The following is a 72,089-nucleotide window of genomic DNA, read 5'->3' as shown; positions in this document are numbered from 1 at the left end:
AATCTTGGCTCTCAAAATAGTGTTCCAGCCACTGAAAATCCACTGGATTTCAGTGGCTAGAAGGCCAAACAAAGCATGCAATTGGGGCTTAGGTGTAAGGCTCAAGGCAAGGGACAACCAAGCATATAAGGAAGCATGTGGCCTCAAATAAAATAATTCCCTTAATAAAACATTAAGATGATGTGAAAACAAGCCTTTTTCCAGTTTATAAAAAGTCTCAAAAATGAACAAAAATAGGTCTAATCTATCATGCAAAAATGGCCATAAAAGAGAGAATAGAGACAAGGGACAGCAGCTGGCCCCAAACAGTGAAGAGCCCTTCAAAAAAGTTTAAGAGGGGCTCAAAATGAAGCACTTTACAGTTTACATAAAGTCTCGAAAATGAACAAAAGTGAGGCTAAATCGGCATGCAAGAAAAAAGCCTAAAAGAGGGATAAAGAGGAAAGTGGTAGTAGCTGACGTCAAACAGAGGAGGACCCTTCAACAAAGTTTAAGAGGGGCTCAAAACAAGGCATTTCACAGTTTATGACCAAGTCCAAAACAGCTCACAAATAAGCCTAAAATATCATGCAAAAATAGGCCTAAAAGAGAGTTTAAACACAAAGGGGGAGGAGGAGACCTCAAACAGCAAGAGGTCCTTCATCAAACATGAAAAGGAGATTAGAATATGATTATTTACAGTTCAGGTTGGAGCCCAAAAATGTAAGCAACAAAGGCTAAGATTGCATGCAAAATAGAGCAAAAAGAGAGAGAAATGAGGCTCACCCTTGTAGTCCAAACTTTCAACAGCTTTTGGTCTGAGAAATGGTGTTCCTAAGCTCTGAAAAATAGCCTCAAGTTGCTAGAATGGAGTATGGAGGTTGTAGGCTATGAGTGGTAGTGTAAAGGGGGCAAGAACCTTAGGATTTGAAGGGTTTGGAAGAGAGAGATAGGGAGAGAGCTGAGAATTTTTAGAGAGAGAAAAAAAAATTTCTTCAAGTTGTATCTCCCCTCCTCTCCTCCTCCTCTCTTTTTTTTTATTTTTTGAGAGAGCTTGATTGATATAGATATATCAATCTGTAGCCCTCTCAGAACTCCCACGTCCAGGCATGGGCTGGGGTATGGCCTAGAATAACAGCTGCCAGTTGTCTATAGAAATATTTGTTGAAAACCGCACTTGGCCGGCCGGCCATCAAAGTGGTCGACCGGTAGTCAAATTGGCCGGCCGGCCATCACATTTGGCCGATGGCAACAGAACACAGCCGGTGGCCTCAAGCCATGGCCGGTGGAGTGTGAGGATGTCTCAAAAGCCATTCTCTGCCCTTCAAAGCAAAAACACAAGTGTTTGGTTCAAAACCAGACACAAAACGGTCGAGTCAAGAGATCATGAGGCAAGGCGCATAGCCGAGACCTCCGGGAACTCAAGATGAATACAAACATGGATGATCACCGAGTGTTCAAGCGGTGACGTCCAAGTCTTGAAGATGGTCAAAAATGGAGTGTCTACAATTCCATAAACTGAACCCTTCTCCAGTCTCCTTTCAGGATGACTACTCTCCATTCTGTAATAATTAGATGGTCTGGACTCATATAAAGGCCTCTTACCTTTAGAATGCATTCTAGTGGCTGTTGGCTCAGCCATTAATTGCTGCTGCCTAATACTAGTTGGATATGGCCTTTTGTTATAAGCATTGGTTGGTTTAGGATGCTTCTGCACATCCTTGGGATATTGCTTCCCATCAATTGGAAGCCCTTTCAACCACTTGTAGTTTAGCCTACATCTGGGACACATTCTTTGCATGACAGCTGCTTCTAAAGAATCATCATCCAGTGCTTCTTCATCATAGTCTTCCCTCTGATTTGAGAAACCTTGTCCAATAATTGGTAGATTTCCAATGCCTTTCTTGACAGTTGTCTGGTTGGCAACATGCATCTGCACATTGACTTCTTCTAATTCTTTCAAAGACAAGTTCTGGAAGTCTGGCATAATAACATTGGCTGCCACCTCTCCAATTTTTGGGAATGGATTAGTATCAATCCCCATGGCCTTTTTTGCTTTAGCTGGGAATTTTAAACTCCCCTTTCGAATCTGCTCTTGGATCCTGTCTCGAAAAACAATGTAGTTTTTAGTTGAGTGAAACCAAGAATTACGCCATTTACAATACACTTTTCCTTTAAGTTCCTCTGGAGACGAAATTTTGACTCCTCTTGGTAACTTCAGAAAATTTGTAGCAAGCAAACGATCAAAAATGTCATCTGCCTTCGTTAAGTTGAAAGAGTATTTCCTATGAAGGTCTTTCTTTTTAAACTGCTGATCAATTGGTGTATCTTTATGAATTCCTCACAGATCACAGGTTCTTTTCCTACAATCTCTGCTGCATCAATCTCATAATTAAGATCTCTATAATACGTCTTGTATGATGCATTACTTCGATCTTGTTCTTCTTCTAGTAATGCTTCATACCTAGATGCCTTATAGGTTAATTCCACTAAATCTCTAAACTCAGTTGAGTCAAACTTCTTTCAAAGCCTAAACTCTAATCCATTTTGAGCCAATCTCACAAATTCAGGCTCTGGTAAGATGATCCTACATTTATTTCATGCTCTTTTAAATCTGGCAACAAACTGAGTAGCCTTCTCATCAGGCCTTTAACTCAATCTTGCCAAGTCTACCATGGAAACCTCTAGCTCTGTTTGAAAAAATTGGACATGAAATGCCTCTTCCATTTGTTGCCAAGTTTGGATAGAGCCAGGTGTAAGGTTAATATACCATACAAATGCTCCCCCAGTTAGAGAATTTGGGAATAATCTTAACTTCATATAGTCATTATTGGTAAATTCACCGCACTGAGCTGCGAACCTAGCAGTATGCTCAATCGTTGATTGGTTTCTATTCCAATAAAAAAAGGGCAAAATCTGGTATCCTGAAACCTCTTGGGTATTCACGTACCCTATCTATCCATTATGGGTACAGTTTCTTGTACACAGGAGTCTGAACCCCCCGAGCCATTGGTCCACACATCTCTCTAACAATATTAACAATTTGGTCCTTAGGGACCATATTTTGTGCCTGTTGAACCACTACTGGAGAAACAAACACAGGATTTGGTGGACAACCTTGTGCCTGGGGTCCTCTTGGTCCATAGGGTGGTATATTTGGGACTGGTTATCCCTGTGGTATCGGCTACTGTTAGGGGTATGGGTGACCCCTTTGAGCCTGTCCTGTGAAAGGACCTGTGAAAGGTGCTGGAACAAGTGTTGTATCTTTTCCAGTTGTAGGAAAACCTTCCAACCCCTCGGGTATAAATTTGAATAAAGGATTAGTGAACCCCCTCATGCCAGGTATGGCTTCGAACATGGGATTTGGAACCATCCTTATGTCATTTTCTTGTACTGGGCCAGATCCACCAATTTGCATGGCTTCACTATTAAGTAATGAGGCATTTTGACTTGCTATAGGCCTCGAAATAGGTTCATACCAGGACTGAGGTGATGATCTTTCACAGTTTTGATTACTAGTTTGACCATTAGAATGTCTATTAATTTGCATAGGCTGTTTATCTCTAGCCAATCTTTGTTGAGGGACATTTGAAATTTCCTCCATGTGTCTTGTGTTTGTTGGTTGGTGGGTATTCATTCGATTCAAACAGGATGTTGCCCACCTTTCCATTGTGTTCATTAACTGCTATCCCATGGCATCTACTAGGCCACCCCATGGATTCATTGACTGAGTAGATGGAACAGTGGATGGTCCAATTCCTTGGCCTCGTCCAATATTATGAACATATGATACTTCTTCCGAAGTGTTGGTCTATTCGACCATAGGTTCTGATAGAATGGGTGTTTCCACAGGATGTGTTATCACATTATCCTCTGGATTAGGTATTTCTACCTCTCCTTCCACGCCTTCTTCCAAGCGTTCATTTTCTCCTTGTCTCCTACATCTAGCCATTTCAATTAGTCCTACTGGGCGTGCCAAAAATATATGTTGGCTTTTTTGGCTTTCGAAGGCTATTTTTGTAATTGTGAGCGTGCCAGTAAGGATCAATCAATCCTTACAGAATGTTAATTGCCAACCAATTATCAGACGATTATGTTTTAGTTCTTTCAGCCTCAATGAAGAGGAGTTTTACTGGTGGCTTTGTTTAGGAGAATTAAGCAAACAATGATTAAATGAAGAACAGTTGTAACATTTCATTAAGTAAAAATGAAAGACTTACAATGATCCAATTCAGCCTCGTAGAGGTTTATAGCAACAATCTACTTGAAACTACTCCTATGAACGAAGTGCAGTACAGGAATTTTAAAGTACAGAAATGTAAAGAAAAGGAAATGTAAAAACTGGAAAAGAAATAAAGTTGATAAAACTAGTTTTATAGATCTCAATTCGGGGGTTTTTCTGGAGCCTTCTCTGCTATTTATACTTCTCAAGGATAACCGTCGAACCGCTCCTCCATGAGCGCTGATCATGTTGCCTTATAGTTAGTTTCACTGCGCCAATACCTGCAGTTAGGCTTCCCTCCTGATTTTGAATTTAAATGTGAGTAATTGTTGAAGCCACATCACTTTGCATCTCTTTATTGATCCAATACTACGCAGATTTTATGAAAACCAATACTAACTGTCACGTATACGATCATGATCGAAGGTTTCAATTGTCTTCCCGTATTACCCTCAACCTGCCACGTGTTGAACTGTGATTGGTCCGTACAAAATATATAGCCAACACTAATATAATTATTCGTAACCCGGCCATAAAAAAAATTTAAATCCGAAATTTGCATACTATTTAACCTTGCATATATGCACGTTTTAATAATTATTTGAATTCAATCGGTTAACAAAATTCAATTGTAAATGACTTTGCGGCTTTTTAATAAATATTTGAATTTAATCACTAAGAAAATGTAATTTTATTACTTATGTTTTTATTTCTTTGTTTATAAAGCGACGGGACAAGTCAAATAGAATTCTTGATTCTTTTCTGGGCCTTATGAACATAAACACTTCAAAGTTTAACCTTTTATTTATTTATTTTTTTAACATAAAATGTTTAAGCTGTTCACGTAATATATATATATATATATATTAAAAATACTAAGCCTAACTTGATTTGAAATTCCATTTCATTCCATTAATTCACTTTGACTGTATAATACGACGGATGAGTTTACGGTGAGAGCTTGTGCATTATAAAAAAAAAAATATGACAGTGACTTAATTAATAAAATAACATATATTACATACACAACAAAATTTTTAATTTAAAGATGAAAAACTGATCATACATTATAATATCCTATCTTCTTCATCACTCATAATAACATAAAATATCCGTATTCTCGGAATACCCTATTATCACCCCTATAAAGAGACCACCGTCTCTTACTTCTATTATACAAAATAACTCTAGTTTTTGGCAATAACAATGATGTTGCTTCTTATCCTGGTAGCTCTTCCCATTTTCCTCTTCTTCTTTGTTCTTCACAAAAACAGAGGAAATGGACAAGTCCTCCTTCCACCAGGCCCTCCTGGACTTCCCTTCATTGGAAATTTACATCAGCTCGATAACTCTGCCCCTCACCGCTACTTCTGGAACCTCTCCAAGCAATACGGTCCTCTCATGTCCTTACGACTCGGCTCTGTTCCAACCCTTGTGGTTTCTTCAGCAAAAATGGCGAAAGAGGTTATGAAGACCCATGATCTTGAGTTTTCTAGCAGGCCTTCCATGGTTGGCCCGCAAAAACTCTCTTATAATGGCTTGGACTGGGCTTTTGCACCATACAATGACTATTGGAGGCAAATGAGAAAGCTTTGTGGTCTTCAGCTCTTCAACACCAAAAGGGTTCAATCTTTTCATTCAGTTCGCGAAGAAGTGCATCGAATGATTGAGAAAATATCTAAATTAGCTTCTGAGGATAAAGGTATTGCTTCTTTTTTTTTTTCCTTCCTCTTGGAATAATTGGTGATCTAACATGATACGAGAGCTCTTAGTTTAAGTTTTGTCTATGTTCAAGTCTTATCACCCATGTTTTCTCTATCATTATTTATCTATTTGTGCATGTTATTCTCTTCACATGTGAAACAGGATTGTACGTAAGAGTGTTATCTTAATATGCATTAATCATTGGGCCCATTTCTTAATCCTATCTCTGGATAAGCAACCCTTCCTTTCCCCCATAAATCTAATTTCATTAAAATCCCCTCCCACACACCACGGATTTGGAAAATGATGATGAATACCCACAAGAGATTTCCATAACTGCCTCCTCCCAAGAACGTCATTAGGAGCATAGATATTTACAAGGGAACACTGAAAAGAAGGACTAGAGGTACCTGATAAAATGATGAAGTTTTTACCACTGCAACAACTCTTAAGCTCGAAGATTTGTGGCCTCCATATAGACAGTAGACCTCCAGCACTTCCCACAGAATCCACCACCATATATTCCATTTCTTCAGAGGGCCAAATTGATTTCACAAAATGATCCTCCATAATTCTTCTCTTAGTCTCCTGAAGAAAGAGCACATCAACCCCTCTCTCCCTCACCAATCTCTTTATCTTTCCCCTCTTTTCTGGTCTTCCCAAACCTCGCACATTCCAAGATAATATCTTCATTTAAACACACTATTGATTCCCAATCTCCTCCGGACAGCCCTCTAAACTTCGGTTGCCTGCCTCCTCCAATTCTGCTCCTATTGAAGAACTTAACTTTCAACTTTTTAGGTTTGCCTCTAGGGGCTAACCCAAAGAGGAAGTGCACTTGGAACCCAATACTGGATAAGGTGAGCAAGAGGTTGTCATCTTGGAAGAGTAAGCTGCTGTCTTTTAGTGGGCGTTTGACTTTAATTAAATCAGTCCTTTCCAATTTGCCTACTTACTTTCTTTCTATTTTCAAGATGCCTAAGGGGGTTGCTAAGGCATTGGCAAAAATTCAATCAAATTTCTTGTGGGGAGGAGCAAAGGATGGGAGGTGTGTACACTTGGTTAATTGGGGTGAGGTAACTAAGAATAAAAGTCAAGGGGGCTTGGGTGTGAGAGATTTGGGTGAGGTGAACGATTGTTTGTTGTTAAAATGGTGGTGGAGATTTGGGTCAGAGGATAAAACCTTGTGGAAATCAGTTGTTTGCTCAAGGTATGGGCGTTCAAGAGGGGATTGGGCACCAACTTTGTCCAACACAGATGGGGCGTCTACTGTATGGAAGGATATTGTGCAGCTCAATTTAAATAACCAGTCTTTGGGTGAGTTTTATTCCCAGAACTTCAAGCTATCAGTGGGAAACGGGAGAAGGATCCAGTTTTGGTCGGATGCTTGGCTCAATGGTAGAAGTCTGAATGAGGAGTATCCTAGACTGTTCAGTCTATCCACTGAGAAGGATGGAACATTACAGCAAATTAATGCCAAGAAGAAACTCGGGGTATGGCAGCTCCAGTTCAGAAGGAGGCTGCAGAGGCTGACTGCATTCCTGGACTCATCTCCTGATCTTAGAATTGAATCTGAAGACTCTTGCTCTTGGCTAGCATCAACATCTAGTAAGTTCTCAACATCATCGGTGTGGAGTTGGTGGGGTGCAACTAAAGGCCCTGAATTGAGAGTGCCAGCTGGGGTGTGGGTAAGCCTGGCACCTCCCAAGATGCAGTTCCTTTGCTGGCTTGCTTGGAGAGGCCGCATTAAGACTTCTCTCTTCCTTCAGAGGATTGGGGTTCTCCCTCCCAATGCAGAGACCCAGTGTGTTTTTTGTCAATCTGTTGTGGAGTCGTTGGAGCATGTGCTACTGTTTTGCCCACAGGTTTGGAAGTGCTGGGCAGCCATGGCTAGTTGGTGGGATCAGCATTGGGTCATCCCGGGTTCTGTTGAGGGTTTGCTTCAATGCTGGTCAGGGAGTAAAGCGAAGTCTTGGGTTCACAAAGCTTGGCAGGCTGTTCCAGCACTACTGATGTGGTCTGTATGGAAGTTAAGAAACGAGTGCAGATTTAAGGGGGTTAATCCAGATTTTGCAAGTCTAAGTGAGAGGTTGAAACTGCAGATCGCTCTGTGGGTGAAGTGGTCCTTCAGGGTCGACTACTCAGTCCATGACCTTGTCTCAAACCTCCATCAGATCAGGCAGTGCGTCAATTAGCAGGTAAATCTGTAAGCAGATTCTGTGTAATGGCTGTCCGCTGTCCACTAGTGCAGATTCTCAGGCCCAGAAATTGTTGCGCAGGAAGCTCCAGCATTGCAGAGTTGCTCTGTTTGGTTTATGCTTGTTAGGTAATTGGTTTTGGCATGGAGTTTGGATTGTTGTTGATGTTATGTATGCAGCTACTAATGCTGATTCTCAGGCCTTCAGCAGGTGTTGATGTTTGGATTGATGTTAGGATTGTTGCTGTGCTAATTCTCAGGCCTTCAGCTACAATTTCGCCTTGCTGCTGTTTGTTTTGTTCTTTTGTCTCTTGTTCAGTTTTTCAGTTTTGGAGTTCGGGTGTTTGATTGGCTCCTCGCCAAACTTTGTAACCCCCCACCCCACCCCCCCCCCCCGGTTTTGTTGTTGTTTTGTTGATTGTATATTGCTTTATCATCTATATATTTTCATTTTGCTGATCAAAAAAAAAAAAACTGAAGTTTTGGGGACGATTGGTGATCTAACAGGTATTAACTTGAGTGAGATGCTCATGGCTCTCACAAGCACCACAATCTGCAGGGTTGCTTTTGGTAAGAGGTATGAGGATGAAGGTCATGAAAGAAGTAGATTTCACAGCCTACTCAACGAAGGTCAAGCCATGTGTGGGAGCTTCTTCATTTCAGATTATTTCCTTTGATGGGTTGGGTTGATAGACTTTCTGGACTCTATGGCCGCCTTGAGAAAAATTTCAAGGAGTTTGATAAGTTCTACCAAGAAATCATCGACGATCATCTTGATCCAAAAAGACGAAAATCTAATCAAGAAGACATCACAGACGTCTTGCTGAAATTGCAAAACAATCGGTCGTTAGCTATTGATATTACTTTTGACCATATTAAAGCAGTCCTTATGGTAATCTTTTTGAATTTTCAATGACTAATTTTATATATGACATCACGACCCACTAAACCATAGGGGAAACTACAAGTGTATTTTTTCAAGAAAAAAAAAAAGTTCAAAATTAATGGTAAATCATATAAATTTTAATAATTAAACTCTTAAAATTTTTCATTAATTAGTAAATATTTTGTGAATGTGGCATGAAGTGTAATTTTCCCTAAAATATAAGGAGATGGAGAATATAGCATGAAAGGAAATGATTGATCTTGATTCTTTACGTACGCTTATCATTTTTTGGTCAAGAATTCTTTATTTCTAAATTTTTATGTCATGTTGTTCCAAACAACTATAGCCATTGGATCATTTCACACCCCAAGATTTGTTTTCATAACAATACAACAATAATTTAAGATTTTTGAGATAAAAGCTAAACATTTAGTGATGTATTGGGGACCAAAATTTTTGTTTCAAAAAAAAAACAAAAAATTTGTACCAAATTACTTTGCCGTATTTATTAGCAATATTTTAAAAATTTTGTCACTAAGTCTTTCGCAACAACAAGAATTGGTTCTATAATATTTTTCGCATCAAAATTTTCACTTTTAAGAATAAAAAAATTTAATTCCTAAAACTCTTATTTGTTAGTGAGATTTGGGGACAAATAATCCCTAGCCTTTTTTCAACCTGATGTTACCGTTGTCTGTTTTATTTTGTTGTAGAACATATTTTTTGGTGGCACAGACACAAGTGCAGCTACATTAGTTTGGGCAATGACAGCGCTAATGCAAGAGGAAGTCAGAAATTTGGTTGGAGAAAAAGGCAGTGTAGATGAAGATGATCTTCAAAACCTTCCATACCTCAAGGCAGTAGTAAAAGAAACAATGAGATTGCACCCTGCAGTTCCACTACTAGTGCCACGAGAAACAACTCAAACATGTAAGATAGATGGGTATGAAATTCCACCGAAAACCTTAGTCTATGTGAATGCATGGGCCATTGGAAGGGACCCTGAAGCTTGGGACAACCCACAAGAGTTCTTACCTGAGAGATTTATAGGAAGCACAATTGACTTCAAAGGTCAAGATTTTGAGCTTGTTCCCTTTGGTGCTGGTCGAAGAGGTTGTCCAGGGCTCTACATGGGTGCTGTTCAAGTGGAACTTACACTTGCCAATCTTCGTTGTGCATTTGATTGGGAATTACCTGTTGGGATGAAGAAGGAAGATTTAGACACCGAGGTCATACCCGGTGTAACAATGCACAAGAAAACTGCCCTTTGCCTTGTACCTAGTGGTGGACAATTTTCACTGTAATTAATTAATTCAGTTTGTGTACTAAACAACAAATAAAATATAAAAGAAATAAAGGAAATGGGAGAATTTATTTGATTACAAAAATCAAACTCGAAATAAAAATAAATAAATAAAAACAGATTTTATTTTGTTACAAAAACAAAATTAAAATCTGATTTAAATAAATAATAATAACACTAAAAATAAATTAAATAACTTACTTGATTTAATTTGTTTGAATTATAATCTGATCAAGTCCAGTGTTTGACACTGTGTCCTTAAGACAGATTCGTCCTCTCCACGGTGCTTTCAGAATTTGGACGTCTATCTCTCAGGATAAAATGATATACTACAAACAATAGCAGCACTACAAATTGTTTGTCTAACGAATACACTAAGTGTTTATACTCTCTCTGACAAGAAAATAATGCAGCAAAATGAAGAGGATGTTTGCAGAATTATAAAGGATGAAAATTAGAGTTACAAAATCCAAATGAGGGTTGTCCTATTTATAGATGTAATGGTGGCTGTAGGTTTTGAATTGAATAGGTATGAAACCTGTTGGTTTTGAATTCAAATAGATTTGAATCTGTTGGATTACAATTCAAACAGATAACAAAAATGGGAATGGCCCTGTTTGGGTGTACAGTAAATCTGAACCAGTTTAATTCCGGTTTAAAACCGAGAAGGGCCCTGTTTGGATGTACAGTAAAACCAAACCAGTTTAATTTTGAATTCTGGATTTTATTTTACCAAAAATAAAATTAAATTCAAATGTTTTTGGCCCAAAAAGATTAATATTGGGCCGAACAAGCCCAACCCAACCACACACCACGCACCCGCGCCCAAGCCCAGGCCCAGCCCGCCCGACCGGACGGACGGCGGTGGTGGCGCGCGTGTATGTGGTTTTTGGGTCCAATGGGTCTAGCCCATTTTGCCAATAACCTCTCCCTCTAAAACACTTAGGTACCCTTTGGGGCACACCCCAAGTACCAAACCCAAGCCTTATAAACTCATTCAAAACTTCTCACCAAATCAATGTGGGACAAGCCATTTTACAACCTTAAGGAATTTTCACCAAAACTCCATTTCCATGGAGCACACTTGGGCTTCAATTTCCCATTCACTCGGTAATGGTTTTGAGCAACCAAATATACCACGTGAATCACAACGCGGCATAGAACGCGTTACCACTTTGACCCGTGAAAATCGACGCACGGGGCCCACCTAAAAAATAGACCGAACTTAGGATAAAATTCTGGTTTTACCCAGAATTTATAACCATTTCCAACAATCCCCCACATGAATGGAATTTGATGACAACGGAAATGCAACAATATGCAGCTTTATCGAAAGAGTATAAGTCGAAAATATCTTGCATCAGGATAAGTAGTTTTCGGCCTTGAACCTTCCCTAGTGATAACCTATCGGACTTACTAGCTAACCAATGGACGCGATGCCTTGAATTGTTCAGCCGTTTGTGTAAGCCAAGACAATAGATTTCACACAAAATATCTTCTAACACATCGTGGTTCTCACTGTTGTGTTCATTTTGGCCTTGAACGCGCCTGGTTTTCATGAGTGTTTCTAGATAATTTAGCCTTTTGCATTCTCATAGAACCAGCCCCAGTTCGGCACTCATATAGGTGATTCTTATTGTGAGTATCTCCTTATACTCGTCTTGATTTTATGCCTTAATCAAGATATAAGTAATCATTAAAAGCAAAGCTTATCCTTATACCACTGCATACAACATATGTTGCAGATATCACTCTCACCATAGGAATGGGTAGGAACTTAATCCTTTAGTGATTTCTGGCAAGCCATACATAACTTAGTTGTCCCTTTGAACTTAGTTCTTGGGATTTCCAGTCATATAAGTAGGGTTACCATTATGACAACTCTTATGTAATAGACTTTAATCCCATCCCCTTTGATGAACTATACACTAGCTCTTTTGTCAAACCTTTTGTTAACGGATCCGCAATATTCTCTTTAGATTTTATATAATCTAGTGAGATTATTCCGTTTGACAACAATTGCCTTACGGTATTATGTCGATGACGAATATGTCGTGACTTATCGTTATACATATGATTCTGTGCCCTGCCTATTGCAGATTGACTATCACAATGAATGCAAATAGCTGGCACAGGTTTTGGCCACATTGGAATGTCTTCTAAGAAGTGACGAAGTCATTCTGCTTCTTCTCCTGCTTTGTCCAAAGCAATGAACTCGGATTCCATTGTGGATCGTGCGATGCATGTTTGTTTCGTGGATTTCCAAGAAATAGCAGCGCCTCCCAGAGTAAAGACATATCCGCTTGTGGATTTTGAATCTTTAGTATCCGATATCTAATTGGCATCACAATAACCTTCAAGTACTACTGGATATCGAGTAAAGTTCAAACCATGATCACGAGTAAATCTTAGATATCTAAGAACCCGAATGATCGCTTTCCAATGGTCTTCTCCGGGGTTATTAGTGTACCTACTCAATTTACTGATAGCATAAGCTATATCAGAACGAGTACAATTCATTAGGTACATTAGGCTTCCAATGATTTGGGAGTATTTTAACTGAGACACTGTATCACCTTTATTTTTCGATAAATAAAGACTGATATCTACAGGTGTTCTAGCTAAATTCAAACCATCCTTGGTAAATTTACCAAGAATCTTCTCAATATAATGAGATTGAGATAATGCATATCCGTCAGATGTTTTAGTAATTTTCATACCTAATATAACATCTGCAACCCCCATATCTTTCATATCAAATCTTTTGTTAAGCATCTGCTTAGTTGATTTGATCATATTTGGACTGCTTCCAATGATAAGCATGTCATCCACATAAAGACAAACTATAACATATCCTTGGCCAGTGTTTTTAACATAGATGCATTTGTCACATTCGTTTATCTTAAACCCATTAGTAAGCATTACATGATCAAATTTTTCATGCTATTACTTAGGTGCTTGTTTTAATTCATAAAGGGATTTTACAAGTCGACAAACTTTCTTTTCTTGCCTTGATACTACAAACCCTTCGGGTTGCTCCATATAGATCTCTTCATTTAGATCACCGTTTAAGAAAGCTGTCTTAACATTCATTTGATGTATTTCTAAATTAAACAACGTTGCTATAGAAATAAGCAAGCGAATGGATGTTATTCGTGTCACAAGGGAATATGTGTCAAAAATAGTCCATACCTTCCTTTTGTCTGTAACCTTTAACTACAAGTCTTGTTTTATACTTGTCAATTGAACCATCTGCTTTTATTTTTCTCTTGAATATCCATTTATATCCAAAAGGTTTAGAACTTGGTGGAAGATCCACCAATTCCCAAGTATGATTTTGCATAATGGATTCAATTTCATTATTAACAGTCTCTTTCCACAAATGTGCTTTAGGACCTGTCATTGCTGCCTTAAAGCTTTGAGGTTCATTTTCTAACAAGTATGTCAGAAAATCTGGACCAAAGGATTTTGATGTTCTCGCTCTCTTACTTCGTCTTGGTTCATCATCAGTTAAATCCTGTTGGTTGAGACTATTACTAGTCTCTTGTGTTTGATTGTCATTAGTCTCTTGACTTTGTGTACAATCATAAGTTCTTTTCTGTGAACTTAATTCCTGTCCTTTTTTGTAAGGAAAGACATGTTAAAAAAAAAACACAGCATTCTTTGACTTTATAATAGTGTTCACATTTATATCAGGTATATCTGATTTATTAGTTAGAAACCAATATGCACTACTATTCTGAGCATAACCAATAAACACACAGTCTACTGTTTTTGGTCCAATCATAGTCTTTTTAGGAATAGGAACTTCAACTTTAGCCAAACATCCCCACACTTTTAAGTATTTGTAGGAAGGTGGTCGACATTTCCACAATTCATAAGGAATGCTTTTAGTTTTCTTGTGGGGTATTCTATTAAGAACATAATTAGTAGACAATATTGCTTCCCCCCACAAGTTCTGTGGTAAGCCTGAACTTAGTAACATGGCATTCATCATTTCTTTTAGGGTTCTATTCTTCCTTTCAGCAATTCCATTTTGCTGTGGAGAATAAGGGGCTGTAGTTTGGTGAATAATGCCATGTTGTGCACAAAATTCATTTAATGGTGCATCATATTCACCACCCCTATTACTTCTGATATAAATCAATGAATTTCAAAACAAATTCAAGAAAAAACCAAAATAATTATGACTACTCAAATCAGAATTAATGTTTTGACAAAATCATATCCTCATAAAAAAAATTTGCCTAAGAATCAAACAATTCAAAAACCCATTTGATTGTATACATTCTTGCAACTCAATAACAAATAAATGTCACTGTCATAAAAATATTTGTGACAGAAGAAAATTAAATTATCTTAACTAATGCAAGAGATACACCCCCATATTAATAAAATGGTTCATGGTTTAACAAATTCTACTACGCAAGTAAAATAATTATTAATGACATCTCATGTCATATAATTCAAAATAAACTAAAAATCAACATAAAAGATTTCTTAAATTTATTTTCCAATTAAATTGAACGATATAACTACATACAGCTTCATGTTTAAATTTCTCTGGTGTTTAAACACCCATTCAAAATTGATTGGAAAAACTCAAATTAATCAACATATCAATTTAACATTCCAAATCACATGAAATTTTTGTTAAGAAATAACTTGAGTTGACATCATACATGCATATCAAACGCATCAACTAAAAATAATGAATTAACAAAATAAATTAATCAGGCGTGATCCCAAAATTTGCATCATAAAATAAAAAGATTCTCAACTCATAAATAAAATTCAATGCGTTTTGAATTTTAAACTCCAAAAAGACAAAACATACATTCATTTAATAAGTTTGATTTGTACATAAATAAACTAATTAAATATGCAAGCAAAAGTCCTTGTGAATATATATATATATATATATATATATATATTATTCCGACTCATATGCAGAAACTATTCACGACTACAGATTCACACACAGAAATTTAAAAATGATTCAAAAAACCAATAAAGAAACTAAACTTGCCACAAAGGCTTCTTTGTAATAAAAATGAAATTTGTTTGTAAATTAATATGTTACTCCAGAAACAAATTCTCTCATGTACTATGATAAAGTCAAAAGAACTATGATAAATTAACAAAATTAATTTTCTAGTTACTAAAACCAGAAAATAAATTATAACATAAAATAATTTTATTTTCCTTGTTATTTAAACTAGTAAAATAAAATACCGAAATAATATCTGATTACAAAAAATCAGAAAAACAAACCACAAATTAATTTTCTAGTTACTAAAACCAGAAAATAGATTATAACACAAAATCATTTTATTTTTCTTGTTACTAAAACTAGAAAATACTGTAATTTTATTTTCCTTGTTACTGAAACTAGAAAATAAAATACCACAAAACTATCTGATTACAAAAATCAGAAAAAACACAAAATAATTTTCTAGTTACCAAAACCAGAAAATAAATTAAAACACAAATGTGTTTGGTAACGTTTACGTTTTCAGTTTATATTTACAAAAATTTTATAAATTGACTTTTGTTTATTTTTTGTTTATTTTTAGAAAAACATAAACTACAAACGCGTTTGGTAATTGACAAAATATTTAAAAAAATTTAAATATATAAAAAAGAGTGAGAAATGGCAAGTAGCGGCGGAAGACGATGGTGGAAAGTGGTGACGATGGGTGGTGGGTAGCTGGTGGTGGCGGGTGGGTGGTGGTGGTGGTGGGTGGGTGGGTGACGGTAGTGGGTGGTGGGTGGTGGTGGCGGGCGGTGGTGGTGGCAAATGGATGGTGGATGGCGGGTGGTGGTGGGTGGTGGTGGGTGATGGCGGGTGGGTAATGGTGGTGGGTGGGTGACGGTGGCGGATGGTGGGTGGTGGTGGCAGGTGGGTGGCGGATGACGAGTGGTGGGGGGTGGTGGCGGATGGGTGGTGGGTGGTGATAGTGGGTAGGTGGGTGACGGTGGTGGGTGGTAGTGAGTGGGTGGTGGTGGTGGTGGTGGTGGTGGTGGCGGGTGGTGGTGGCAGGTGGGTGGCGAATGACGGGTGGTGGTAGGTGGTGGCGGTGGTGGGTGAGTGGGTGACGGTGGCGGGTGGTAGGTGGTAGCGAGTGGGTGGTGGTGGTGGTGGTAATGGTGGTGGTGGTGGGTGGTGGGTGGTGGTGGCAAGTAGGTGGCGGGTGGATGGTGGGTGATGGTGATGGTGGTGGGTAGTGGTGGCGGTTAGGTGGCAGGTGGCTAGTGGTGATAAGTGGTTGGTGGTGGCAGGTGGTGGATGGTGGTGGCAGGTGGGTGGTGAGTGGTGGTGGCAAGTAGGTGGCGGGTGGTGGTAGCAGGCAGTAGATGGTAGTAGCGGGTGGTGAGTGGTGGCGGGTGGATAGCAGGTGGCTGGTGGGTGGTGGTGGCGAGGAGTGGCTGGTGGGTGGTGGGTGGTGGTGGCAGGTGGGTGGTGAGTGGTGGTGGCAGGTGGTGACGGAAGACGGTGGTGGAAAATGGTGGCGGGTGGTGGCTAGTGTTGGGTGGTAAAAAAAAAAAAAACTGAAAACTCAAAACGGAAACACATTTTTTGTGTTTTCATTTTTTGGCCAAATTTATAAACTGAGACTACTGATTTATAAATCAAAAATTTTACCAAACAATTTTTTATTTGAGTTTTTAAAATTTTTGTAAATATAAACAGAAAATTGGAAACGTAAGTGTTACCAAACGACACCAAAATAATTTTATTTTCTTTGTTACTAAAACTAAAAAATAATATAATTTTATTTTCCTTATTATTAAAACTAGAAAAATAAAACACCAAAATAATTTTCTGTAACACCAAATAATATTCTGCAATTGTTAATGACACCAGTATATTACTACTAGTTGTCAAAGAAAAGAGACAGTATATTACTACTATCTGTCAAATATCATAAATCATTATTTGTTTTTCCAACCATAATATTACTTTGAAAACACAGAAAATTAAATACAATGAAGATACCAAAAACAAAATACGTATCTGTCTTAAGATTGTTGGACAATCTTCACTGTAATTAGTTAATTCAGTTTGTGTACTAAACAACAAACAAAATATAAAAGAAATAAAGGAAATGAGAGAATTTGTTTGATTACAAAAATCAAACTCGAAATAAAAATAAATAAATAAAAACAGATTTTATTTTGTTACAAAAACAAAATTAAAATCTGATTTAAATAAATAATAATAACACTAAAAATAAATTAAATAACTTACTTGATTTAATTTGTTTGAATTATAATCTAATCAAGTTCAGTGTTTGACACTGTGTCCTTAAGACAGATTCGTCCTCTCCACGGTGTTTTCAGAATTTGGACGTCTATCTTCCAAGATAAAATGATCTACTACAAACAATAGCAGCACTACAAATTGTTTGCCTAACGAACACACTAAGTGTTTATACTCTCTCTGACAAGAAAATAATGCAGCAAAATAAAGATGATGTTTGCAGAATTATGAAGGACGAAAATTAGAGTTACAAAATCTAAATGAGGGCTGTCCTATTTATAGATGTAATGGTGGTTGTAGGTTTTGAATTGAATAGGTATGAAACCTGTTGGTTTTGAATTCAAACAGATTTGAATCTGTTGGATTACAATTCAAACAGATAACAAAAATGGGAAGGGCCCTGTTTGGGTGTACAGTAAATCCGGACCAGTTTAATTCCGGTTTAAAACCGGGAAGGGCCCTGTTTGGATGTACAATAAAACCAAACAAGTTTAATTTTGAATTCTGGATTTTATTTTACCAAAAATAAAATTAAATTCAAATATTTTTTGCCCAAAAAGATTAATATTGGGCCGAACAAGCCCAACGCAACCACACACCACGCACCCGCGCCCAGGCCCCGCCCGACCGGACGGACGGCTGCGGCGGCGCGTGCGTGTGTGGTTTTTGGGTCCAATGGGTCTAGCCCATAACCTCTCCCTCTAAAACACTTGGGTACCCCTTGGGGCACACCCCAAGTACTAAACCCAAGCCTTATAAACCCATTCAAAACTTTCCACCAAATCATTGTGGGACAAGCCATTTTACAACCTTAAGGAATTTCCACCAAAATTCAATTTCCATGAAGCACACTTTGGCTTCAATTTCCCATTCACTCGGTAATGGTTTTGAGCAACCAAATATACCACGTGAATCACAACGCGGCATAGAACGCGTTACCACTTTGACCCGTGAAAATCGACGCACGGGACCCACCTAAAAAATAGACCGAACTTAGGATAAAATTCTTGTTTTACCCAGAATTTATAACCATTTCCAACAGCTAGAAACTATAATTAGTAGGTAATGGATTCTTTTCTCAAAATCTTCAATTTTTTTTTTCCTAATGCACTCTCAGTTATATGATCATATCTTGAACTTTTTGGATTTCAAGATTCCGATCATATCATATTGTTGGAAGTATATTGAGAAAAAAGAAACTGAAATTTTGGAAACAAAGGATCCCTATATTAGAAAATCCTACAACAAACTTTGACAAGAAAAATGTCCTTTGCCTTGTACCTAGAAACTATTAGTGGGCACAGCACCATCTCTCAAAAAATTTCTGTCTTTTCATTTTTAATGTACTCTTAATCATTGGATTGTATCATATTTTGAAATTTGTACCATATTTCGTGTTCTGAGACTGTGTTGGGAATGGAGGGACAAGAATTTTAGAAACAGAATGGACACTTTAATTAGGTTGGTGAATAAGCCTTTGATATTAAATGAAATGCAGTAGGATCCATGTGTGCTTGAATGATCACCGTGTCCTTTTAGATTTCAATTGCATAATAAATAATCTATTCTTTTTTCTTTTTGTCTTTTTGGTAGGTAAATCATATATTTTATATAAAAAAATTAAATGTTATAATCAATGATGGAATTAGGAGAAGAGTATGGGGGCCATGACCCCCTCCATCTATGAAATATACTATTTGCTTCAACAAAAATTAAGTACCTCACTCTTCTCCGACCTTGCATTTTCTTTTTATTTTGCACAAAAAAACTTCTTCATCCAATACCAAATTACTTCCATAGTTTTTTATTTGTTTATTTATTTTGTGTGTGTATATATAACTTACGGGAGATGTTACAATGTGCACCCTCAAAAAGATGCATATGATATACTTTTTATAACTTTTTCACAAAATTTCATAACTTAAATCCAAAATGTCATAACTTTTTCACTAAAAAAGTCATAACTTTTTTTACTGAAAAATGTCATAACAAAATCTCAAAGTATCTTAACAAAAATCACAAAATGTCATAAGATTATCATTCCTAACTTTAGGGTGCACATCATAAATTCGCTATTTATAACTTTACTACAAAATGTCATAATACACATCACAAACAATTATAACGTTCATCATAAAAAATCATAACTTTTTTACAATGTGCATCGTTTGAAAAGGTGCACATTGTAAATTTCTCCATAACTTACATATCATATTATATATATATATATATATATATATTTGCTATTGTACATGGTGAAAATTTTTTATTCAAATTTTGACCCCTCCAGTAATAAAATCCTGGTTCCGTCCCTTGTATTACATACCTAAAAGGCAACACACCCTTCAAAAAAGGAAACACTCCTAAATACTTACTCACAACATAATCTACTAAATGGATTTAGATAAGTCTGGAGTTAGGTTAAAACAGTACAACACATTGAATAAATCAATTATAAATAAAGTATTGTCCAATCAACACTATTATGACAAGAAAACCAGACCATGGTTTTCACCGAACCCAACCCATGGGTTTTGGAACAAACCTAGCATGGATTTGAACAAACTAGCAACAACAACACTGTAGCATCTTTCTAGCAATTCAGCAGCAACAACGATAAGCACACATGAAGATCGGTCAACAAAAACTCTAGATGTGTTGGAACAAAAATACCATCTCCAACATATATAAACATCTCATGGGAGCCTACAAACTCGGGGCTTTTTTATATCACTCTTAATGGAAAATCAAGAATTTCCAGAAAACACACAGAAATTTACCCATTAACAATAACCACCATAAAATCTTGCATACACAAACAAGAATCTAGAAAGGGAAGGAAAAATTTCATAGAAAATCTGGAAAACCGAAGTGGGTTCTTAGTTTTCACTATGAAAGCTCGCACACAGAAATGGATACACCAGAAAACACTCCATCCATCATGTAGAAGCAAATCTTGAAGCAAGAGTAGGGATAACCCAAGAGATTAGACTCTATAACATAGAGGAGATATCTTAAAAACATAAATCTCCCCTAAAAAACAAAAATCCACTAGTATAGCCCAGGGGAGGCATCAAGGTTCCCAGGGGAAGAGATGGGATTGTATAACAGCCAATTTTCTATGGCTGTGAAAAGCCGTAAAAATTCTCTAGAGAGAGAACCCTCATAATTTTAATACACAAAATTACAAAGAATCCTTTCTAAGACCAAAATATAAGTGACTTGATTTCCCTCTTTCTCTCTCCTTTTTTTTTCCTTTTTGTTTTGTTTTTTTGGTGTTTTTTTGGTTAACGAGTAAAACTTACCAAACTTGTCCTCCGTCAATTTCGGAATCAACTACCTAATGTCTGTTAACCGAAGCAGGATAAGGGGAAAACCTCAGGTGTGTGCATCGACTCTACAACTCACACACCATTTCAGTCAGAGAGTATAGCTACCAAGATTCGACCCCACACCCAAGCCCCAGATACAGGCCATCCAACACTCAGAGGGCCATCCTAGGATGTAACGCCCTCAAAATAAGACATATGACAATCATGCTTAAGATCCATAAACATAGTAGAAAAGTATGATATTCCTTTACAAAAGATATCACATGTATTACATTTTCATTGATGTTTATCCTGAAACTATAGCATGTAATTATAACTCCTAATAATAAAGTAAATGCCCTAAGGGCTTATATCTTTCCAAGCTATCACTTGGTTACAGCAAAAGAAGAGTTCTAACTCTTTTACATATAAAGCCTTTGGCTTGAGTTTATATTTAACATCAAAAAATAAATCATCAAAATGGAGCCTTCAACTCCTAAACCTCCCATGCTAAGACTTTGGAGGCGACATGTCCCTTGTACCTGAAAAATAGTGTCCCAAGTAGGGTGAGCCAAAGCCCAGTAGAGATACGCTAAACAGTATATGAGAATAAACTAAAACACTAGCATCCGAAAAATATTTAACACAAGTAAACTAACGTACACCCTTTCCATGACCAATCAACATTGGCATCCATATTTCAATCTACTTCTATTTATTCATCCAAATCAATTCATTGACTTAGTTCATTGATATCGAAATATTTCAAAATGAGACTACAACTCATATTGTTAACACTTCAATCATAAATATCATTCATACACTTCCATTATCTTGCCATTTTACGGAACTACATCCGAGGGAACCGGCACCTAAATATATATATAAGATTTTGGGACTTTCACCCTGGACACTTCAGCCAACTTAATTATCAATGGAATCCATCCCCTATCTCCTCTCAAACAATGGAGTACAGCCCCTATCTCCTCCCAAACAAGATACATCTACAATGTATTTAACACATCGTCATATACAATGACCAATTAAATCACACATTCAATGTTTATATCCAACCGTTATATTCAATGAGATAATCCAATTGATTAGTTTCAATTCACCTAATCATCATGCAGTTTCTACAACCATCATGGTTATCCTCCACCGATAGCCCAAGACAGATATATCTAAACAGATAAATAAATTTCTCAATAGATATCACATTTTCCATAGGTGAGTGATTCATTAATCCAACTACACCATCAATCACAATTTCCTTCAATTTCATGATTCTCAAACCAATTTCATATTTCCACATTTATCTCATGATTCAACAAATAATTAATTCAATTCAAATTAGGGCATTTTTCCCCATTTCTCAAATATTACACTCAAGGCCAAATTTTTCGCCCATTATACACAAATAACCTATTTTTCAAGACCCCACATACATATAGAGCCCAAAAATAGAAAAACCCTCTTTTACTATTTCAAACTCAAAACCCTAACTTCACACAAACCAACAATTTATGCAAAATGACCAATATTTATGTTAAAACTCATAGTAATTAGTAGATTATCCCTACCTCAAATGGAGAAGCTCAAAGGAGAAAAAGAGAGAAACTTAAGGTGCTCCAAATCCATACTTTTTTTCGGATCAAAAGATAGCTCACGCAATGCTCTAGCTTTTCAACAAAGGAAGTAGGGTAGAATGACCATAGATCAAGAGTATTTGTAGAGAGAAGGGGTGTTTTAGAGAGAGAGGTTGTCGATTTAGGGTTTTGGAAGAAGAAGAGGTTCAAAAATGATGTAAAAACACACTGCTGCGAACTGATATATGCGAGGTTCACTCGAGCGAAGGACTTGTCGCCCGAGCGACCAGACACAACAAGGACCTCGCTCGAGCGCAAAAAGCGTCGCTCGAGCGAACAATGCAAAGCTTCAAGTCTGCCACTCATGCAGACGCACGCTCGAGCGCAAGAGTGCTCGCTCAAGCAAAGAGACACACCAACGAGGCTCGCTCGAGCGAAGAGACCAAAACCTGGACAGCAACCCCTTGCACCAACTCACAACCAACATGTTTCAAACTCGCCCAACACATCCCAAAACTCAGATGCAAGGAATTAAAGGATGGAAACAAGATACAGACAACAACATACAACCACTAAACCCGAGTCCAGAACACAACAAAGGTCGGGGTAAAACCTAGATCGCTATATAAGACCAGTACACCAAATCCCTGTGAATTGGCCCTCGGAAGTGTGGAACCTAAAACCTCAAAGGTTATGTCCCAAAGCCTTACCAAAGTGTCACAACCCCTAGGTTAATTCTTATTTTGTTTTGTCTTGTTTTTTTCTTTGTTTTCACCTTCTTTGTTTGCTCTTACCTCCGCTCCAAAGCCTTACCGAAGTGTCATAACCCCTAGATTAATTCTTATTTTGTTTGTCTTGTCTTTTTCTTTGTTTTCACCTTCTTTGTTTTTCTCTCACCTCCTTTGGTGACACCACTATCGTTTTTGTTGCCACATTTCTCTCCACTGCTGGACAAGGACACAAACCCACCATAATCATCTCTTTATCTATTCCTGCACATCACATGGATCATATCACATAAATTAGTTTTTCTACTTTCCTTTCTTTGCTGCTAAAGCTCTTGCTATAATACATTTATTGAGATTTTATCAGCTCCAAATTTTTTTTTTATCAACAAAAAAAGATTTATTGATGATAAAAGCAAAGTATATGCAAAATTACATCAACAAATCAGGGAAGTGCACAAAGTATCATAGCTATCCTCCACAATCCCAACTGGTTGGCACCACAAAGGAAACATAATCATTTGCTAGCACTTGACCCAAGATTGGTGAGAAGCTAATCAAGAGCAACCAAAAGAAGAAAAAACAGAACAACAACTGTAGGGTGGCTTGTGCCTCATTGAAAAGGTATCTTCCTCTGCTCGAGTTACTACTCAATAAGATTGAGTCTGACAATGCCTGAGTCACAGCTCTGAGTAAAACACCCTTTTTGAATCTTGCACTCCAATTGCCTTGGCCTTTGTTTTCCTTATAACTTTCTTGGGATTTGGCTTTGCTGGAAGGATTGTCTTTGCTGGAAGATGGCATCTTCTAGCCTCTGTTTCTTTAGTAATTACCACCTCTCTTCTAGAGTCAACATCCTTCGGCTGTAATAATGGATCATTGACTATGGGATTTTGTAACCCAGAGTTAATAGGGTCATCACTTTGTATTAGGCCCACACCATTTGGCCCGTGAACTGATTGAGGCCTGGCGTGATTTGATTTATCAATCTGGACTGGACCTAAAACCACCTCCAAATTCACGTTGGGCCGAAGTAAATCTAACCCACTGAAGCTTTTCAAAAAACTAGAAGTAAAAATTTTGCCATCAACTCTTTGGCTTCCACTTTCTGCAATAAAGTCGTTGCTTTCTGATAAGATTGTCTCATTCCTCATGCATGTACCTCCATTGCTTCTCTTCCCCAAGTCTGTAGCCGTCTCATTTATTGCAGAGATGGCCATGAGACTATCATTACCTTCCACTTCATTTTCCTTTGATACACCTTCAATACACATGTCACCTCCCAAGTTCCTCTCTAGTACCACCTCATCATTAATTGTCACTTCATCATCATCTTCCATGAGAATTTCACCATTGTCAACATAGTGCTCATCCCACATACCTGCATTAACAGAAGTGTCATGCTGCAGATGAAGATCAGAGTTGCTTGGGTTTTCTATGACAACTACTTGTTCTTCACAAACTCTGACCTGATGAAGTTTGCCTTTGCAATCCAGATTTGTCACATGGTTAATGCATCCCAATACTTTGGTTGCTATTCTTACTTTTCCACAGCATAGAGATGACATTTCTAGTGTATTTCTATCAATCTCAATAACATCAGCCCATAACATGCCTATATTCTTGAAATTGATAGAGTTCCAAAGATTGAGTGGTACTCCATAACAACTAATCCATACCACCCTTTCATGCTTAATGACTGTGTCCTTAGTCCATTGTGTGATGAACTCACACCATTCATAGGCCCAGTGCTCCAGCTCCTTTCTTGCATTCCTCATTGTCACTTCTGATTTAAAAGAGAGAATCACCGATTTGCCTCCAATCTCTCTGAGCTGAACATCAGTTCCATACCTGCTTGACAGTTCTTTGTTGAAATTAGATACAAGGCGAAAAGGCTTGAGTTTAGCAACTAGGCTCCCATGTAGCCAACCATTTCCATACTCTTCTGCTTTAACTATTAGCACATTACCCGTCACAGCCCTTGTTTTAGTTACCACATCAGCATAACTCTGCACAGTATCGTGCATACTGGTTACGTTGGCACGATTTCTTTAGACTGTAGTACCTTCACCTTTCTGCAGCACTTGCTATTTCTCATTTTTGCTTTGTACCTTGCTGAACTCTGTCATCTTTGCCTTGATCATACGATAGTCACACCAAGTGCCATGTGCCTTTTGAATAGCCACTCCCACCGCAACTGGATAGTTACATCTTACAAATCCAAATCGTGAGCTAGTTGCCTTTCTCCTCTTGTTAGGGATGTAAACATCCATTACTACTCCGAACTTGGAAAACAATGTATACAGCCCCTTAGGATCTAATGTTTCAGGTAGATTATCCACAAAAACAGTGTATATAAACTAAATGTTTATTTGTTGCTGGGAGTTTATGATTTAACCGAGAAATTGAAAAAAAAAAAAAAAATCTGAAACCCTTATCATGTTGAGTTGGAATTTCTTAAGATAATTGATACTGACAATTGAAATTTCATGGAAAGAATTATAAGAAGTTTGAATATTTTCCTTGTAAATAGTCCACGGAGGACTAATTGGTTTTTTTGGTTAAAAGTCAAGAAATTTCATGATTTTTTTTTTTTTTTTTTTTTTGAGAAAGCATGAAAAGATTAGAAAGATAATATAACTTAAAATGTCAAAAAAAAATAATAATAATTTGATCCAGTTATCAAAAGAGACCGTAATCTCAATGGTTTGGTTGGTTTATTAAGCAAGTGATGATTGTGCTTTCTTTAATTTTTAAAATTAAAAAATTCAAAATAATGTTAACTTGTCAATTGCTGCCATTTGAGAACATATAAAAAATTTAAAAAAAAAATTTAAAAAAAATAAAATCAAAAATCCACTTTTAACTTATTTTAATTTATATCATCTCTTACATAAAAAAAAATATTAAAAAATTAATTTTTAACCAACTTTTCCGAATCACTACTAACTACTCACATTAATAGCGGCTTAGATGATTGATGCGGGTAGCCACGACATTGTATAATATGTTTTTTGTGGTGTGAGACTGTGATTGGATTGGTTTATTAAAGAGGTGGGCTTGTGCTTTATTGATTTCTAAAATTAAAAAATTCAGAATAATGTTGACTTGTAAACTATGCTAACTACTCACGTTAATAGCTTAGACGATTGATGCGGGTAATCATGACATTTGGTTTAAAAGTCGTATAATATTTTTTATGAGGTGTACTTGTGAGTTAAAATCTTATTAGATGAATTTAATATATTTTTTATAATAATTTATTTCTCTTCTATTACGTAGAAATTATCGAGTTTCTTGAGAACATCACATAACTATGTGGTTAACATGTTTTATTACTTAAAAAAATAATATATAAGTCTATTTTTTAAATTTATTTTTTAAATCCCATGATACGAGATAGAGAAAAAATTAATTTAGATATTCAAAGATAATGCTACATTATTAAATTTGAAAAGTAAATCTAATTTTTTTGCCCAAGTAACATTCCCTTATTATTTTTTTCATATTATTCATATTTTTTTAAGGCCATGTAGATACACCTTTCTTGCTACATTTTTCCTATTGGGGCCATATAAGTACATCTTTTTCTATAAAGAAGAAAAAAAGAGTATATCTTTCCTACTATTAGATGGGTATACTGAGGCCTTAAAATTCTTGAAAGACCACATAATTACTCCCTATTATGGGAGTTGTATATAACTAGCACTAGTTGTTGGCTTTTAGACTTAGTGGGCTTGATAATTAGTTATTAGGTTTGATTGACTTTATTATTATTGTGAATTAGTGAACTATTTGATAATGTAATATTTTTTATCTTTATAATTACTCTCCAATCAATTGATTAAGAAGAGAAAAAAAGCTACTCACACTAATAGGCTTTGTTCTACAAATGTGATTGCCTATATGTTAACCCACTAAATTAATCATAAGAAAATTAAGTAAAATGAATATCAATAATCACATAATCATATTTGCCGATCATGTGGTTAATTATTAATGTTGGATCCACACAATTTTCTTTGAGTGAATGAGCACCTCAGTAAGCACTACATCATACCAAATAAACCTCAGAGTGTGAAGAGAAACCAAAAATATCATTCCAGCCCATCAATTTGTCTTATCATAAAAATATTAAGTAAAAACCAAAATGTAATGTCAAGTGATGGATGAGTTTACGGTGGGAGACAAGTGCGTTTTAAGAAAATAATGTTAATGTAGAAAAATAAAATATATTATTTACAAAACAAAAATAATAATTTCTTAATTTGATAAATTACATTAGTAGTCCTTATATTTTATTTGTTGTGTTATTTTGGTTATTATAATTTCAATTAATTCAATTTTAACTCTTAAATTTATATTTGAATAATTCTACGTATACTAACAATCTTACTAAAAATCTTAATAAAAATACAAAAGGCTAAATGTGACTGGTTATTAAAAATATAATGATATTTGGACATGCATGTTTTTAGTAAAATTGTTAGTACGAATTTAAGTAATGTAGTATTGCTCTTTAGATTTTGTGTCAATTTAGTCCAATTGAAAATGTTGATTAGAGCTTTTGAAAACAAATGATTACTAAATTAATTAAGGTTAACTCATTGAATTGAATAAATTTATAATTTTTCCAACAAAAGCACAACACATACTACTTATGTGCATATTTTTCATTAAAAAAAAATACTAAATACTAACAATTATAATTAATCGGACCAAATTGAGACAAAATCAAAAATTCATAATCAAAATCCAATGAACTGAAATTACAAAAATCTAATAACATAAGGACAAAAATATAAAACCTATTAGTGTAATTTGTCCATAACAATTTATGGATTGAAAATTAATCCACCATTTGACAAATAAAATAAAGAGAAAATTGGTGATAAATCCAATCTAAAGAGTGTATAAGACATTTGGTCCAATAGATATTTTTTATTGGTGAGAGATCCACACTTTATAAAATAGTTGATGAGAAGTTCTAGAAAGCATTTTCTTTTCAATTTTTTCCCTTGACTTTTTTTATCTATTCAACTTTTCATTGGCTATCTGTTCAAATTTATATATATCTATTCAAAAAAAATTCTATCTGTCAAAATTGTTTTCTATCTATTCGAATTTTTTGTACCAATAGCTTTGGACCAAGCAACACACATACAGTCCTAGATAGATACACACCAATATAGAAATATATATATAGAGAGAGAGAGAGAGAATGTAGAGAGATGTGAAGTGGAGATGTGTGTTTCAAGATTTAGAAAGATGTGTGTTTCAGCAGTGATTTCGGGTTCGTCGATTTTGGCAGCGAGTCAGGTGATGAGTTCAATCTCCGCCAAATGACGCAGATTCGTCGAGAAAGAGAAAGAAGAACACTGATTCTCCAAATTTGCCACCGATCTACCAAATTTGTCGCCGATCTTCCTCTTTCGCTCTCTCTGTTAAGCCATCTGACTTCTCTACCAAGGTCCTGTTTGGTAGAGCAGTGGGAAAGTGCTTATAACTTATGCCTAAACAGCTTATAGCTTATAACTATGAACATAAGCTGATTTCTGACTTGTAAATTAAGCATCTCTTGCCCCACTCAAAGAATAAGCTGATTTCTGACTTCCAAAAAGCTATAAGCTATAAGCTATAAACTAAACCAAACACATCAAAATAGCTTAAATTAAACTGAAAGCTGAAATAAGTAGCTTTTAAGCTGCACCAAACAGGCACCAAATCCAGGATGAAGCGGCGAAAGTAGTGTCACGACCCAAACTTGCCCTTATTGGTTTAACGTTGTAACCAACTAGTAATCCGTGATTATCAAAAGCCTTCCTATACCAATCAAATTATTGGGGCAAGCGGAAGCTAATATAGTAGAAAAAAAAAACTCCAACGAGCTGTGTAAATATATATGAGACAAAATACATTGCTATATATATATATACACATACATATCTGTACATCAAGATACAACAAGTTTGCCAAAATGCAACCAAGAGAGGGAGTACATTCCCATCATCAACACATGTAAGCACATACTCAAGAAAGCGGGTATTACAGTCTCTACCCCTTAGGACGTTTGGTCCTCTCAACTCAATTACCTTCTTCCATGAAGAGTATAGGGTCTAATGGGAAAAGATCAGGGTACTTCTCTTACATATCTTTTTCTCGTTCCCAAGTTGCATAACTTCCACTGTGGTTTTGCCAATCCACTTTGACCAACAGAACTTCCTTATTTCTCAACTTCTTAATACGGCGGTTAACAATTCGGATGGGTCGTTCATGATATGTATAGTCATTATTGACAAGCACCTGGGTAGGTTTAATGACATGCAGAGGATCCTAAAGGTATTCTCATAACATAGAAACATAAAAACATTATGCATGTGCTCCATATCAGAAGGTAAGGCTAACCGGTACGCCACTAGATTAAGTTTCTCAATGATCTCATAAGGTCTGATATACCGAGGTGCTAATTTACCCTTGGTTCCAAAATGGGTCTGTCATTTCATTGGAGTGACTTTGATAAAAGCATGGTTGCCCATTTCATATTTTCTCTCCCGTCTACGCACATCGACGTAGCTTTTATATCTACTTTGCCCTGTTTTCAACCGTTGTTGGATCAACTTCACTTTCTCAGTGGTTTCTTGCACAATTTCAGGTCCTAATAACGGTCTATCTCCAACATCAACCCAACAAATCGGTGACCGACATTTCCTGCCATATAGAGCCTCGTATAGTGCCATGTCAATGCTTGAATAAAATCTGTTATTGTAAGAAAATTCAACTAAAAGCAAATGTGTCTCCCAATTTCTGTGGAAATCCAGTGCACACATGCGTAACATGCCTTCAAGTGTCTGTATTATCCTTTCTGATTGGCCATCTGTCTGCGGATGGTACGCACTGTTAAGTCTTAATTCGGTCTCCAACGCTTTTTGTAGACTTTGCCAAAATCGCGAAGTGAATTTCGGATCCCTATAAAAAACAATTGACACAAGCACTCCATGTAGTTTCACAATCCTATAGCTCATTTGGACGTGTGTGTGCAGTATAACTCGTGCTCTAATAGCACTCTGTCATGACCCAAACCCGCCCTTATAGGTTTAGCGTCGTAACCGGCCAATAATCCGTGATTACCAAGCCCTTCTTGTACCAATCAAATGATCGGGGTTAGCGGAAGCTAATATAGCAGAAAAGAAAACATCCAACGAGCTGTGAAAATGTATATGAGACAAAATGCATTGCTATATATATATACACATACATATCTGTATATCAAGATACAACAAGTTTGCCAAAATACAACCAAGAGAGGGAATACATTCCCATCATCAACACATGTAAGCACATACTCAATGTAAATAATAATTAATTACGAAGGCAGGTGTTACAGGTAGTGTGGAAGACGATGGTAACAACTAGGAGTGGAGAAGATCGGCGGCAGAAGAGGAAAAGAGAACGGTGAGAAAGAGACCAATGGTTTTGTTTGGGTTTGTTTAAGAAACACATTATATACATGGGTGTTTTGATAATTTTGTAAAAGCAGATATAATATTTTAGCGCCTATATATCGGGGTGTTTTGATAATCTTGTAAGAACTTGTCCTTATAAATATGACGGTAAATTACAAATACACCCCTTGAGATTTAATTAAAATACGAATTACTCTTGTAGATTTGAAAATTACATTCTACCCCTTGAGATTTCTAATTTCGTAACAAATTATCCCTTTTATTAATAAATTATGAAATCAATTAACAATTTTTAATAATATTAGAAATATGTTTCAATTAATAATTTAGGTAATTTTATTATTGTATTAGAAAGCAATTATGAATTTTATTTTACGAATTTTATTTTTTTTAGTTCATTCTATTAAATAAAAAATTCTGACAATGGGGTATTTGTAATTTTCGAAACCACATGAGGCAGTCTGTATTTTAAGCAAACTTCAAAGTGTGTATTTATAATTTACCCTAAACATAATGTTTTAGTGCCTATACCTTTGACAAAGAAAATTTAAAAATGAACTTTTTACCTGAACGTTTAAAATAAATTGAAATTAATCATGTGCCCTTTGGGAATTAGATATATGTGAAGAGGCTAAACTGAAATTAATCATTTGTCCTTCCACTAGGCCCTTCTGGGCTTCCTTTCATCAGAAATTTGCACCAGCTCGATAACTCAGCCTTTCACCGTTACCTCTGACAACTCTCCAAGAAATACGGTCCTCTCATGTCCTTACGATTCGGCTCTATTCCAACCCTGGTGGATTCTGTTGGAATAAAATGAATCATTTATTCAAACAAAAATTAAACAAATAAGATTTTCTATGAAACATAAATAATTTCTATCTTAAACAGTTTCTCATAACAGAGTAATATAACGAAACATAAACTCTAACCAAAACAATTTCTGTTAAACACACATAGTACACAGTAAATTAATCATATACATAATGACAATTCTATAAATAAACAAATTAGACCTAACACAAACACGTAAAATTGCACAAATATAATCTAATAAAATTACAATGAGGTAATAGTCGTGATTCACGTGAACACCATGAATCAAAGTTATAAATTGCCTACTTTGATGGTAAGTGACGTTTCACATTTAGTGGTGAATGAAATCACAAATTGACTGTATCAAACAGATTTGATAACTCACAGTACACAACAAATTAATTGAATTACAAAATAAAAGATTTTTTTTTTTTTGTTAAATAATCAAACCAGAAAATATAGTTCATATAAAAACAGAAACAAGATTTTAACCAAACAACTTGAAATCTGTAAAAATACAATACCGAATTTGTCTGAATACAAATTTTTCCCCCGTTACAGTGCTCACAAGCTTTTTATTGGACGTTCGTCTCCTAGTATATAACAATCGAACCTTGTAGAAGTAATACTACCACAACAAGTCTGACGAATCTTACTATGCAAAATTCTTTTATAGAAAAGACAAAGTGTAGAAGAAAAGAAATACAATATGAATTCGATTCTTAATGAATGCAATGGAGGGCTGTTTATATATGTGAATTGGTGGCTCTTCGAATAGTCATGGTGATTTTCCAATGAAGAGGCACATCTTCCATTGAATAAGTGCAATTGAATAGACACAACTGTTCTCACAAATAGGTTCGAATTTTATTTTGAATCCGATTTAATTTTGACCCAAAAAATAACTAATTTATTTAAATAAAAATCAACTTTTATATTGAATAAATTTTGTTTTAAAACCATTCTCAAATGGTACACTTTGAAGTCAATTTCTCTGTTGAGGATCGGGGGCACACCAGGGAACTCAAACAAGCAATAACACACAAGTTTTAACGTGGTTCGGCAAGTCGCCTACGTCCACGGGCAGCGGATTCACTATATTGAACAAATGGTAAGAATTACACACTCTCTGTAATTCTCTCTCTCTTTGCTCTCAACTCACACCTCTCAGCTCCACATCTGATGATTATATCCTCACCCTCCCGTCTCTATTTATACACAAAGGAGTAGGTGGGAGAGCCTTCACTCTTGACTTTTGACATGGTTGGTGGCCACCAAGCTTGACTTGGTTGGTTGCCTTGGTAGGTTGCCTTCCATTGTTGACATGAGGATCACCCCTTTCACATGGGGTGACCTCCAGAATCTGTAGCCAATATTCAACAAATCTCCACCTTGGCGAGGATTCTTTTATCCAACATAGTGATCGATCAACACTGCCATGCACCCGAAGGTGCTTAGTTCCGAGAGATGTTGACCAAGTCCAAACAATGTTGGAACTTGATCCCAGAAACTACCTTTGTGAGCATATCGGCTGGATTATCTGCAGTACCAATCTTTTGAAGCAGAATATCCCCTTCATTCACTATTTCTCGGATGAAATGGAAACGGACATCAATGTGCTTAGTGCGGGCATGATGAACCTAGTTCTTTGCCAAACAAATGGCACTCTGACTGTCACAAAACACCTCAACGTGCTTCTGAACAATTCCCAAGTCTTCAATCAACCCATGTAGCCAAATAGCTTCCTTAAAGGCTTCCGTTACTGCCATGTACTCTGCCTCTGTAGTAGACAAAGCCACCGTTGACTGAAGCGTTGACCTCCAACTTACCGGCCCTTTAGCAAGCGTAAATAAATACCCTGTTGTTGACCGGCGTTTGTCTAAGTCACCAGCATAATCTGAGTCCACATATCCTTCCAAATTCTGCCCGAGTCGGTTATCTCTCTCGAACTTCAATCCCAGATTGACCGTGCCATGTATGTACCTTAGGATCCATTTCACTGCCTGCCAGTGATCTTTTCCTGGATCATGCATATACCTGCTTACCATACTCACAGCATGCGAGATGTCAGGCCGTGTACAAACCATAGCATACATTAATGCACCAACTGCATTTGCATATGGAACCTGTGCCATATGCTTTCGTTCTTCTTCTGTGCGTGGAGACAACGAAGCACTAAGCCTGAAATGAGGGGCCAATGGTGTACTTACAGCTTTGGTTTTCCCATTGATGCCAAATCTGTCTAACACCTTTTTCAGATACTGGGTTTGTGTCAGACAAACCGTGCCCTTCTTCCTGTCTCTCTTGATCTCCATGCCAAGAACTTTCTTTGCTTCTCCCAAATCCTTCATTTCAAACTCCCTTGCTAACTGTGCCTTGAGTTTGTCAATCTCCACCTTGCTCGTAGATGCAATCAGCATATCATCTACATATAAGAGCAAATAGATGAAGGAACCGTCGGGAAGCTTACGGAAATATACACAATGATCAAATTGACTTCTTGTGTATTCTGTCTTCATCATGAACCGATCAAATCGCTTGTACCACTGTCTCGGGGATTGCTTCAATCCGTACAGCGATTTGTTCAGCTTACAGGCCCAATTCTCTTTTCCAGCAATTTTGAAACCATCTGGCTGGGACATGTATATCTCCTCTTCAAGATCTCCATGTAAGAAGGCCGTTTTGACGTCGAGTTGGGCGAGCTCGAGATCAAACTGTGCAACCAAAGCTAACAAGATGCGAATAGACGTGTGCTTCACAACAGGTGAGAATACCTCATTGTAGTCTATTCCTTCCTTCTGAGCATAGCCTTTAGCTACCAATCTAGCTTTGAATCTGATGTTGTCTCTGCCTGGAATGCCTTCCTTCTTGGTGTAAACCCACTTACACCCAATTGCTTTCTTGCCTTTTGGAAGTTGCACCAACTCCCAAGTCTGGTTCTTGTGAAGTGACCCGATCTCTTCATCCATAGCCTCATTCCATTTGACACTTTCTGCATTATGCACGGCTTCTTTGAAAGTGCACGGAACATTGTCTTCAATGATTGGAAGTGCATAGGCTACCATATCGGTCATCCAACTGGGTTTCTTAGTAACCCTTTTTCCTTTCCTGATTGCAATGGGTTCTAATTGTTGCGGAGCCTCTGGATCTTCATTTTCATCTGAACTCTCTTCAGAGCTATCCTCTGAGACTTCTTCAGGATGGTTGATTGGCTGACTAGTCTTTGTTGGAGTCTCAAACTCCACCTGCACTGACTTCTTCAATGCTTCCTCATTCTGTTGAGGATCTGATTGCTTCAGCATTGCAGACTCATCAAAGGTAACGTCTCTTCTGATGAGAACTTTCTTTGATTGAGGGCACCACAGTCTGTATCCCTTGACACCGTCACCGAAGCCCAAGAAGATGGCTTTCTTGGCTCTTGGATCCAACTTAGATTCTGTAACATGAAAATATGCTGGACATCCAAAGATACGTAACTGATCATAATCAGTAACTGGGACTCCTGACCATACCTCTATGGGAGTCTTCCCATCTAATGCTGCAGTAGGTAGTCTGTTGACAAGATGACGAGCATAGTTCAATGCCTCGCCCCAAAATGCCTTGCTCAATCCAGACTGTGACAGCATACACCGGACTTTCTCCACCAAAGTGCGGTTCATGCGTTCTGCAACTCCATTCTGCTGCGGTGTTCCAGGAACTGTGAAATGTCTCACTATCCCTGCATTCTGGCAAACCTCAAAGAAGGGATCTGATGTATATTCTCCACCATTGTCAGATCTGAGCTTCTTGATCCGTCTGCCTGTCTGGGTCTCAATCATCTTCTTCTACGTAAGAAAGATGTCTAAGACTTCATCTTTGTGTTTCATTGTATAAATCCAAACTCTTCTAGAGAAATCATCAATGAACGACACAAAGTAGTGTTTACCTCCCAACGAAGCAGTCTTGGAAGGACCCCATACGTCGGTGTGGACGTAGTCTAGAATCCCTTTGGTACGGTGAATTGCAGTACCAAACTTGATTCTTGTTTGCTTGCCCAATACACAATGCTTGCAGAACTCAAGCTTCCCCGTCTTGGCGCCTTTCAACAGGCCTTGCTTTACCAACCCTTGTAAAGCCTTCTCACCGACATGCCCTAGGCGCATGTGCCAAAGTTTGGAAGTGTCTGATGCATCATCTTCTGAGCTGGTGGAGACAGCCACTCTCCCTGTGACTGTAGAGCCATCTAGGAAATATAAATTTCCCTGTCGAGTACCCTTCATTGCAACCAATGCTCCTCGAACAACTTTAAGGACTCCACCTTCCATGGTTACTCTGTAACCTTTGGAGTCTAAAACTCCCACTGAGATGAGATTCTTGGTTAGATCTGGTACATACCGTACATCTTCAAGAATTCTGATTGTTCCATCATGGCTCTTCAGTTTAATTGTTCCAATCCCCTTTGTCTGGCAAGCTTGGTCGTTGCCCATCAGCACAACTCCTCCATCGAACTCTCGTAAGCTCGAGAACCACTGCTTGTTAGGACACATTTGGAATGAACATCCGGAATCTATTATCCATTCATCTGACTGGCCATATGATGAAACTGTGAAGGCTCCTCCTTCATCATTATCTCCATCTCGTGCAATATTCACCTTCTCTTCTGTTTTATTTGGACAATCTTTTGCCCAATGTCCCTTCTCGTGACAAGCTGCACACTCGTCTTTTGCAAGACGTCTTTTGTCTGAAGGTTTCCCCCTGGATTTTGAGCGAGACTTTCCTCGCCTTATATTTCTTCTGTTATTTGTTCTGCCTCTGACTGTTAATGCCTCGGATGTTGAGTCCCTGTTTGCAGACTTATCTTTCCTTCTGAACTCATTGTTCACCAAGGCGTTTGCAACATCAATATACTTGATCTTCTCTTTACCGTACAGTAAAGTAGTAGTGAGATGATCATACGAGTCAGGCAAGGAATTTAACAATAACAGTGCTTTGTCTTCATCACCAACGTCATCATCCAAATTCTTCAAATCCGTAATAATTTTGTTGAAATTATTTAGGTGTTCGTTCATCGAAATACCTTTAATGTAGTCGAAACGAAACAACCTCTTCCTCAAGTAGAGCCGGTTCTCAATGCTCTTTGTCATGAACTTATCTTCCAGCGCCTTCCAAAGCTTCTTCGCAATATCATATTCTGTAAAGGCATACTTCTCCTCTTTTGCAAGGCAAAGTCGGATGGAACTGCAGGCCAGGAGATTCACCCTCTCCCATTCTATCTCGTCCAGGTCATCTGGTTTGTCTCCCAGAGTGAAGTGCAGGTTCATTTGGACAAGCATATCCTTAACTTCGCATCTCCACATGCCGAAGTTGCTGCTTCCATCGAACTTCTCTACCTCGAACTTGGCATGGGACACCGGGGTCCAATGCCTAGAAGTGCTTGTACTGGCTGGATTACTTACGGACTCGGATGCTCTAGATTCTGCCATTTTTTAGAAACTTCAATTCAAAAAACTGACCGTACAGATGTGTCCGGAATACTCTAAATAGTTGGGAAACACTATTGGATCGTCAAAAACGGACTCTGAATGGCTCCGATCTAGCAAAAATACTTTGGACGGGTCAGATCTGCAAAATCTGGTGCGCTGAGATGCACCGGATAATTTCTCCCGTCAACGGCTGGTCAACGGCTCGGTCAACGGCGCAGTCGGCGCGGTCAACGGAGGATCGGCGGCGCGGTCAACGGCTTGACGGCTGGTCAACGCGGCTGGTCAGCGGCTCAGGCTGACTGGGCTGACACGTGGCTGACACGTGTCTGACACGTGGCCTGACTGTTGGACGCGTGGCGATGACGTGGCGGATGACGTGGCGATGACGCGGCACTGACGTGGCGCCACGTGGCTCGTCTTCTCCCTGGAGACGCGCGTGTGGCGCGTGGATGAGACTGGGATCACGCGCCGGTTGCCTGAACGGGGCGTGGTGGCGCGTGGTGCGACTGGGGCTGACGCGCTTTTTTCAGAGAGCGCGTGAGGGCGCGTGTGAAGGCTTCTGGGCTCTGTTTTTGCTGTTTTGGACTCCTCTCGGGGAGTTCTTCCTCCTGGTATGGTCAAAAGTGGATTTTGAGCACTTCGAAATCTGGGCACTTTCGGAAAAAATTCGATTTTTCGCAACCCGAGCTCTGATACCAATTGTTGAGGATCGGGGGCACACCAGGGAACTCAAACAAGCAATAACACACAAGTTTTAACGTGGTTCGGCAAGTCGCCTACGTCCACGGGCAGCGGATTCACTATATTGAACAAATGGTAAGAATTACACACTCTCTGTAATTCTCTCTCTCTTTGCTCTCAACTCACACCTCTCAGCTCCACATCTGATGATTATATCCTCACCCTCCCGTCTCTATTTATACACAAAGGAGTAGGTGGGAGAGCCTTCACTCTTGACTTTTGACATGGTTGGTGGCCACCAAGCTTGACTTGGTTGGTTGCCTTGGTAGGTTGCCTTCCATTGTTGACATGAGGATCACCCCTTTCACATGGGGTGACCTCCAGAATCTGTAGCCAATATTCAACATTCTCATTCACTTATTAATGGTTTCCAAACCATTTTCCAACAATTTCTTCAGCTAAATTGGCAAAAAAGGTTTTGAAGACCCATGATCTTGAGTTTGCTAGCAGACCTTCCATGGTTGGTCAGCAAAAACTCTGACAATGGCTTGGACTTGGCTTTTACACCATACAATTAGGGGCATAAACGGTTTAGTTTAGTTAGTGTTAAGAGTATATTTAGCACCGAACTGATCCTTTCGGTTTTTATGATTGAGAAACTAATACAAACCGTATGCTATGATTTGGTTTTATCGGTTTTGTCGGTTTAATATAGAAGAGAAATTTACATGGAATTTTAAAAGATTTTACAGTAAATTATAAAATTTTACATTGAAAATAAACGAAGAAAATATATGAAATAAATGTTTACATTGAAAATAAATGAAGAAAATATATGAAATAAATGTTTTTCATTCTAATTTTTATCACAAAAGTGTATTATATTAGTTACTTCACATATAATGTTTAAGAAATTATAATATAAAAATATTTAAATATAATATTCAGTCAGCTTGTTTGCATCGTTATAAAAAAATTTAAAACCGAAACAAACTGTATGTTATGAAAAACAAATCAAAAACTAAAATTTCGGTCGATTTCAGTCGGTCGACTCGCTTTATTGGTGTTTCTTAGATCCCTACATACAATGACTACTGGAGGCAAATGAGGAAGGTTTGTGTTCTTCAGCTCTTCAACACCAAAAGGGTTCAATCTTTTCATTCAGTTTGAGAAGACGAAGTGCATCGAATGATTGAGAAATTTTCTAAACTTGTTTCTGCGGATAAAGGTTTGTTAGCTTGACATATCTTTTGGGAGCTGGATTTTTGGTTTTAGTAAATATTTTAAAAGTCGTCATATTTTTTATACCTTTTGAATTCGTATTGACTAGATTATCCTTAAAAGTAAAAAGAAATTGATTTTTTTGAAACAAATTCAGACAAACAAAAAAGGGTCAATTTTTTCTTCATAAAATTTGATTTATTTTCTTTTTTAGTGAACTTTTTTCGAAATTGACTCAATATTTTTTTAAAAATTTTAGAATTATCTAGTCGGGATAGATCTAAAAAATTTAACAAAGTAAAAAATTTCAGAAAAGGCAAATAGTGTCACACCCCAAATCTGGGCATGACCGGCCGTGGCCCACAGGGACTTAGCCCAAGGCACACGTAAGCCTAAACACGAATCCAATCACATTGAACAACTGAACAATAGTCCAATAATAAATAACCAAAACTCAATCCAGACATGCCACAATTATAAACGGCAAAATCAACCGTAATAAAAAACCATCCAAACTTATGGGATATAAACAACCCACATATCAAAAATAATCCTAAATGAACTTCGATAAGAATAAATATAAATATGCACAAACTTGACATAACACTCTAAACTAAAGGAATGCCCTAGAGGTCCATGCAATTGAGTCCCCGCTACGCCATGAGTCCACTCTAAGTCCTTCTAACACCTGGAAATGGTAACAACTAAGTCAGCTGATAGCTCAGTGAGTAGCAACATGGATAGTAAATACAGTTTTGAAAACAGGGTTCAATTCCAAAATAAGATATATATCACAGAAACTAGATTGGCATACAGTTTGGTAAATACAATCTGTTTCAAAAAGAAGGTTCCACAATTCAACACTTAAAATACTCATGTCTCGCAAGAACATGATAAACGACATTTTTCACTTAAAACAGATTATAACATGAACACCAATAATTTTCTGGGTACCAATAAAAACAAATAATCTGCCACACATTTCTCAGGCTATAAGCCCCATTGGATCCAATACCGAACTAAGAGTCATCCTCAGGGTGGCACCTGGGCCTTTTCTCAAAGACGATCCGATTGAAGGTCACCTAGTTGTTTTTAAAGGTCTGTTCCTTACAATCGTTGAGCACTAGAGTCATCACGGCCCAACCCGGATCTGTTCCCTAGTGGCCAGAGTCACCACACACAGTGGAATAATTTCCCTGGACTAAATACACACATGGTCCCAATAATCAATACACATCAGTTTCGCAAAACATGGTAGTTCATCATTATAAACATGAGACCAAAATAAATAGTTTACAGTATGCCAAGTTCACACATGTTTCAGAAACAATTTGATTCAATTGATAATATAATAATTTATCAAAACAGTTTAGTCATGAAACAACAATTTAATTTTCCAACAGTTTAGGGTAGGGGAACATTTATAAAAATATGTAGCATGAAACTACTCACCTGAAACGAAATGATATAATCCTTCAATCGAATAGAGTGTAAAAGTCCAACTAGTGCCCTGAACGAAGTATATTAAAAAAAAAACTACACGTCACAACTAATTTAAAATACTACAAAATAGGAACTAAGTAACCTCAACTAAAGCGCACTAACACGGCTCAACCCAACTCACCGTTACTCTTAAATATTAGCTAAGTTCATGTTCTTCAACGTTTAAAATCACCCAAGACATGGGTTTCGGTCAAAACTTAATTAATTGTGACTTTAAGATAAAATAGAATTTCAAACAAGCCTTCCCAACCTATTCGCTAACTTTGAAAATTACAAAACCCACTCCACGCTATTCGAAAAATTCCAATAACCTCCAGATATGATCTAATATATCCTAAGTTTCAAACCCAATTGGTTTCACTTGATTTGCTTATCAAAATAATTTTCTACAATTTATTATATCCAAACAGGTTGTTTTCTACAACACTTTAAAGAAATTAACGGTTCTGTTAATATACACGAGCAATCAATGCAAGGCCAAAAAAGTACGAAACTAGACTCATAACCGGTTCTAATGACACTAATTTGATAATTTTTGGATTTATACCCAAAGAGAACAACACTCCCGAATTTACTGTTTCGGACTGGTTTCCTGGACATATTTGAATACCTCAATTTATATGGATCTTGACTCCCAAAAATTATGAAAAAATTCAGATATGCAATTCAATATGTAATTGATCTACTGTAAAAATTTCAGACTAAAATTCATCCGTTTGATATGGTTTCTTGATTTTTAAAATTTGTGACTTTGTACAGAATTTTTGGACTGAAAATTACACCCAATCTTTACACATAAATTTAGCTCCTCAAGTTTCTTAATAGGATATCTATATACACAATACATAAACCTACAACCTCTCCATCAATGAACAAAATAATTATAGAATGAGGATGAAGAACAAAAAGAAGAGAAGAAAACCAAGGAGGGCTAACCTTTGATGATCACACACAACACAACACACCCAAAAGTTCTTTGATTGCAACATCTTCTTCTTTTTTTCCTTCTCTCTAACCCTCTCCCGTGGCTGCTGTTGTTGCCCTATGTGGTGAACAAATAATAGAGTAGGGTTTGTGTTTATTTTATTTTATACTAGTGGTGGGCACACATAGGTCAAATAAATAGATAAATATGCAAAACATATGTATAAGTTACATGCAACTCAAATGGTAGGAGTCTTATATATTAACCTTTCAAGTCACCCCCTCCTCTCTCTCTCTCTCTTTATTTTTATTTTTATAATAAACCTTGTCTCTAAATTAAAGACTTTCACCATAAATTTATTTTAGGTTTAAAATTAATTAAAAGATCCTCCAATAATATTTAATTTGCACCTTAGAATTCACCACCAAAATATTTGAGATTGTAATATTATTATTTAATTATTTACTTAATTTTTATATTCGGGTTCTCACAAATAGCCTAGTTTTTTTGGGACCGTCATCTCTGTCATTGTGCATTTTGTTCAAGCGATCTGTTGGCCATACAGTATTAGGCCCCAATTTTGTAGTAGTTTAAGCTTTTTGAATAATTCTTTGTCATGTCTTTGTGAACCTTATTCTTTCGATCTATTTGCTATACATTATTGCGTTAATTTCCTAGTAGCTTAAGTTTTTGAAACAATTGGTGACAGGTATTGTTAGGTTTTTATTCTTGACAATCATGTTTGACAAAACTCCTTTAAGTTGTACTTGTTTTCGCACTTTTATTTCAGTGAGATTATGAGTTTCTTAGATGCGAATCCAACCCGAATTGTGCCTTGCAGAGAAGTTTGTAATGTTAATGCTTTCAAGATTGCCACTTCGCTGACTATGACGGGGATCGAGCTACCCAGTCAGCTCGCGGGGGTCCAGGGGGTAGCACCCCTTGGCAGGTCCAAAGCAGCACCCAGGCGGGGTCGAGGGGCAGCGCCCCCGAAGCAAAATGCAAAATTGCATTCGAAGTTGCATGTCCGGCCTTGCTCACTCCAGCAAAGGAGTTCTTGCTCGAGCGAAGGCTGTGTCTGTAAAAAAAACCTGAGAATGATGATTTTACGCTCGAGCGCAGGTTGTTTGGCTCGAGCGAGGCCACTTATGAAAAGCACGCGTTTTTGGTTCCTCGCTCGAGCAAGCTTCGCAGTCCCAGATTTCTATAAGTACGTGTTTCTGTCAAATTTTAGGATTACTTCTTCAGATCTTCTTTTTGGATATTAAGGTTTATATCTGGGGATATTTTACTAGTTTTCTTTGATGTTTAATTGCGTATTCAACTCATGGGTTAAGAAGAATACATCAAAGATTTGTTTGTTCATTCTATACAAAAGAGAAAGTTGTTCTTCGGTGGATTCTAGAATGGCTCATCGTCAAGACAATTCTGAGGTGAAGACGAGGTTGAAAGAGACACATAGGGGTTGGTTCAATTTGGGCGTGGATTCGCTAGGTAATTGAGAGTATACCTGTGTAATTCCTTTACGTCTTTTTAGTGGATTGTTTTGTGGCTTTTGCCCGTGGTTTTTTTTATCACAATTGGAGGTGTCCAATTGTGATTTTTCCACGTAAAATCGTTGTGTCGATTTGTCTTGATTGTTTGACTGGGATTGTTGTTTACTGCTTAAAATTGATACATAATTACAAATCAACATCTAGGGGATTTCTAGATTTTTCAACTGGTATCAGAGCGGGTCGTTCTATTTTTTTTTTAAAAAAAAAATCTTTTAGAACGAGATCTTGTTTGATTTATGATAATGGATTCAATTCGTGAGGAAAATTCAATGGTTCGACCTCCCCTACTTGACAGATCCAATTATTCGTTTTGGAAAGCTCGGATGAGATCATTTTTAAAATCTATTGATGAAAAAGTTTGGCAATCTGTCATGTATGGGTGGACTGAACCGACAATTACCGTTGATGGAGTAACTTTTCCCAAACCAATTGATAAGTGGGACACAATTGATTACCAAAATAGTAGCCGGAATAGTAAAGCTATCAATTCTCTCTTTTGCGCTGTCACACTTGAAGAGTTTAGTCGTATTTGCAATTGTGAAGTCGCAAAAGAGGCTTGGGATATCTTACAAACTATTCATGAGGGCACTCCTTCTGTTAAATGCTCAAAACTTCAAAGGCTCACGTCTAATTTCGAAAACCTTTCAATGAAAGATAGTGAGACCTTTGATGAATTTTATACGAAGTTGAGTGATATTGTAAATTCCAACTTCAATTTAGGTGAAAAAATCCCGGAATCCAAGATTGTAGGAAAAATTTTGAGGTCCTTCCCCGATCGGTTCCACCCAAAAGTTACGGCCATTGAGGAGGCTCAAGATGTTGACAACCTCAAGCTAGATCATTTGGTTGGATATCTCTAAACTTATGAGGCACATAGGAATTTCAAAAAGAAACAAAAAGATGTTGCTTTTAGTAGTGCTCATAGAGCTGGAGAGGATTCTGATGAGGATTGTGAGATAGATTCCAAGATTACGGATACTTTTGTAAAACAATTTAAAAAATCCTTTCTGAAAAAGAATCATAATCTTGTGGAATCTACTCATACTCATAAATCCAAAGGCAAAGATAAACTCAAAATTAATTCTATAGCCAAGAAGGAGAAAGGAAAGATACAAGGGAACTCTGAAAAAGTCCAATGCTATGAATGCCAAGGATTTGGCCACTTTGCTCAAGAATGCTCCACTCGTTTGAGGAAGAAGAAAGCCCTCGCTATCACTTGGGATGATGAATCAGAATCTGATAAAGATGAAAGTGACAATGAAGATCAAGGTGGAGAGGGACATAAACAATTACTTGCTTTCATGGCGGCTTCTGAAACTGAAGGATGAACAGAGTATCCGTAGAGACCGGTTGAGAATGCCACTGATGATGAATCCTCGGGAAGTGATGATGAAGAGCTTGAGCAAGCTTATGAAAAGTTGTATAAAGAATCTCTTAACTTATCCAAATTGAATGACAAATTCACTATGAAACTCAAAGCATGTGAAAGTGAGAATGTCAAACTAAAGGAGGGGATTTCCGAGGCTAGGATTGATGCCATCAAGATAGCTAATGATCAACAAGCTCTTTGCGCAAAACTCTTGACTTGTGAGACAAAGATGAATGAGCTACAGCAAATCTATGCAATGTATGAAGAAAAGATTGAATCTCTCGAGATGTCTCAAGTTGCCTTGGAAGAACTAATGATCAAGAAAGAGGAAGAGCTCAAGTGTGCTAAGGCTACCATTGGTCTTTGGAACAAAGGATCAAAGACTTTGGAGGATATCATTGGGTCTCAACAAATGTGTTGTAACAAGAGTGGCATTGGCTTTTGTGATAACAAAGAGCAAAAACAGAGTGCATCTATATCTCATGATACAAGAACTCAAGGAAAGGGAGAACAAAAAATTCAACATAAGGATGGACTTCTCAAACTTCCTAGAGTTGGTAAGGTAAAAGAAAAAAAGGTACACCCTGTTTTTATTTGTCATCATTGTGGTATGCATGGTCATATTCGCCCTTATCGTTATAGGTTGTATGGGAGAGTGTCTCATAGAGATGGAAGAAATTCCAACATCTCGTAGGGTAGGAGACACTTCATTGGTAATAATGAGGTTAAAGGTCATATTAGACCTCGTTATTTTGATCAGCTTGAGACCAAACTTGGAGCGAGTTTGTATTTGCCTAGACATAGAAATTGGAAGTTGGAAACCAAGTCGAGACGGGTTCTCATTGACAGCGAAGGGAACCACAACGTCAAGACACCATCCAAGAACTACAATTCTCACAACTTTGTTCATACTAAAGCGGTGTGGGTGCGAAAACTTGACTTGTGTTAATTTGTATATTCTTTTTAGTTTTTAGGTTTCTGTGTGTTTTTTTCTTTTTGAGTCATTTAATGTGTGCATGTTCGTTTTCTGTCTTGCTTTGTTTAGAAAAATAAAAAAATTAATAAATAATAAAAAAACCAAAAAGATTTTCTTAGTATGGTTTTGCCAACTTAAAATTTTTGAGTGGTCCTTGGTGCATATTGGAATTGATAAGAATATCCATTACATGTTAATATGTGTGTGCTTTCTGTGGTCATTACTCATTTTCGAGTGTGTGTTTTTTGATTAGTATGTCTCATTCTGTACACGCTCTTGGATTAGCAAATATCGGAGTCTTCCGCCTTAGTGATTATTTTTTTCTATGGACTTCTGGCATTGTGTCTTTTGCTTTTCTAGAGGAATTGACCTATACTAACATATCATGGGTGATGTTGAGTCTCTTAAACCACCTTCCATCTTTTTGCATCTCCACGGCTTTCCCCTCTGTTCTTTGTAGTCCAGGCATGAGGAAAAGGTTACCTTAAAGTCACCAACCAGGCCATCCTTATTATATCCATGCTTTTCTGGTTCGGTTTCCATACTCTTGAGCGTGTCAGCCGCCAATGAGAGTGCAAAAGAAAGAAAAAATGTGCAAAAGAAAGAAACAAAAAAAAAATGTGCAAAAGAAAGAAAAGAAAAAGATGTGAAAAAAATAAATAAATAAATAAAGGATTCATTGATTGAGGGGGAGCCTCCGCCTTTACTCACCAAATACCCCTTGATACCTAGTGGTTTGACTTTCCGCAGTTCTGTTTAGATTCTCTTGCCGGAGGTCCAACTATCTTATCTCTACTAGGATTTGAATCTTGTGTTTGTCGAACTCCAAGAGTCACACACACACTTTTTTCATGGGATCTATGCTTTTCACATAATGCATCACTTTCTTTTGTGAGGAATCTTCTAAAGGCTGTGCGCATTATGTTTTCACGTAATTGTGCTTCTTGGATAATCTTGTGTGTTTTAAGGTACAACTCTGAAATTCCTTGCTTGCTTCACCATATTATTTTTGTCGGTTTCTTCTTGTTCACTATTTTTAGTGTTTGTGGTTGCTTTTAGTGAGGGGGAGTTTGGTTTATCATTGCAAGAGTTTGTTAGCATACACACTTTGATTTGTTTGGTAAAGGTGATTGGCTTTAGTTGTTTTGTATGTTGCTATGCACTGCTTCTTTATCATTTCCTTCTTGCATGCTATAGTTGTTTGAGCTTCCTTTGTCAATTCGTGACAAAAATGGGGAATTATGTTGTGTCGGGTGTGGGTGCATGTGTCTTAGTTTTCATGTTTTCATGCTACATGTTCTTAATATCTCCAAGTTACATCTATTCATGTTTTCCATCTCATGCTTCAAGATAATCTAGCCATATGTTTATTGCTTTTTCATATACTCTTGTGGGACTAATCGTTGTTTTGGAGATTGTGACACTAATAGCTGTTTTGCAGATCATGACCTTGAGAAAGAAGTTTGTTTTTGTTGGCTGTAATGGGTTGGGGTAATTAGGATTTTATTTGTTAGGTGTGTTTTGTCACGGCGTTGCCAAAGGGAGAGATTGTTAGGTTTTTATTCTTGGCAATCCCGTTTGACAAAACTCTTTTCAGTTGTACTTGTTTTCACACTTTTATTTCAGTGAGGCTATGAGTTTCTTAGATGCGAATCCAACCCGAATTGTGCCTTGCAGAGAAGTTTGTGATGTTAATGCTTTCAAGATTGCCACTTCGCTGACTATGACGGGGGTTAAGCTGCCTACTCAGCTCGCGAGGGTCCAGGGGGTAGCGCCCTTTGGCCAGTCCGAGGCAGCGCCCAGGCGGGGTCGAGGGGCAGCACGCCCGAAGCAAAATGTAAAATTGCATTCGAAGTTGCATGTCCGCCCTTGCTCGCTCCAGCGAAGGAGTTCTCGCTCGAGCGAAGGCTGCGTTTGTAAAAACCTGACAATGCTTTAAGATGATCTAGCCATATGTTTATTGGTTTTTTATATACTCTTGTGGGACTAGTAGTTTTTTTGGAGATTGTGGCACTAATAGCTGTTTTGCAGATCATGACCTTGAGAAAGAAATTTATTTTTGTTGGCTGTAATGTGTTGTGGTAATTAGGATTTTATTTGTTAGGTGTGTTTTGTCACGACATTGCCAAAGGGAGAGATTGTTAGGTTTTTATTCTTAGCAATCTCGTTTGATAAAACTCCTTTCAGTTGTACTTGTTTTCGCACTTTTATTTTAGTGAGGTTATGAGTTTCTTAGACGCGAATCCAACCCGAATTGTGCCTTGCAGATAAGTTTGTGATGTCAATGCTTTCAAGATTGTCACTTCGCTGACTATGACGGGGATCGAGCTGCCCGGTCGGCTCACGGGGGTCCAAGGGGTAATGCCTCTTAGCGGGTCCGAGGCAGCACCCAAGCGGGGTCAAGGGGCAACGCCCTCGAAGCAAAATGCAAAATTGCATTCGAAGTTACATGTCTGCCCTTGCTCGCTCCAGTGAAGGAATTCTCACTCGAGCGAAGGCTGCGTCTGTAAAAAACCTGAGAAGGATGATTTTAAGCTTGAGCACAGGTTGTTTGGCTCGAGCGAAGCCACTTATGGAAAGCACGCGTTTTTGGTTCCTCGTTCGAGCGAGAGAGTCTTCGCTCGAGCGAGCTTCGCAGTCCCAGATTTCTATAAGTACGTGTTTCTGTCAGATTTTAGGATTACTTCTTCAGATCTTCTTTTTGGATATTAAGGTTTATATCTGAGGATATTTTACTAGTTTTCTTTGATGTTTAATTGAGTATTCAACTCATGGGTTAAGAAGAATACATCAAAGATTTGTTTGTTCATTCTATACAAAAGAGAGAGTTATTCTTCGGTAGATTCTGAAGAATTTGAGCCTGAAGTTTTGGTGGATTTTGGAGTGGCTCATCGTCAAGACAATTCCGAGGTGAAGACGGGGTTGGAAGAGACACATAGGGGTTGGTTCAATTTGGGCGTGGATTCGCTAGGTAATTGAGAGTATACCTGTGTAATTCCTTTATGTCTTTTTAGTGGATTGTTTTGCGGCTTTTGCCCATGGTTTTTTCATCACAATTGGAGGTGTCCAATTGTGATTTTTCCAAGTAAAATCATTGTGTCGATTTGTCTTGATTATTTGACTTGGATTGTTGTTTACTGCTTAAAATTGATACTTAATCACAAATCAACATCTAGGGGATTTCTAGATTTTTCAAGTATTAACTTGAGTGAGACAGTAATAGCTCTCACAAGCACCATAATCTGCAGGATTGCATTCGAGAAGAGGTATGATGATGAAGGTTATGAAAGAAGTAGATGTCACAGCTTGCTTAACGAAGCTCAAGCCTTGATGTCGAGCTTCTTCATTTCAGACTATTTTCCTTTGATTGGATGGGTTGATGAACTCTCTGGATTGTCAGGCCAGCTCGAGAAAAATTTCAAAGAGCTCGTTATGTTCTACCAAGAAATCATTGACGATCATCTAGATCTGAAAAGACAAAATTCCGAGGAAAAAGACATCATAGACGTCCTGCTTAGATTGAAAAACGATCATTAGTTCACAATTGATCTCACTTGGGACCACATTAAAGCTATGCTTATGGTAATCTATCTCACAAAGTCATAAATTTTTTTGATGACTGAGCGTCCAGGCCAGATTACTCACGACTGTGCAATTATCTTTTTCGAGTGTAATTATTCAGTAGTATTAAAAAGACTACATTATTTATATGGTGCTCTCAATCAATGATTGGGCAACAAATTCACAGATGATTTTCCCTTTTTGCAAACCGTCTGGCTACTTTTACCTTGTTGCAGAACATATTTATTGCTGGAACAGACACAAGTGCTGCCACATTAGTTTGGGCAATGACAGGGCTAATGAAGAACCCTAAACTAATGAAAAAAGTGCAAGAAGAAGTCATAAATTTGATTGGAAAAAAAAGCATAGTAGATGAAGATGATCTTGAAAAGCTTTCATACCTCAAGGCAGTAGTAAAAGAAACAATGCAGTTGCACCCTCCACCTCCATTGTTATTCCCGTATCAAGCAATTCAAACAACTTAGATAGATGGACATGAAGTTCTACCTAAAACTGTAGTTTGTGAATGCATGGGCCATTGGAAGGGACCCTGAAGCTTGGGACAACCCAGAAGAGTTCTTGCCTGAGAGATTCTTGGGAAGCTCTATTGACTTCAAAGGTCAAGACTTTGAGCTTATTCCCTTCGGTGCTGGCCGGAGAGGTTGCCCTGCGATCTACATGGGTGTTGTGACAGTGGAGCTTGCACTAGCTAATCTTCTCTATTCATTTGACTGAGAATCGCCTGTTGGGAAGAAGAAAGAGGACATAGACACTGAGGTTATACCTGGTTTAACAATGCACACGAAAAATGCACTTTGCCTTGTAGCTAGAAACTATAATTAATAGGTACGAGAATTCTCCATCTCAAAATCAGTTTCTTTTTGCTCCTGATGCACTATCAATTATGTATAATGGTGCCTACTTTTGTGTTTCAAGATTCTCACTGGCTCTGATAGAGCCACGTCACCCGCAAGAAAATGAATGACTCAAATTTGTCTGTCTAAACAAAAAAATTCAAAACACACCCACAATGAATTTCATTCCCTTTTTCTCTAACACTCCTTTATGTTGTGTTTGGTTGAGGGATTTGAGGAGGGATTTGGAAAAGGAAATGGAAAAAGTAGGTGAAATGTGAAAAAAATATACCTACATTTCACATAATTTCACACACCTTTTCCCTTTCTCTTTTCAAATCCCTCCCCAAATCTCTCAACCAAACACAGCATTACTCTCTCCCTCACTGACACACGCACACGTCTCACGCCCACTAGTTCACTCTCTCTCTCTCTCTCTCTCTCTCTCTCTCTCTCTCTATATATATATATATATATATATAATTTTTAATATAAAATTTTAATTTTATAAAATTAATATCATTGAAAATATACTTTTAAAATGAGACTAATATTACATATATTTAATAAAAATTTAAAATAAATACAAAGTAATTACTATGTTTAGTTATGTTTTCAAATTATTATTTTATAAATGTAAAAATTAATTTTGTGAAATAAACACACAAAAATCATATATTTTTAAAATTCTCAAAAACAATCTTCATTCCAAAAAACAAAACAAAAAATCATATAAAAATAATTACTTTTAATTTAATTTTATTAACCAAACGAGTTTATGATTTTTTTTAAAAAAAATAAAAAAAAAATATTATATTTGATTTGCAGCTATGAACATATTGAATTTGTGTTTAAAAAAAAATAAAAAAAAATTACACCTATGCACAGATTGGATTTGTGTGTTTTTTTATTTCCTTTAAAAAAATTATAAACTTGTGTGGTTAATTAAATTAAATTAAAAGTCATTATTTTCATTTTTTTTTTAAATGAAGATTGTTTTTGAGAATTTCAAACATATATGCTTTTTGTGTGTTTATTTTCATCAAAATAATTTTTATATTTTAAAAATAATAATTTGAAAACATAACTAAACATAGTAATTACTTTTTGTTTATTTTAAATTTTTATTAAATATATTTAATATTAGCCTCATTTAAAAGTATATTTTCAATGATATTAATTTTATATTAAAAATTATATATATTATGAAAATAAAATGAAAAAGATTAAAATAATTTTTTTAATTTTTATTAGAAATGTGATAGAGTGTGTGTGTGTGCGCGTGCGCGCACTGTGAGTGTGTGTGATTTTAATTTTTTATTAGAAATGTGATAGAGAGAGAGAGAGAGAGAGAGACAAAGAGAGTGTGTGTTGTGAGTGTGTGTGTCAGTGAGAAAGAGACAGAAAGAGTGTGTGTGTGTGCTATGAGTGTGTGTTAGTGTGTGTGTGTGTGTGTGTGTGTGTGTGTGTGTGTGTTTTAAGAAACAAATTTGAACCATTCATTTCTTTGCGAGTGACGTGGCTCTATCTGAGCCGTCTCCCGTAGGAACAGCCGGAGAGAGAGGTTGGAGAGGATCTGGACTCCCTTAAGACTACTGCCAAGTTGGAGATTTCTCAGGAGTGAAATGTCCTTTAACACAGAGAGAGAGAGACGAGCTGAGTCAATGAGAAGAGGAACCGTGAGCGTCTCAATCGATCGGATGTTTTCAGGAAAAATGACGATTTGAGTGTTTGTCTACTCAAGACTTTCTGCATACGGGACAACTTATACGCGTCGCCAAACGTCATAGTGAGGTTAAATTTGAAAATATCTATTCGGTGTCGCCACTACCAGGGGCTAAGAAGTTATTGGTTGCTCTTCGTACCGCCATGGGTATCCAATGGTAGAGATGAGTAGAGGATATTTCAATCTATCCAAACTGATCGAACCGATCTGCTCCGCTCCATTTTGGACAGATGCGTAATGACAAGCGAACGATTGCAGATTGATTTTTTTCAATCTGCCTACTTTTGGACGAATAGCGGATTTGAGGTTCCTTTGACCACAACCGAACCGCCAAACTGCAAACACCCCTAATAATTTGTAAGACTTTATATTTTCAATTTGTGTAGATATACTATTTGTGTTTTCAATTGAAAAAGAGTTTAGATATTTTGTTGTATTTTCAATTTGTTTTCAATTTGGAAATCTTTTTTTCAAATGGCAAGGGTTGATATTTGGTATTTTTGTATGAAAAATATAAGGCTTAATTTTTTCATTTAAAAAAAATCACATTAAATAATTTTGGAATAAAAAAGAGTAATGAAATAGTTTGATAATGCATGGTTTTCTTATATATAATTATTATTGGTATTTGACAGACTTGATAATCTTTTGGTTATGTTGATTTGGATTGTTATCCAAAAAAAATTGTTGACAAGTTGTATTATGTTCAAAATTTGTAAAAGTTTAAACTGAAAAATCTAGAAATCCCCTAGATGTTGATTTGTGATTATGTATCAATTTTAAGCAATAAACAACAATCCCAATCAAACAATCAAGACAAATCGACACAACGATTTTACGTGAAAAAACCACAATTAGACACCTCCAATTGTGATAAAAAAAAATCACAAGCAACAGCCACAAAACAATCCACTAAGAAGATACAAAGGAATTACACATGTATACTCTCAATTACCTAGCGAATCCACGTTCGAATTGAACCAACCTCTATGTGTCTCTTCCAACCCCGTCTTCACCTCGGAATTGTCTTGATGATGAGCCACTCCGGAATCCACCAAAGCTTCAGGCTCGAATTCTTCAGAATCCACCGAAAAACAACTCTCTCTTTTGTGTAGAACAAACAAATAATCCTTTGATGTATACTATTTAAACCATGAGTTGAATACTCAATTAAAACATCAAAGAAAACTAGCAAAATATCTCCGGATATAAACCTTAGAACTCAAAAAGAAGATCTGGAGAAATTGTCCAAGTTTTGGGAGAAACCCAACTACTTATAGAAAACCAAAGTAATCCTAGTTCTGGAAGAAAACCAATTCCTTATAGAAATCCAAGAAACTGTGTCCGCGCGGTTCGCTCGAGCGTGGTACTTCCCGCTCGAGCGGAGGCTTCAAAATTGTGTGATTCATATAGGCTTCACGCTCGAACGGACGTTTCCACGCTCGAGCAGATAATCACACCATCCATAACTTTTTCAAGCGAAGCAGAGATGCTGTGAGCTTGCAATCCCCGCTCGAGCGTCCCATTCCCCGCTCGAGCGGGACGACCAAAATTGAAAATCTGGAAAACTAGATCTTGTTACAACCTCGGTTTTGATCCATGGAAAATTGACAAAGGCATGATTCGGGTTGGATTCGCATCTAACAAACTCATAGCCTCACTGAAATAAAAGGTGCGAAAACAAATACAACTGAAAGGAGTTTTGTCAAACGGGATTGCCAAGAATAAAACCTAACATAAACCAGTAAACGGATCCGCCAATCCGCTCCATCCACATCCGTCAATTCGGCGGACGAATGCAGATTGATTTTTTCTAATCTGCCCATCCAGCGGATAGATGGCGAATTAAAGGATTCCCAGCCGCAACTGAACAGTGAACACCCCTACCTAATGGTATTGTGATTGGTGGAAATGATAAGATTCACGAATTTGTATTGAGTGATTAGAAAATATGAAAGGAAATAGTGAATTGTAATTGGTATTGGGTATGGCTACGTAACGCCCCAAGACCCACCAATAATTTTCGATAGTAAGGTGAATAATGCACCGGCCTTCACATGGAAGAACAAGGGTCGAATCGTAGGGGCATGAATTTCGCAAGATAAATGTGCTATGTTTCGATCATAATTCTGCCTCTTATTATGGGGGTGTGTGAGATCCATTGTTATCCCAGTGATGGGTCCTTCTTAAGGGTTAAATTTAGCCATCAATCGACTGTCCTGGGACCAAGGCTTGCAGATACTATGATACCCTTGCAGAATATTCTTTTTTTTTTAAATAAATATATATATATATATATATATATATATATTCGTCACTGCCATTACGATTTCGTCACACTAAGGTTAAATTTTAAATAAATAAATAAATTTTACTATTTTAACATATGTAATTATATAGTTTATTAAAATTTTAAGGGTGAAGCACCAATAAATCCTAAAATGTGATCTAATGAACTGTTTAGTCCTCTTTTTTTTCTTATGAACCCAAAAGTCCTATTAATGAAAATTACACAAAATGCTAGTCACTTACATGTTTGGATTTAATTTTCTAAGGATAAAAATGGATTTTTCTAAATATAAAATTATACATTTGGACAATTCACATTATAAAGGTGTACAATTTTCCCTCCTAGAACAAATTCTACATTACGAAAAAAATGTGTAACACTCTAAAAACGTAATACTCTAGTGTAACACAAGCGTAACACTCAATGTAAAACACTAAGAAACTCCTTGGTGTACTTTTCTCAAACGTAACAACGTAATACTCCAAAAGAACTCATTAGTATACTTTTTTCAAACGTAACACACCAATGTAACACAAAAAAAAACTCCCTAATGTATTTTTTCCGAACGTAACACTCCAATCAATATAATCCCAAACATAACACTCTAATATTACACACAAAAATATTAAAAATTTTCTTAATGTAATTTTTCTAAACGTAACTCTCACAATTTGAAATTATACATTTGCTCAAAACTTACTAAGGAATTTTTGTACTCCTTTTGAAATAGTTTGAAGAATCTCACATCCTTTTGGAATGGTTTAAAGAATCCCATATCCTTTTTTTGGAGTGTTACATTAGAGTGTTACGTTTGAAAAAAATACAACAAGGAGTTTTTTCGTGTGTTACATTGGAATGTTACACTAAGAAATTTTTTGATGTGTTATATTGGCGTGTTATATTTGGGGGAAAAAAACACTAATTTTTTATTTTTGAGTATTATATTGGAGTGTTACATTTAAGTGTTATATTGGAGTGTTACAGTTTGAAATTATACATTTGCCAGCATTTTCTAAGGAATTTTTGTACTCATTTTGAAATGTTTGAAGAAACTCACATCCTTTTGGAATATTTGAAGGATCCCACATTTCAAGTCATTTTTGTACTCTTTTTGAAATGTTTTCCAAATAAAAAAGATTCTTGTATAAAAATTTGTCTCAAATTTGATTCTCATAGATTGTGTACATTACCTTTCTAGCACAAAAGAAAAAAAAAAAAAGAGAAGGAAATATAATAGAAATAAGGTTATAATCATAAATCTAATTTCTAAATATTATATTAAATCTACCTTTCCAAAATCAATGTGACTCATTGGTCTATAAGAAAATCTTTGGGACTAAATGGATTGTCATTTTTCAAAATGAGATTTATAAGTAAATTTTTCAAATTTTAATTCGCATTAATTACTTTTATAAATAATTTATTAATTATATAAATAAAAAATTGATGACAAATAAGGATATTTTATGTTATTTATACAAGTAACAAAGGTAAAATATACATAATCTTGTTATCTAATTACTAATGTTTAATCAACTTGATTTTCTTTACACAAATGATCATTTTGACAAAGCCAATATAGTGCCTGTTTGGCAGAGCTTAATTACAACTTATTTCAGCTTTCAGCTTAATTTAAGCTATTTTGATGTGTTTAGTTTAACTTAAAGCTTATAGTTTTTTGGAAGTCAGAAATCAGCTTATTCTTTGAGTGGGGCAGGAGATGCTTTAAGAATAAGCTGGAAATCAGCTTAAGCTGAAAGTTATAAGTTATAAACTGTTGAGGCATAAGTTATAAATACTTTCCCACAGCTCTACCAAACAGGACCATAATTAAAGATTCGTAGTATTAAGATGAGCCAACAACGTACCAAATAGGGAAAATTATCTCCAAAAAAAATGTAATGGGATATGATCCGTGAGTTTACAGTGGATATATATATATATATATATATACTCTCTCACAGTGACAGACCTAAGAAAATAAATTAGAGAGGGCATTTCTTAATTACAATATTAAAAATATTTACAAAAATATTTTACATAAATTTTTATGATTGACTTCAAGAAAAATTTAAAAAAAAAATCAGTGTGTTTAGTTTGAATTTTTTGAATTAAGTTTTTTGAAAATTAATTTTTTATTTTTTATTTTATTTTATTTTATTTTTGTTTTTAGTGAATATTTTTAAAATTTTAAGCATTTTTTTTACTTTTTTAGATACATGATGTATCTAAAAAAAATAAAATATTTTTGAAAAAATATTTTTAAAAATTAATAAATACATAAAAATACGAAAAATGTATTGATTTTTTGTATTTTTTTTATATTTTTGGTATTTAGTGAATTTTTTAAAGATTTTTTCACAAAAATTATACTTTTTAAGCATATTTATATTAGGTGTGTCTAAAAATTAAAAAAATTACTTAAAATATTAAAAAAATTCAATAAAAACAAAAAAATACGAAAAACAAAAACGTAGAATTTTTTGAAAAATGTTTTTAGAAAACTCAAACCAAACAAAGTGAATATGTTATTTGTAATTAGTGTATCATGAACAACATTAAAAAAAGTCATGGATATAAAGTTCTAAAATAAACTATATAATGATAACGTAATTTTTTTTATACAAAATATGCGGAAAAATTCAATATAATAGTCATACCACGCAATCATTGACATGTGATATTACCAACCAATAATAAAAAAACACATGAAGGGTGAACCCTACATATTAAATGTAACTAAACAATACAATAAATTTTATATTTTTATTGAAATTAATTATGTTTGCATATCAATAATGATAGAGATCACTATTATATTGAAATTTTCACAGATAATAATATCGTAATCTCTTTATTTTCAATCAAAATAATCATTATTGTTCTTATAATTTTAAAAATATTATTGACATTTCACTCTAAATAATATTTTTATAATTTATTTTTATATAAAATATTTTTTTTATGTTTGTAAAAAAAAAAAATTCAAAACTCAGGAGGGGCACGTGACCCTCCTGAGCCCTCCTTCCCCCCGCCCCTGCTCTCTCAGTCCTAAAATAACAGTTCTTTTTGGATAATTTAATTTTTTTATAGAATATAATTATCGTCCTTTAAAAATATTAATTGTTCAAAATTACCCTTTGATAGTATATTTTTTTTGAGAACATCAATTGTCATAATTATACTTTTTGTGTTGTTGATGAATTTAAAAATAAGACAAAATAAGAAATTTATATTATTTTAGTTCTTAATTTTTGAAAGGGGACTAATGTTTTAAAATAATAAAAACTAAAATAAGGAATTAATATTTTGAGACGGAGGGAGTATTTGTTTTTTATTAAAGAAAAAAATAGTATGATAGTAAGGATTTTATGTGTATATATATATATATATATATAAAGAGACTAGTCTCTCACTTCTATTACACAAAAGAAGAAATGAAAAACACACAAAGATGTTGCTTCTTTTCCTTGTAGCTATTCCCATTTTCCTCTTCTTCTTTGTTCTTCACAAAAACAGAGGAAATGGGCATGTCCTTCTTCCACCAGGCCCCCCTGGGCTTCCCTTCATTGGAAACTTACACCAACTCAATAACTCCGCTCCTCACCGCTACCTCTGGCAACTCTCCAAGCAATACGGTCCTCTCATGTCTTTACGACTCGGCTCTGTTCCAACCCTTGTGGTTTCTTCAGCAAGAATGGGAAAAGAGGTCATGAAGACCCATGATCTTGAGTTTGCTAGTAGGCCTTCCATGGTTGGTCAGCAAAAACTCTCTTACAATGGCTTGGACTTGGTTTTTGCACCATTAAATGACTACTGGAGGGAAATGAGAAAGATTTGTGTTCTTCATCTCTTCAACTCCAAAAGGGTACAATCTTTTCAATCAGTTCGCGAAGATGAAGTGCTCCTAATGATCAAGCAAATATCTAAACTAGCTTCTGCCAATAAAGGTATTGTTAGCTTCATAAACTTTATTGGGGTTATTTTTTGAAAGTTCAAGTTTTTAAGACAATTGATTATCTAACAAGGTCTTAGAGTTTTGGTTCCATTCTCGATAATTGGGCTTATTTACTAAGAAGTTTTTTGAGACAATTGGTGACCTAACAGGTACCAACTTGAGTGACACACTCATATCTCTCACAAGCACCATAATCTGCAGGGTTGCTTTTGGGAAGAGGTATGAGGATGAAGGTCATGCAAGAAGTAGATTTCACAGCCTACTTAATGAAGCTCAAGCCTTGGCAGCGATCTTCTTTGTATCGGATTATTTTCCTTTGATGGGGTGGATTGATAAACTCTCTGGACTATATGGCCGGCTTGAGAAAAATTTCAAGGAATTGGATATGTTCTACCAAGAAATCATTGACGATCATCTTGATCCAAAAAGACAGACATCTGCGCAAGAAGACATCACAGACGTCTTGCTTAAATTGCAAAGCGATCGTTCGTTTGCGATTGATCTTACTTTGGACAACATTAAAGCTGTGCTTATGGTAATCTGTCCCACATACTGTGAGATGTACTGTATAATTGATTTATGTGTACTTATAATTTTTTCAACCTAGTAATTTTCTTTTTGTTTATTTTGTTATAGAATATATTTATTGCTGGAACAGACACAAGTGCGGCAACATTAGTTTGGGCAATGACAGCGCTAATGAAGAACCCAAAAGTGATGAAAAGAGTGCAAGACGAAATCAGAAATTTAATCGGAGAGAAGGGCTTTGTGAGTGAAGATGATCTTCAAAAGCTTCCATACCTCAAGGCTATAGTAAAAGAAACATTGAGATTGTACCCTGCAGCTCCATTGCTCGTGCCAAGGGAAACAACTCAAACAATTAAACTAGAAGGATATGAAATTCCACCCAAAACGTTAGTCTATGTGAATGCGTGGGCCATTGGAAGAGACCCTGAAGCTTGGGACAACCCAGAAGAGTTCTTGCCTGAGAGATTCTTGGGAAGTGCTATTGACTTCAAAGGTCAACATTTTGAGCTTGTTCCATTTGGTGCCGGTCGAAGAGGTTGCCCAGGGATCTACATGGGTGCTGTGACAGTGGAACTTACACTTGCTAATCTTCTCTATTCATTTGATTGGGAACTGCCTAATGGGATGAAGAAGGAAGATTTAGACACTGAGGTGATGCCTGGTATAACAATGCACAAGAAAAATGCCCTTTACCTTGTGGCTAGAAACTATAATTAATGGATATGAGAATCTGATCTTTTGTTCTAAAATATATGCATGTCTTAAGATACTTCCAGCTATACAATTGTGACTCGAAAATCTTATATTTCAAAGTTTTCATCATATCTCGTGTGCTTCTAACAGTGCATCAGGGATGGAAAGAATGATATTTTGAGAATAGTTTTTTATGGCAACAGGTCTAGTATAATGTACAACAAGACCAACGCTCTGGTAATCCATTTATAACAAATGCTTCAGTTACTCTAACAGTAGTAGCTAGTCTAAAATTCGTAGTGAAATCAGAAAACAAAAAACATGTTCTGACCAAGATTTATAGTGTTAAATCCGTCTGAAAGAGTGTTGTCAAAATTATATCATATTGTATGAAAAAAAAATACAGGGGTGAACTAATGTACATTTACATGGCTATGAACATTGTGAAAAACAATATTTCAACAAGAATTTCTTTTCTGGTGAGAGCAGTGATGGATGAGGCTATGAGCAAGGTTGAAAGTGAACTCCTATGCAGGGGGCTACACCCACGAGTGTCCTTTTGACAAGGAAGCAAAAGAGAAATTTGGAATCACTCTGCTTTACCTATCTAAATATTACTATAAAGTATATATTTTATTTTGCCTATCAACTATTTCATGTTTTTACTGCAACCATGCTCTTTATTTTTGCTATTTATCCAAATACTATTAATTTTATAGAATGCCACGTCAATAACAAAGAGGGAGGGAAATGATCCTAATGATTGAATACATTTTGCCTAGCGTTGAAGGCTAGCTACATGTAGCTAGTGAATATGAGTTGAGCCAAAATGCCTAATCATATGCCTAGTGCATTGGAATTGAAAAAAGTGAATCACACTAGGCATTTTAACTAACAAGTATTATATGCCTAGTGCATTGGAGATGCTCTAAACAAAAACTCTTGGCAAACTCACATCACATGTAGAATTGTACATGAACATGCACACGTGTCCATGCATATATTTATTGTGTGAGTATATATATACTTCCTAAACTGGAAGCAGGCTGAATAATTCCTCACTATTACAAAAGGCAAGATGAGGATGAACTGTTTCTCGGCAATGATGCTGTTTTTATATTACAAGCAACTTGTTTTGGTAATTTAATCTCTTAAGTTTAAAAATCTTGAACATCATTTGATCATGACAAGCAAACAACTGTATCATATCATAGTTTTCTTAACAATTTACACTTTTTGACAACCAAGTTTGGAGACTAAGAAAATTTAGTCGCCAAAAGTTGTAGAATAGGCGACTAAAAATTTGGTCAGCATTGAAAATGGTTTTAGCTACTAAATTTTTTTAGTAGCTGTATATTAATTATTGACAAAAAAAATTTTAGTCACTAAATATGCCACAATAGATGGCTAAATATTTAGTAGCACCAAAAAAAAAAAAAAAATCAGACTTTAGGCAACTAAAATTTAGTAGCTAAAAAAAATAAAACAAAAAAAAAAAAAAATTGGCAACTAAATATTTAGCAGCCAAAAAAAATCAAACTTTAGGCGATCAAAACTTTAATAACCGAAAAAATAAAATGAATATTTTTTTTTTTTTGCCAACTAAATATTTAGTAACCAAAAAAAAAAAATATCAGACTTTAGACAACTAAAATATTTAGTAGGTAAAAAAAAATAAGATGAACAAAAAAAAATTGGCAACTAAATATTTAATCGTCCTATAATAATTGAAGCTTTTGGCGACTAAAAGTTTTAGTCGCTGAAAATGTGCTATTAATTTCATTTGAACGCTTGGCGACTAAATCTTCAGTCACCAATTGATGACTTTCAGTGACTAAACCTTTTTTAGTCGCCAATTACCTTTCCCGACAATCATTCAACAACTAATCTAGCAACCAAATAATTTTACTTGGTAAAAATTTTCGGCGACCAAAAAGTGACTTTTGACAACTAAAAATTTAGTAACCAAAAAATAAAATGATTTTTTTTTTTTGCCAACTAAATATTTAGTAACCAAAAAAAAAAAATCAGACTTTAGGCAACAAAAATATTTAGTAGGTAAAAAAAATAAGGTGAACAAAAAAAAATTGGCAACTAAATATTTAATCGTCCTATAATAATTGAAGCTTTTGGCGACCAAAAGTTTTAGTCACTGAAAATGTGCTATTAATTTTATTTGAAAGCTTTGGCGACAAAATCTTTAGTCGCCAATTGATGACTTTCAGTGACTAAACTTTTTTTAGTCGCCAATTTTCTTTCCCGACAATTATTCAACAACTAATCTGGCAACCAAATAATTTTACTTGATAAAAATTTTCGACGACCAAAAAGTGACTTTGACAACTAAAAATTTAATTGTCAACAGTGCCATTTGTTGTAAGAACAAAATAGGGAAATTTGGCTACAAACCCCCTTTACCTTCCTTTTATTGTTAGAAGGACTAAGAAAAAAATTATACTTTCTAAACCCGCTCATAATTATAAAATCTTGCATAAATGACAAAATTTATTATTTAAATATTTTATCAGACTATTATACCCTCACATATACACAATCCAGATACAAAATTTATCTTCTCTCTCGTCTCTCACTTCTAACCCTAGCTTCCTCCATGGCCGGAGCTGTGTCATTCCTAAGCTCCGACGATCTCTCTCTGCATCTTCTCAACTCTCCTCCTTCAACTCTCCTTCAACTGTTCATCTTCTATCTCGTCTCTCTCTTCTAATCCTAGCTTCCTTCATGACCAGAGCTGTGGAGAACTTGCAAATCGCGCTGATACATATATATATATATATCTATATATCTATATATGTGTGTGTTTGTGTGTTTTGAGATTTGAATTCGAATATATATGTGTTTTGAGATTTAAATTCGAATATATATATATATATCTACATATTCCGATCTGTAATATATATATATATATATATATCTATATATATGTGTGTGTTTGTGTGTTTTGAGATTTGAATTCGAATATATAGATTTTTGAAAGCTCAAAGTTTTAAAAATCTGTAAAATCTGAAGAACCGGGGTATGAAAAATTAAGATTTCTCTAAAATTTTCAGATTATATGCCTAATTCAAGGATTATAGGCATGATTCAATGTTTTTCAAAGTAAACATCGATTGATTCAAGGATTATAGGCCTGATTCAAAGCTCAAAGTTCAAAGTTCCATCGATTTTTTAGAGTAAACATCAAATTTCATTTGATAGAACCAGAGTAAAATTTTACTCTGGTTCTATTGCTCTGTTTTTTTCATTTGACAGAACCAGAGTAAAATTTTACTTTTAGCTTCAGAGTCTTACAGTTTACTTATTTTTTAGAGTAAAATTTTACTTTTATACAGAGTAAAATTTTACTTTTAGTTTCAGAGTGTAAAATTTTACTCTCATTCAGAGTAAAATTTTACTTTCATACAGAGTAAAATTTTACTCTGAAATACATAGTGAAAATGTCTTAATAAGAGAGCTGATAGATATGAGGGTAATATAGTAAAAAAAATAAGTTTTAAAATATCAGGGAGTTTTGAAAGTACTTATATAATTCTTGTCATTTTGAAAGAGAAATTAGATAGTGAGGGGGCTATGACCAAATCCCCCAACAAAATAAAGCTGCATCTGACATGCCTTCCTTGAAACCTTTGTTGGCGTTACACTCAGTCATGCTGAAGAGGAAAAAATTCGACCTAATTGATGGTCATAAAAGTCCAAATATGTAGAAAATTACTGTCCCAAATTAGGTGATATCCAGAGTTTGTACTTGTTTTTCTATTGTGAAAACCCAACTAGATTGAAAACAAAAGCAGTGCAGAAAATAGAACCTCCCAAAAGTAATTGCATCTGCTTGCTCTGTGTACCTTTCACTTTGCAACAAATTATCAAAGTAGTCAAAGTGTCTCGAAGCCCTCAACATGTATTTCACTGCAAGTCAAACTACATCATGCAACCTAATCTGAAAAGGATAACGATGAAGTATTTTCGAGACTCCGCTATAAATAAGAAATAAACTCGCAATAATTCAGTATCAAGAAGGGTACAATAGTATAAAAAAGTTTACAGAAGGCTGAAAAAAAAGTGAATTTGCATGGACAAACCTAATATCCGATACAGAAAAGTAATTACGCTGCGCAAACGTAAATAAGAAATCCTTGTTATCAATATTTCTCACACGATGGATCAAATCTGTTTGGGAAGTGGGTTGGTTTTTTGGTTTTTTGGTTTTTTTGGTTATTTTTGCCTGGGGCTAAAAAGTCTGGTTTGGAAAGGGTTTTTGGCTTTTTTGACTTTTTTAGCTTTTTTGGTGAGAAAAAAATGTGATGATTATGGGTTGAATGTGATATTTTGTATGCTCAACACAGAAAGATGTGGGCACCTGTAGCAAAACTGGCCTTAAGACTTGGGCGCTTACTTTTGATTACTTGATGATGAAAATAAGAAAGTATTTCTCACAAAATCCTCAGTAAAGAAGATAGAATTTTCTCAATCCTAAGCCTATTTTAGACAAGTGTTTAAGCCTCGTGGGACACCTATAGCAAAACTAGGACGAACTAGAGCGACGCTGGGCTAAACGGAGCAAAACTGATTTTTTCCTCTCTGGCCGATCGACCGCCCAATCGTCTGGCCAGCCGGCCAACCGCCCAGTCAACTGCCTCAAAATAGTGCATTCTAGGTTTTTTGCTCAATTCGTGTGGGCATTCCATTATCTTATATTCTGATATATTCATGTATCAAATGCATGTATACTCATCCTTCATTGCCAAGTGCTTAATCCATTGAATGTAATGTTTCCACTTTTGTCTTCCATTAGCTCCATTAGTATTTCATTGGCTCCATTATCTGCATTAATGCTCTGTTCTTGTCTTCCACCATCTCTCCACTTACATTGCCTATATGTGTACATCAGATTATTGAGAGAAGGAAGAGGATAGATTAAGTAAAGAAGGCTAGAGATAGAGAAGATGAAAGTTTAAGCTTTAAATTCAACAGTTAGCCAAAATTGAGTGTTAATTGTAGACTTCCATTTTCTCAAGCTATGCACTACATCTCATCTTCTATTACAAAAATCATCCAAGTCATGTTATTGTATTCAAATTCTAGAGCTTTGATCAAGGAGAGAGTGATTGTTGTAGAAATAGAGAAAATCAAGGAGTTCATCAATTTTCCCCCACATATAGTGTTATACAACTCAAGTCATCATTCTAACTCAAATTTCAAGCTTTCGAATTGAGGATTGAGAACATAATTCGCAACCTTTAGGGTGATTAAAAGGAAGTTTGAAAATCAAGAATTTCATTATTTCTTTGGAAGGTGAATTTTCAATTTCTTTCATTTTCTATCTTATATTTGTTTTCTTACTTTAATTTCATATTAGTTTTATTATAATGTAACCGAAAGTGGTTAGTCGAGCCACCTACATACTCCTTGTTTGTTCATTTTCTCGGTTTTGCAACAAGACAGGTTTTGCTAGGCCTAGTTGGCCAGTTGGCCGATTAACTTCCTTTGGATGGAACAGAGTAATCTTTCTGTGTTGAGCCAAAAAATGCTATTTTAGTCCAAATTTTGCTTCCCAAACGGAGGCTTAAGGTATGAGAACAACAAACAGGTGAATTAAGGTAGGAGAACAACTTCTTCAAAATTAGAACCCCAAAAATAAAAAAAAAAAATAAAAAAAAAATAAGAAATCTCAAAAAAGTGAATTAAGGGGTGTGAAACCCCATCTATATATAACAATTAAAAATTAAAAAAAAAAGGTATTATGCTCTGAAAACAACTTTAAAACTAGAACTCCGAAAATGAAAAATAAATAAGAAATACACTCAAAAAAACAAAATGATAAAATTCCACTTATTCAACATGGAATAAAAAAATACATGTAAAAATATTTTAAAATTTAAAAACACAAAAATAAATGGAAACAAGAAAACAAAGATGCATTAACAAAAAAAAAACCCTCAAATAGTAATGGTAAAAAATAAAAACACAGCAAACAGCCAAAAATCAAGTACTTAATTAGCAACTAATAGGAATGGTAAAAAAGCAGAGAAAACACCCAGAATAATAACAATAATAACAACAACAAACAGTTGAATTAAGTAAAGGAAAACTGAAGGAAAACTGAATCTGTTTTTATTTCTATTTTTTTCACAACACGAGTACAGTAGTGCATATACATATTTATAGAGAATACCTGTGTAACTATTATTTAACTACAGTTTACATGTAACTCAAATATAACCAAGCTACCTAACGCTGATTAAGTCATAACTGTCTAACTAATTCTGTTTTCTAACTAATTCTGTTTTGAGCTGACTGTAACTCTCCTCTGCTTTGGTGCTTTGGTTTGCTGCTGACTTTGCTGACTTGTGCTCCTTAACATGCCCCTGCAAGCTGATGGGAGAGGAATAGCCCAGAAGCTTGGTCTGAAGATAAAGAAACCGAGGGGAGGCAAGAGGTTTAGTAAACAAATCAGCAAGTTGATCCATGGAGGAGATGTGATTGATGATAATGATAATCCACTTCAATATGCTTGGATCTTGCATGAAAGACAGGATTGTTGGACAAGGAAATAGCAGACATGTTGTCACACCAAAGGGTAGGAGCTGGTACAGAGATGGACAAATCAGAGAGCAGCATACCAATCCAGCTAAGTTCAGCAGCTGTTTGAGCAAGGGCTCTGTATTCGGCTTCAGTAGAAGACCTGGAGACAGTGGGTTGTTTCTTTGCTGACCAAGAGATGAGGTTAGGACCTAAAAAGACGCAATAACCAGTGGTAGATCGTCGATCAAGAGAACAACCAGCCCAATCTGAGTCAGAAAAGGCATGTAAAGTGAGAGGTCCAGAACTAAATTGAAGACCAAGATGGAGAGTACCCTTAAGATATCTCAGTAATCTCTTAACCAGGGCAAAATGACTGGTGAGAGGGTTGTGAAGAAATTGACAAGCATGGTTGACAGCAAAAGCTAAGTCAGGACGGGTGATAGTTAGATATTGCAAGGCACCAACAAGACTGCGATAGAGGGATGGCTGAGAGAAAGGCAAATCTGCTGCTTGATCATCAGTAGAAGATTTAAGGGTCATAGGAGAAGGAGAAGACTTGCAGTTTGTCATACCAGCCTTAACTAAAATTTCAGTAGCATATTTCTTTTGAGATAAGAAGTAACCTGAAGAGGAAGAGGTAACAGCAATGCCCAGAAAATAGTTAAGAAGCCCCAATTCTTTCATGGAAAAAGTAGAGTGCATGTGGGTAATGAGAGAAGAAAGATAAGAGGAGTCACTCCCTGTGAGGAGGATATCATCAACATAGATTAAAAGAATGGTGATGGAGTGAGAAGTCTTCCTAACAAACAAAGAAGAATCACAATGGCTAGCTTTAAAACCTTGAGTGAGAAGAAAGGAAGAAAAAGTGGAAAACCAAGCTCGAGGAGCTTGTTTAAGGCCATACAAGGCTTTATTGAGTTTGCAAACCATGGAAGGATGTGTGGTGTTAACAAAGCCAATGGGCTGATGCATGTATACCTCCTCCTCCAAGATACCATGAAGGAAGGCATTTGAAATGTCCAGTTGTTTGATAGACCATTGAAAGTGAAGAGCCAAACAGAGAAGAATGCGAATAGTAGGCTGTTTGGCTACGGGACTAAATGTCTCAAAATAATCAATACCTTCAGTTTGAAGAAAACCTTTTGCAACCAACCTGGCTTTATGCCGAGCAATAGTGCCATCAGAATTTTTCTTGAGACGAAATACCCATTTGCAACCAATAGCCTTTTTGGTGGGTGGAAGTGAGACTAAAGTCCAAGTCCCTTGCCGGATTAAAGCATCATATTCATCCTTCATAGCAGCAGTCCAGGCACTGGATTGAGAAGCCTCTTGATAGGACTGTGGTTCAGTAAGATCTGTGGTGGTAAGTAAACAATGTGGCTGAGATTTGGATCTAGTAATCATAGAGTGAGTATTAGTAGAAGGAAGAGAAGGAAGAAGAATAGATAAAGAAGAAATGGGAATAGAAGAAGGATTCTGAGAAAGATAAGGCAGAGTAGGAGACGGAATTGGTGCAGAAGACAGATGAGGAGAAACAGATTTAAGTGCAGGTGGCTGAACAGACTGAGAATGGTCAGATTGTAATGTAGGTGACTGAACAGATGGAGGCTGGACAGACTGTAGAGCAGGTGACTGAACAGTCTGAGGTGGAACAGAACCTTTGGAAGGCAGAACTGCAGGTATAGAACTTGGAGAAGGTATAGTTGCAGGTGTAGATGCTGCAGGTGTGGAGGAGATGACAGCAGAAGCAGGTTGTGAAGACCAGAAAAAAGAGTTGAGCTGGGACAAAGAAGAGGAAACAGATGGAACTGCAGAGGAAGAAGCAAAAGGAAATGTATGTTCATCAAAAATCACATGTCTAGATATATATACCTTGCCAGTGGAAGGATCAAGACACCTATAGCCCTTAGTAGATGGAACATAGCCAAGAAACACACAAGGCACAGACCTAGGTTGTAGTTTATGAGTGGTATAAGGTTTGAGCCAGGGATAACATCTACAACCAAAGGTCTTAAGAAATGTATAATCAGGAGGCTGCTGGAATAAGACTTCAAAAGGTGTGAGAAAATTAAGCTTAGCAGTGGGAAGCCTATTAATAAGAAAAACAGATGTGGCTAAGGCATCAAACCAATAAGCAAGAGGTAAAGAAGAGTGATGCATAAGTGCAATAGTAGTCTCTATGAGATGTCTGTGCTTCCTTTCAGCTACACCATTTTGAGCAGGAGTATGAGGGCAACTTAACTGATGCTGAATACCTTTACTTTTTAGAAAATCAAGAAATTTGTTACTAAGATATTCACCCCCATTGTCACTTCTTAACACTTGTAAGTGAGTAGAAAACTGATTTTCAACAAAAGCCTTGAATTCCAAGAACTTAGAGAACACCTCACTTTTGTAATAAAGGGGAAACAACCAGGTAAATTTGCTGTAATCATCAATGAAAATTACATAATACTTGTAGGAAGCAACAGTAGAAGTGAATGGACCCCACACATCAGTGTGAATGAGAGCCAAAGGTTTATTGACAGTAGAATTTGACAAACTAAATGGTAGTCTATGACTTTTGGAAACACAACAATGGGAGCACATTTTATTAATATCAACAGATGGAGAAGACACCATGTGATGTTTAACAAGATACTGGAGTTTGCTGGAAGATGGATGTCCTAATCGAAAATGCCAATTAGGAGAAGTAGAGCTATTAGCAGTACAATGATAACATGTTGGTGATGAATGTGATGCAGTAGCTGTAGCAGCAGATACAGGGACAGAACTACTAGGAAGGTGATAGAGACCATGGGAATGAAAGCCTTTATAGAGCACCTTCTTGGTACTCTTGTCCTGTATGAGAAACACATCTTTATCAAAAGTAATAGTGCAATGATTATCAGAAATAAGCTGATGAACTGAAAGTAAATTGGAAGATATGGAAGGAACATGAAGCATTTGGGATAGATGAAAAGGAAATGAGGGTGTAGGGAGAAGACCTTGACCAGTGTGATGTATAGGCAATGTATTACCATTTCCAACAGTGACCTGATCAGAACCATGATATGGTTGATATGAGGTCAGATTGTTCAAATCATTTGTCATATGGCTGGTAGCAGCAGAGTCCAGAAACCAATTGGTGTTAGTGTTGATATGAGAACTAGCACCAATGACAGAACCAGGCTGAGAAGATGTGGAGGCAACATATGCTTGAGAAGTGGAAGACCTGGCAGGCTGAAAAGAAGTATCCAATCTATACCAACACTCTAATGCTGAGTGATTTGGTTTGCCACAAATTTGACAAAGTACTTGTGAAGAAACATGTTGAGTAGTAGAAGAATGAGGTGAGTGATATCCTTGATATCCTCCTTGAGAAGAACCTTGATGTGAATTCTGTCCATAAGATCCTTGAGAAGAACCTAGATGGGAATGTTGTCCATAAGATCTACCTCCTCTGCCTCGAGAACTAGAAGAATTGCCTTTGAAAAATCTGCTACCATCTCTTCCTCGACCTCTGTAAGAACCTCCTTTATAAGCACCTTGAGAAGAAGTTCTGGAAGTATGATAAGCAAATGGAATTTCTGCAGTATGACCTTGTTTGGATGAGGATTCAACATGAATAGACTCAGAGTTTAGCAAAGAACAAAGCTCTCCAATAGAAATGGATTCAGATCGAGTTCGAATGGAAGTTTTAAATGCATTGTACTCATCAGGTAATCCGTTAAGAATCAATAAAACCAGGTCCTCATCATCAACAGGTGAGGCAGCTAAAGCTAGCTGATCAGCAATGGATTTGATCTGAGTCAAGTATTCATCCATTGTATGGCCTTTCTTGACAACTTGATTCAGTTTGTTCTTCAACTGGTGAATATGTGATCTTGATAAGGATGTGAACCGTTTGATAAGAGCATTCCATACCTCATGACTTGTAGAACAATGAAGAACAGAAGTGAAGATAGGTGGAGAGAGTGTTGCAGTTAAACAACTGAGCAGATGAGAGTCAACAAGCATCCATTGTGTATACTCAGGATTCAGAATCACATTGTTGTGTTCATCAGTGACAGTAGATGATGGACATACATGTGTGCCATTAACAAATTGGAAAAGCTGTGTAGCTTTCAAGATATTTTGAACTTGATTTTTCCAAATGATGAAATTTGTAGAATCAAGTTTGATATTCACGAATGAATTCAGATTTGTGATGAGAAGAGCAAGGTTTGGAGGAATGGAAGATGATGCTGAAGATGAAGTTGATGTGATTGCAGAAGAAGAGAGATTCAGAGATGGCAGTGAAGATGCCATTGATTTATCTTTCAAGAACAGTACTCGTAAGAGCTGAAATGTGGCTCTGATACCATAAAGGAAAACTGAAGGAAAACTGAATCTGTTTTTATTTCTATTTTTTTCACAACACGAGTACAGTAGTGCATATACATATTTATAGAGAATACCTGTGTAACTATTATTTAACTACAGTTTACATGTAACTCAAATATAACCAAGCTACCTAACGCTGATTAAGTCATAACTGTCTAACTAATTCTGTTTTCTAACTAATTCTGTTTTGAGCTGACTGTAACTCTCCTCTGCTTTGGTGCTTTGGTTTGCTGCTGACTTTGCTGACTTGTGCTCCTTAACATTAAGGTCTGAAAATAACAACTATAAAATTTGAACCCCAAAAATATTAAAATAAAAATAAACTCAGAGAACACCCAAAAAATAAAAATACTTAGAACAAAAAAATAAAAATAGACTTAGAAAACAAAAATGATAAAACCACACCACTTGTTAACCTAGATTAAAAAATACATGAAAAAAAAATTAGAACCCAAAAAAAAAAAATGAACGCCGAAAAACAAACTAAACATCATAACAAAACAAAAACAATTTACAAATTCAAACGTGAAAAAAAAAATACTTAAATGGTAAAACAAAATAAAACAAAACAAAAACACACACACACACCCACAAAAAAAAAAAAAACAACTTAATTAACAACTAAAAGGAAGGGTAAAAATTAAAACACATTAACAAAACTACAACAAACTCCCAAAATATAAAATAATAAATAACTGAATTAAAATCTTAAAGACAACAACTTCAAAATTAGAACCCCAAAAATACAATATAAATATAAAAACATAAAAATAAGCTCAAAAAACACCCGAAAAACGTATAAATAATATGTTGATGAATTCCATTTTCTTACCATATTACCGATAAGACATAATATATTCAAATTTGAAAAAAAAAAAAAAAAACTTACAAAATACCTAAAATAAACAATAAAAAAATAGCTAAAACTAATGCATGCAAACAACAACTTAAACACTATAATAAAAAATACTCAGAACACTCAAAAACAATAGCTGGGAAAATGGTAAATATTACAATACAAAAGTTGAAAACAACTTAAAAAGCTGAAAACACATAAGAAAAACAACTAAAAAATATGTGTTACAAGTTAAACTATATAACAGAAAAACTTAGAAAACACCCAAAAATTGAAAATGGTAAAAATTCAAACACAAAAAAATAAAAAGTTTAAAACAACTTAAAAATTAGAAGACCAAACACAAAAAACCACCCAAATAAAAAAGGTTTCATTAACCGCTAACACAACAATTTAAAAATTAGAACGCTAAAAAACAACTCATAAAACAGCTAAAAGCAAAAAAACAAAAAATGCCAAAATGAAATGTACATGCAAAACAATGTAAGACTAAAGAAAAAAAAAAAAAAAAAAAAAAAAAAAAAAAAAAAAGAGCAGAAAACACCGAAAACAAACAATAAAATTTAGTTGAATTAAATACCTGAAAACAACTAAAAAACAATAAATAAAAAAAAAAAAAAAAAAACTCAAAAAAACACCTAAAAACCAATAGAAAACACAGTTGCACTAGCCGCTGTATAAACCAAAAAAAAAAAAAATGCATTAATAGCTGCTTTAACAAAAAAAATTCACCGCCCAAAAAAATCTTAATTAATAAATGGAAAAATTAGAATACAAAAAAATAAATAGAAAAATTAGTGAAACATCCGTCTTTAACTTTGTGTAGTAAGAGAGATCCATGATTTTTTATTTTTTTTATTAGCTAAGGTCCCTCGATGAAATTAGAAAAATTTCTCCGTGAAAATTGAAATTTCTGTGTTGGGGCCAAAATATCTCTGAGGTAGACACAAATTTCTCTGAGTTGAATTTTTTCTGTGAAAATGTTGAGGGACCCCGACTAGGAGTGAGCAGCGGATACACCGATCCGCTAAAACCGACCGAACCGATCCGCCGCATTTTGGACGGATGCGTGATGACGAACGGACGGTTGCGGATTGATTTTCTCCAATCCGCCAATCTGGCGGACGGATGGTGGATTTGAGATTCTTTTGGCCGCAACCGAACCGCCAAACCGCGAACACCCCTAGTAATTTATAAGACTTTGTGTTTTCAGTTTGTTTAAATATTCTGTTTGTATTTTAAATTAAAAAAGAGTTTAAATATTCTATTGAAAAAAAGTTTTCAACTTGAATATCTTTTTTGAATTGAAAAAAATGAATGTATTATTTATCTATATTTTTTTGTTTTTAAATCTATCTCTAAAAATAATAAATAGAAAATATGATATATGCTGGTTGGTTTTTGTTTTTAAAAACAGATATAGATGTATCAATACAGAGACATACAATTTCTACTACTGCTCTGTTCATGGTTTTGATGGTTTGAATTGTTTTATATTTCAAGAACCATAGATTGTAATACTTTATGTGAATGAGACATGCTGTGATTGTAGTATGTGGATGAAGC

The 72,089-nt window shown here is 36.0% G+C and overlaps 1 protein-coding gene, 1 long non-coding RNA gene and 2 pseudogenes across 3 annotated transcripts; 3 read left to right on the top strand and 1 right to left on the bottom strand.

The window, feature by feature from the left end:
* Window positions 1-5,332: 5,332 nt before the first annotated feature.
* LOC114295364 (6,7,8-trihydroxycoumarin synthase-like) lies at window positions 5,333-10,376 on the top strand (annotated as a pseudogene). Its single transcript, XR_014365255.1, has 3 exons — window positions 5,333-5,903; window positions 8,610-8,994; window positions 9,702-10,376. The product of XR_014365255.1 is annotated as a 6,7,8-trihydroxycoumarin synthase-like (transcript).
* Window positions 10,377-28,448: 18,072 nt separating this feature from the next.
* LOC114295373 (5-OH-xanthotoxin synthase-like) lies at window positions 28,449-49,556 on the top strand (annotated as a pseudogene).
* Window positions 39,237-41,469, bottom strand: LOC145823102 (uncharacterized). Its single transcript, XR_014365254.1, has 3 exons — window positions 41,263-41,469; window positions 40,276-40,333; window positions 39,237-39,511 (listed from the first exon to the last, which is right to left on the bottom strand). It is a non-coding gene; the product is annotated as an uncharacterized LOC145823102 (long non-coding RNA).
* Window positions 49,557-56,995: 7,439 nt separating the features above from the next.
* LOC114287551 (6,7,8-trihydroxycoumarin synthase-like) lies at window positions 56,996-58,887 on the top strand. The gene is made up of 3 exons (XM_082922273.1): window positions 56,996-57,533; window positions 57,691-58,076; window positions 58,178-58,887. Exons 1-3 carry the CDS (start codon window positions 57,038-57,040, stop codon window positions 58,784-58,786), a joined length of 1,491 nt encoding a protein of 496 aa, XP_082778399.1. The 5' UTR covers window positions 56,996-57,037; the 3' UTR covers window positions 58,787-58,887.
* Window positions 58,888-72,089: the final 13,202 nt, after the last annotated feature.

Source organism: Camellia sinensis, chromosome 3 (assembly GCF_055761805.1).
Source record: "Camellia sinensis isolate YWXY chromosome 3, ASM5576180v1, whole genome shotgun sequence".
Classification (NCBI taxonomy): domain Eukaryota; kingdom Viridiplantae; phylum Streptophyta; class Magnoliopsida; order Ericales; family Theaceae; genus Camellia; species Camellia sinensis.
Note: the sequence above shows the minus strand (reverse complement) of the source record. Positions and strands in the feature narration are given on the sequence as shown.

What these genes read in the sequence shown, in the direction of transcription:
- LOC114287551 (XM_082922273.1), top strand. Translation starts at nt 57,038, where the DNA reads ATGTTGCTTCTTTTCCTTGTAGCTATTCCCATTTTCCTCTTCTTCTTT. An exon ending in ACTAGCTTCTGCCAATAAAG is followed by an intron (nt 57,534 to 57,690) that starts GTATTGTTAGCT and finishes GTGACCTAACAG; the next exon opens with GTACCAACTTGAGTGACACA. An exon ending in ACATTAAAGCTGTGCTTATG is followed by an intron (nt 58,077 to 58,177) that starts GTAATCTGTCCC and finishes ATTTTGTTATAG; the next exon opens with AATATATTTATTGCTGGAAC.